Genomic DNA, 72,089 nt, shown 5'->3' on the forward strand with positions numbered 1-72,089 from the left:
TGTGTGTCTCCTTTAGAGATTAGACTGTTATCCTATATCATACACAAAAATCAACTCAAAATGCATCAGAAACTTAAATTTATGACCTGAAATTATAAAAATTCCTAGAAGAAAACATAGGGAAGAAGTTTCACGACGTCGGTCTTGACAATGATTTCATGCACAGGCAATGGAAACAAAAATAAATCAATTACATCAAACTAAAAAGCTTCTGAACAGCAAAGGAGATAAGTAACAGAGTGAAAAGGCAACCTATGGAATGAGAAAGAATACTTGCAAACAATACATCTGATACAGGGCTAATCTCTAAAATACATAAGAAACCTCTACAACTGAATATTTAAAAAAAAAAAAAAAAAAGTAACCTGATTAAAAACTGGGCTAAGAACTTGAATAGACATTTCTCCAGTGACATCTTTATAAGATTGGGAAGAGGGAAAAAAGGAAGAAATTAGTGCTGTAACAAAATATTGACCCGGTATCAGTTTTTTTCTTATGAGCCTTGGCACAACTTCTTTTTTTTTTTTTTTTTTTTAGACGGAGTCTCGCTCTGCCACCCAGGCTGGAGTGCAGTGGCCGGATCTCAGCTCACTGCAAGCTCCGCCTCCCGGGTTCACGCCATTCTCCTGCCTCAGCCTCCCAAGTAGCTGGGACTACAGGCGCCCGCCACCTCGCCCGGCTAGTTTTTTGTATTTTTTAGTAGAGACGGGGTTTCACCGTGTCAGCCAGGATGGTCTCGATCTCCTGACCTCGTGATCCACCCGTCTCGGCCTCCCAAAGTGCTGGGATTACAGGCTTGAGCCACCGCGCCCGGCGGCACAACTTCTATAGGCTGGCCACATCCATGAGGGTTCCATGCCTGGGAGGCATGGAAAACACCCTAAAACAGTGTCCTGGTAGCCATTTAAGAAAGGGTGGACTTACAAAATAGCAATAATGAAGTGCAACTCCCCATTGCTGCAGCCTTGCCAGGCCCTATAAACCATTTGAGAGCTCCTAGCACCTGTGGCACTCAGGCCCCAAAGCAAATGAGGAGAGAAGGGAGCGGCTACCTTTCCTGTTTCAGAGAGATGTAGAAGGAGGTGAAGGATGGTAATGCCTGTTAGCACAGAAAAGAAAACTCTCCTCACAAGGAAAAGATATAGCCACCTGAAAAGTAAAAGTAATTATCATTATTAGTGAGAAATGAAATAATTAGTCTAGGAGCAGAGACCTGGCTTTTAAGTATGTGTCTCATGAAACAGTCAAATAAGGGCAAAGAGGACAAAAAGAACTAGAATGGAGATAAGTGGAGTTATTTAGAAACTGAAAAAATATATACATTTTTAAATCATCAGCTACAGTTGAGAATGGCCAAAATCTGAGAGTGAGTTTACAGAGGAAATTGACTGGAAACCCAGAGAGATGTCCTCGGTCTACTCAGAGTTCTTGTTGGACCCTTCTAAGGAAGATAGAGGTGTTTGCTGTCCTTTATCCCAGGAAGCTGTCCTGAGTAGGGCAAGGCGGCATCACCCAAGCCATATGGAGCTTTCAAAGGAAAGAAGGAGAGGACGGTGAAGGTAGACCAGCTGTTTCTCACTGGGTTAGAAAAACTTCCAGAAAACCACACAGAGCCTTCTACATGATGGGACATGCTGAACATGCCAAAGAGAAAGGTCCCATTGGGATGGGATTGGAGGGTATTTTCCCCCTTTACTTGTAATGATTCAAATACTGATGGATGCCATACAAAATTGAGGAAGCAGTAGGGGGAAGGGGGATCCTAATGGAGCTCATGTATGCAACATATGGAACAAGTTATTGAAGAAAGTGCTTCTAACAAAGTTTATAAAAGTCAAGAAGAGGCAGTTATGCTTCTTTTAGAGACAGCGAAGATTGAGGGTGTGGTGAAAAAATAGGACAACAGGATTAAGATAAACCAAAACAGAGGAGAAATATTGGGCCAGATGAACTTTCACCTTCCCTAAAATGATTTATGTACTTATGGAGAGCTAGACTGGACTTGATTTCAGGGGGTGAGGGTTGCTGGTGAACCTGCATGTATCCAGTATTTCTGCAGAAATTCTGGACAAATCTACACTTCTACAGGCAGAGCTAACATTGAACACGCGTGGTGATAAGGTTCTCTATTTAAATGGGACAACCACTTAATTGAGCACCTCATTCTGAGTAACAAAGAGATAAGGAAATAAAAAAGGAAAGAGCATCTGAATGTACAGAAATCTAAGTAAAGAAGTGGCTAACTTTTTGTAATGCTCTAGTTTTTTTTATCTTTGTTCTAGAAAATAATCATTTCTCTCTGTTTCATTCATGACTTATTGGTGTCAGAACTCAAGAGAGACTCAAATGTGACAAAAGGCCCTGTGAGGACCCAACATGATCTAACCAGTCTATTTCACAGTGGCTTAGGCCAGAGAGGACTGGGCAGAACAAAGATTGTTAGCATAGTGGTGAGCTAAATGTCAGTGTGTCTGACTAACTGTCACAGGGGAAAGCAGGAGCCGGAATCACCAGGAGATGAAGTGTAAGACTTGGAAACTTTACTGCATTGCAGGTAGTGGATGGGGAGGTTGAGGGAATGCAGACTAGCCAAGTCCAAGGCCCAAACAGCCAGCTGAGGGTTGAGCCTGGAAGCTTTGCTAAGGGTTGAGATCCATGGAAGGGTCATGAAATCAAGGTAGCCAATATTTCTCCAGAATTTTAAAAATAGAGTAAGATAGGACAGGATAGGATAAGATATACAATAGATTATACTAGAAGAGTGAATTACACTCTACTAAGGATAAGTATTGTTTAGTGAAACTTTTAATTCAGAGGGGCTGTATGTGGGTGTGTGTAGTGTTTGTGTGTACTGGGTCATTATATAATGACTCAAAAAAGTTTCAAACCACTGACAAGAGAGGCTCAAATAAAAATAGGGGAGGAGGAAATAAAGTGTTATAAAAAAGGAAAAACCCTGAGATCACTACACCTCTGGATTTAGAAGTGTCTATAACTTTCCTTGTTGTATTGCTTTCCTTATTGAGTCAGGTTTTCTATTGCTTGCTGCTGACTAAATCACAAGGCAGCAAGGCTGAAGTGAAGATTAAATTAGATAATCTGGAGTTGGACATGGTAGCTCCCGCCTATAATCCCAGCATTTTGGGAAGCTGAGGCGGGTGGATCACTTGAGGCCAGGAATTAGAGACCAGACTGGGGAAGATGGTGAAATACTGCCTCCACAAAAAATTTAAAAATTAGCCAGTCAAGCCATATGCAGAAAACTGAAACTGGACCCCTTCCTTACATGTTTTACAAAAATTAACTCAAGATAGATTAAAGACTTAAACGTAACACCTAAAACCATAAAAACCCTAGAAGAAAACCTAGGTAATACTATTCAGGACAGAAGCATGGGCAAAGACTTCATGACTAAAACACCAAAAGCAATGGCAACAAAAGTCAAAATTGACAAATGGGATTCAATTAAACTAAAGAGCTTCCACACAGCTAAAGAAAATATCATCAGAGTGAACAGGCAACCTACAGAATGGGAGAAACTTTTTGCAATCTATCCATCTGACAAAGGGCTAATGTCCAGAATCTACAAAGAACTTAAACAAATTTACAACAAAAAAACAAACAACCCCATCAAAAAGTGGACAAAGGATATGAACAGACACTTCTCAAAAGAAGATATTTATGCAGCCAACAAGCATATGAAAAAAAGCTCATCATCACTGGTCATTAGAGAAAAGGAAATCAAAACCACAATGAGATACCATCTCACACCAGTTAGAATGGTGATCATTAAAAAGTCAGGAAACAACAGATCCTGCAGAGGATGTGGAGAAATAGGAACAATTTTACACTGTTGGTGGGAGTAAATCAGTTCAACCATTTGTGGAAGACAGTGTGGCGATTCCTCAAGGATCTAGAAACAGAAATACCATTTGACCCAGCAATCCCATTACTGGGTATATACCCAAAGGATTATAAATCATTCTACTATAAAGACACAGGCACACATATGTTTATGGAGGCACTATTCACAATAGCAAAGACTGGAACCAACCCATAATGCCCATCAATGATAGACTGGATAAAGAAAATGTGGCACATATACACCATGGAATACTATGCAGCCATAAAAAAGGATGAGTTCATGTCCTTCGTAGGGACATGGATGAAGCTGGAAGCCATCATTCTCAGCAAAGTAACACAGGAACAGAAAACCAAACACCATATGTTCTCACTCATAAGTGGGAGTTGAACAATGAAAAAACATGGACACAGGGAGGGGAACATCACACACTGGGGCCAGTTGTGGGTGGAGGGCTAGGGGAGGGAGAGCATTAGGAGAAATATCTAATGTAGATGATGGGTTGATGGGTGCAGCAAACCACCATGGCACATGTGTACTTATGTAACAAACCTGCACATTCTGCACAAGTATCTCAGAACTTAAAGTATAATAAATAAAAAGAAAAGAAAAGAAAACATTAGCCAGACATGGTGGTGTGCACCTGTAATCCCAGCTACTCAGGAGGCTGAGGGGGGAGGATCCCTTGAGCCCATGAGATCGAGGCCGCAGTGAACTATATTGTGCCACTGAACTCCAGCCTGGGCAAGAGAGTTTTTTTTTTTTTTCTCAAAATAAATAAATAAATAAATTAGATTATCTAAAAGTATTTTGTAAACTAGAAACAACTTATACAAATGACAACTTTTTTTCAAAATCATAAAATTTCAACTAACCTAGGTAGAAGGGATTTTTTAGGAAAAATCCTTAACTGTTTTAAGCCTCACCTTCTGTTTGTTTGGGACATACTTGCCATCTCTCTTGGCTCCTGAGCAGGGATTGCATTCTGTACAACACCTAGTGCATTATCAACACTTAATAAATGCAGAATAATGTGATAACTAACAAATTGCCACCAGATGTTCTTAAGGCTTTGCAACCTTCAGGTGAAACTGATTGCACAAAATAATAGTTTAATTATTACATCATCCCGGTTAGTAATGATGAGTGTCTGTCTGTCTTAAGGCTGAAACCTCAAGTTAGGCTGCTGCTATAGTGTTTAAGACTAAATGCTCAAATATGGTCCCCAAAGGCAGATCTTGGGAACAGCCAATAATCAGCTTCTCTATACATCACCATATTGAATTATTTTACTCAAAAACAAAGCTCAACATTCCAAATCAATATGTCAAAAAAGAAGTTTCTGGCTGAAGTGAAGTTTCAAGAAGATGACAAGTACTCTCAGCAGAGGCAGACAAGCAATCAAACGCATTATCTGTAAGTGGTTAATGAGATGGTAGGATGGCAAGGCTGTTTGGAAGAGCTCAAAGGAATTGCCTCCTCCAAAGGGCACTGGGAAAGGAACTGGATTCTTCCATCCTCAAAAAATGTTTCTCTTCTCCAGTGGGGTCTCAACCCTGGCGTAGATTGGAATCACCTGGAGAGGTTTTTGGTATTTGGGGCTTTCTTTTAGTACCATGTCCCTGAACCCCACTCCAACCAGTTAAATCGGAATTTCTTGGAGAGGAACTTAAACTGTAGATACTGGACCGACAGCATGAACACCACCTAGGAACTTTTAAGAAATATAGAATCTCAAGCCCCACTCAATCAGGATTTGAATTTTCACAAATCCCAGGTGACTCTTGTGCCCATTAAAGTTGGAGAAATGCAAGAATCTTATTTTTTTCTTACATAACAGTTCCAGGGTAGCAGTTCAGGGTAACAGGGAAGCCCTGCTCACATGGTCTTTCAGGTACCAAAGTTCCTTCCTTTGTGCTGCTCATCATCCTCCAGGACATCTGCCTGGTCAAAGCTGGATTACTGTGGGGTTCCAACCAGTAGCAGTGGAGGAGAGCATGGAGAAGATCCTTTTATTGCCCTGAGGCCCACACCCAGAAATGGCACACGGCGTACCTGCTCTGAATGTCATCACAGGAACACATCTAATGCAAAGTAGGCTGTGAAATGAAGTCTCATTACAGGCCTAGAAAGAAAGAGAGAACTATTTTGGTAAACAAAGAACAGTTTCCATGCCAGACACACAGTGCCTAATAAATGATAGCTATTATTATTAACCAGGATGTATGCTTCACCAGCTTAGAGTACAAACAGTGTTTCATTTATTTTTCTAGCGACTTGCTGAGGCCTAAGGACCTTACCAACAGAAAATCTGGTTTTCCTTTCTTGGGGCCTTTCCCAATACTCCATCTCCAGATGATCCAACATTCTGGGGCCTTTCTCACTTCTAAAGGATCAATTACACTTCCAAATGCCAGGTGGGAGAAATAACTAGAAAGTTCTATAAATCCACCAGCACCATCGCTTTGGTAGTTACCTCATAGGCACACTAAATACTGGTCCTGCTACCCCAGCGGCCAATCATCCTTGTTTTGGAAATGTCCTTGTTGCTCACAGGTCACAGTTATGCCTTCACTTGTATTTTTAGGTCATTGCACTTGCTCAGTTTTCATTCCTCAGTGAAACTGTGCCCAGCTGGCTGGGTGTGGAGGTTCATCCCTCAGCCAACTACTAGAAGGAACTATCCTTCCCCATGAGATGCTGACCAAGTACCAATACTGAATCCAGATCACCAAACCAGACATGCCCATGGTGAATTCCAATCTAGCCTCCTTAGTGTTCTTTCCAACAAACTTCAGTCCAGTTCATCTCGATACATCAGTGTCTAATGACATTAACCCTCAAAAGAGAAGAGCCAAGGACTTTATCCCTTTCCTTCCAGGGACTCCTTGCCCTCTAGGCAAAATTGTCCAATTCCTTACTCAGGACTAGTTTTATACACCAAGGGCTATGGTAAGGGGGACACCTTTGTCAGACCACAAACAAAAATCCCCTAATAACATTTCCCCAGGAGGGAGAGGTATCTATGGGCCTGACATTTTTACAACTATGGGATGCACTCATGTGATTTTTTTTCCTATTATAATGAAAATCTTCTTCAAGTCTGCTGCTCAATATTGAAGAGGCAGTTACCATATTTTTACATTTCATCTCACTAGTTCTCAATAATATCTAAGGTATCTTTAAGCCAAGTATCACTACCTCTGCTTACCATTATAGAAATGAAGAGTTTAAGAGACTTCCTAGTCTCCATGACCACAAAGCCAGAATTCAAAACCTAGTCTTTCTAAAAACAATTAAATATATGTATCATTTATTATACATTTTTTATTCACCAGCTACTTTTAAAAAACGTTTTAAAACAACTTATGTGCAGAAAAATACACAGATCCCAAGTATACAACTTGCTGAATTTTCACAAACTGAGGTCCTTAATATTCAGCAGCAGACTTAGAGTAGATTTTCATTGTAACAGGAAAAAAAATCACAGGAGTGCATCCTATAGTTGTAAAAATGTAAGGCCAGTAGATAACTCTTACCCCTGAGGGAAAGTTATTAGGGGATTTTTGTTTGTGTTCTGACAAAGGTGGCCCCATTACCATAGCTCTTGGTGTACAGAACTAGTCCTGAGTAAGGAGTTAGTCCATGTAATCAGTACACACAACAAGAAACACACATTTCCAACAACTCCTAGAAACCCATCTTATGGTACTTTGTATTCATTCTCCCAACTAGGGTAGTCATTATCCTATTGTCTAGTTTTGCCTGGTTTTAAGCTTTAGATAAATAAAATCATACAGTATTTACTCTTTCGTGTCTGGCTTCTTTTATTTTACATTATATTTGCGAGTTTCCTACCTGTTGTTGCATGTACATGTAGTTTGGTCACTTTCATAGCAGTATAATATTCTATTATATAAATGTACGACAATTATCCATTCTATTGTTGGTGGGCATTTCGGTAGCTTCCACTTTGGGGATATCACAAATACTTCTACAATGAACATTCCAGTACTTGTCTTTTGGGAAACATATGTATTCATATCTATTGGGTGTATACCTAGGTGTGGTAAAGTTGGTCATATAGTATGTATAGTGTTCCAACGGTAGATACCAACCATTTAAGTGCTTTACATGTATCAACTCATTTAATCCTCATAATAGTCCTAATGATGCATGTATTATTATTAGCCCCCATTTTTACATATGAGGAAATAAATAAATAAATATATTAAATAGTACAACTAGTCAGTAAATAAGTTGACTTTTAAACTCAGGAAGTCTAGGTCCAAAGTCTGACCCATAACCACCATTCTGTTTTTGTGGTTTTTTGTTTTGTTTTGTTTTGTTTTTCTGTGATGGAGTCTTGCTCTGTCACCCAGGCTGGAGTGCAGTGGCGTGCAGTCTCTGCTCACTGCAAGCTCCACCTCCCAGGTTCATGCCATTCTCCTGCCTCAGCCTCCCAAGTAGCTGGGACTACAGGTGCCTGCCACCACGCCCAGCTAATTTTTTATATTTTTAGTAGAGACAGGGTTTCACCGTGTTAGCCAGGATGGTCTCAATCTCCTGACCTCATGATCCACCTGCCTTGGCCTCCCAAAGTGCTGAGATTACAGGCATGAGTCACTGCGCCCGGCCATCCTGTATTCTTAAACCAGGATTCACTCTATAACTATATCATTCTGTTGTTTGCTAATTCATTTCCCTTGCCATTTATATACAAGAGTTAGAGTACATGCACACATACACATGCACACACACACACATATGCATACACAAACGAGAGTTCTAAGGAATGATAATTGTTAACACCATTGATATCATTTAAAGAAAACCAGCCACAAGCTGGTCACTTACATGAGAAGTCTGCGTGTATGTGAAAGGTTCAGATCCACCAAGGGAGTGGTATTTTTACTTATTTTACTTCTAGTAAAATCTGAAATATATGAGAAGAGGATTCCAGGAAGATGGCAGAGTAGAAGCACCAGAAATCTTTCTCCCCACCTAGACAACAATTGCCCTGGCAGAAACTGTCTGATGTAACTATTTTGGAACTCTAGCATCTGTTGAAAGCTGGAAACTTCCAGGGGAAGGCCTGAATGGTAAAGTGGGGTTGATTTTGCTCAATTTCACCTCTTCACACAGCAGCAGCTACCCATCCTCTACCCTTAGCTCTATGGCAGGCAGCTCTGCAAGTGTTCCTGCGGTAACCTGCACATAGCTTGCTGGGGCCAGGATGAGCAAGGTCCTCTGACCCTGTCCTCCAAATACTGGGGATCTGTGCTCTGAATGGTGATTACTGCCTCTGGTCACAAAGGTGCAAAGAGGTAGGTGACCATTGTTGTTGCATCTCCCCACGATTATTGTAAGCCCCTCCTCCACTGACATAGGTGATTACCAGCAGATTTAAAGAGCAGACACTCACTTTGTTTTTCCTCTGTTCATTTTTCTTTTTCCCATTTTGGGGGCCAGGCACTGAAGACTAGGACATTCAAAAGCAAACATATATATATATATATATATATATATATATATATATATATATATACACACACCCACACCCACACACACACACACACACACAGAGAGAAAATTAGAAAGTGACTGTGCACGCACAGGGGGGAAGTGAAGGCTCAGAAAAGACCTAAGAAGACTAAGTTTGCAACTCAGGATGATCCTTGGCACAGAGGCAGCCTACAACAATCAACAAAACAAAAAATAGCAAACAAAAACAATTTTTAAAAAACAGCAAACTCTAGGGAAGGAAGAGAATCTGAGTTCTAGAGTTACCACATTATTAAATTCAAATGCCTAGCTTTCCACAAAAGAAAAATCACAAGGCATACAAAGAAATAGGAAAGAATGACATATTCAATAGAAAACAATAACAGAAACTCTTCCTGGAAAAGACCTTTTAGAAGAACTACTAAACAAATATTTTAAAATAACTCTTAAAGATGATCGAAGAACTAAATGAAGCTATGGGGAAAGTCGAGAAAATGATGTGTGAACAAAATGGAAACATCAATAAAGAGATACAAAACCTGAAAATAAAATAAAAAAAACTTCTGGAGCTTAAAAGTACAAATACCGAAATAATAAATACCACTAGAGGGATTCAAAGGCAGGCAGATTTGAGCAGGCAGAAGAAAGAATCAGTGAACTTGAAAACAGAACAATGGAAATTATTCGTCTGAGAGACAGAAAGAAAAAAAGATTGAAGAAAAATGAACAGAGCCAAAGGGACATGCAGGATACCATCAAGTGTACCAACATATGCATTGTGAATGTTTCAGAGGGAGAAGAGAGAGAGAAGGGGGAAGAGAGAATACTGAAGAGAAAATGTTTGAAAATTTCCCAAATTTCATAAGAGACATGAAAGAAACATCCAAGAAGCTCAATAAACTCCAAGTAAGATGAACTCAGAGTCCCACATTGAGACACATATAATCAAACTTTGAAAAGACAAAGGATCTAGAAAGCAGCAAGAGAGAAGTGACATATCATGTACAAGAAATCCTCAAAAAATATTATCAGCAGATTTCTCATCAGAAAATTAGGAAGTCAGAAGGCCATGGGCGAATATATTCAAAGTACTAAAAGAAGAACACTGTCAGCCAAAAATCCTTTATCCAGCAAAATGGTCCTTTGTAAGTGAGGGGAAAGTTAAGACATTCCCAGATCAACAAAACCTGAGAGAATTTGTTACCACTAGACCTGTCCTGTGAAATGCTCAAGGGAGTCCTGCAAGGTAAATAAAAGGACACTAGACAATAACTTAAAGATATCTGCTGACAAAGATTTCAGTAAAGGTAAATACATGGTAAACTATAAAAGTTAGAATTATTTTAACTTTGGTTTTAACTCTATAGTTTGTTTTCTACATAATTTAAGAAACCAATGCACTTAATAAGAGTTATTAGTTTATTTAGGGGCACACAATGCATAAAGATATAATCTAGTGACATCAACAGCCAAAAGGCATGGACATGGAACTGAAAAGGATCAGCGGTTTTGTGTGTTATTGACATTAAACCGGCCAGACACAGCGGCTCACACGTGTAATCCTAGCACTTTGGGAGGCTGAGGCAGGTGAATTGCTGGAGCTCAGAAGTTTGAGACAAGCCTGGGCAACATGGCAAAACCCTATCTCTACTAAAAATACAAAAATTAGCCAGGCACAGTGGCATATGCCTATCGTTCCAGCTACTCAGCTACTCAGAAGGCTGAGGCAGGAGGATCATTTGAGCCCAGGATGCAGAGGTTGCAGTGAGCCGAGATTGCACCATGGCACTCCAGCCTGGGTAACAGAGCCAGACCCTGTCTTTAAAAAACAGTAAAGAAAAGAAATAAAATTGCTATAAGTTCAAATTAGAGTGTTATAACTTTAGGATGGTAAATGTAATCCCCACAGTAAGTACAAAGAAAATCACTATAGAATACACACACACACACACATAAATGAGAAAGTAATTTAAACATTTCACTATAAAAAAAATCTACTAAACACAAAAGAAGACAGTAATACAGGAAATGAGGGACAAAAAAGAAATAAGGCATATAGAAAACAAATGATAAAGTAACAAAAGTAAGTCCTTCTTTATCAGTAATTGCTTTAAATGTAAATAAATTAAACGATCTACCCATCGTCGTAGAATTCCACTAAAAATTTTTGAAATAAGGCCCGTATTTACTCTATAGACTCACCACACCCTACTCTATGCTTCCAACACACCTCCACCCAATAAATCTCTACAAAATATCTCTACAGACCCACTGTACAGCTGCTCCAGCATTAACCTTTTAAGTTAAAGACCAAGAGAAGCAACCCCTCTCTACAGTGAAATGCCCCAACTAAATACATCTACATGACCGACCATCATCACATCCATACTCCCACCCAAAAGAAAAAAAATTAGCAGAATGGGTAAAAACACATGATCTCATTATATGCTGTTCACAGAAACTGATTTTAGATCCAAGGACACAAATAAGTTAGAAGTGAAAGGATGTAAAAAGATATTCTACACAAACAGTAACCAAAAGAGAGCAGGGATGGATATACTAATATATGAAACAGACCTTAAATCAAAAAACTTTACAAGAGACAAAGAATGATATTATATGTTAATAAAAGTTAAAAACTGTAAGAACAGATAACAATATAAACATTTACACACCTAATAAAAGACCATCAAAATATATGAAGCAAAAACCAACAGAACTGAAGGGAGAAACAGCACTACAAGAATAGTTGGGCACTTCAATACCCCACTTTAATTATGGATCAAACAACTAGACAAAATATAAGTAAGGAAATATAAGACTTAAAAAACACAATAAACCAACTAATAGATTTCATAGACATCTACAGAACACTCTACCCATTGACAGCATCCACATTCTTCTCAAGTACATTTAGGACATTTTCTAGGATTGGCCATATGTTAGGCTACAAATTAAGTCTCAGTAGATTTTAAAAGATAGATATTATTCAAAGTATCTTCTTCAACCATAATGAAATAAAGTTAGAAATCAATAGAGAAGTTACTGAAAATTTCACAGATTTTTGGAAATCAAACAACACACTGTTAACCAACCAATGGATCAAAAAAAGAAATCATAAGGGAAATTAGAAAATACTTAGAGACTAATGAAAATGAAAACAACATACCAAAACATGTAACACAGTGAAAGAAGTGCTAGGGGAGACATTTATGGTTGTAAACACCTGCAGTAAAAAACAAGAAAGATCTCAAATTTACAACCTAAGTTTACAACTTAATGAACTAGAAAGAGAAGAGAAAACTAAACCCAAAAGTTGCAAAAGTAAGGAAATAATAAAGATTGGATCAAAAATAAGTGAAATAGAGAAGAGAAAATCAAGAGAAAAATCAATAAAATGTGAAGTTAGCTTTTTAAAAAGATAGACAAAATTCACAAACTTTTAGCTAGACAGAACAAGAAAGAAAAGAAAAGATTCAAATTACTAAAATCAGAAATAAAAGTGGGGACATTACTACTGATTCTACAGAAATAAAAATGATTATAAGAGAGCACTATGAACAATTATATGCCAACAAACTGAATAGCTTAGACGAAATGGAAAAATTCCTAGAAATACAAAACCTATCAAGACAAGCCCATGAAGATATGGAAAATCCAAATAGACCTATAACTAGTAAGGAGATTGAATCAGTAATCAAAAATCTCCTGACAAAGAAAAGCCCTGCACTTGAGGGCTTCACTTGTGAGTTCTACCAAACATTTAAAGGCAAACTAATACCAATTCTGCTGAAACTTTTCCAAAATATTGAAGAGGAGGAAACATTTCCTAACTTATGCTAGAAAGACCAAGGGACTTAAATAGCTTTGGATTCTAAGAGTTTTCATCTAACTGTACTTAGAGCACGGATATTGATCTGGATTTCAGTCACAGGCCAGTGTGCAAATTCAGCACATGACTCCTTCCTTGAAATATGGACTTTTAAACTTTTCCTGGCTGACTGAACTTGTTGGCCTTTTCCTTTACACTCACGTCTCTTCTCTGTGTATGTAGGATGGTTACTGGAAAATGTTAAGAGTATGCAGATAGATGTTACACAAAACAATGGCAATAAATGTAGAATAATGAAACTGGCAAGAAGATTACAAACTTATATGCGATAACAGACCTTGAACTGGAAAGATCCCCAGACAAAAATTTAAGAATTAAGTTGTCTGGTTGAGAAAATTTGTCTGCCAAGTCCTCACAAGTCATTAGAAAATCAAATAAAGCTTATTCCTATCCTAGTCTCAGTTTTGTTTTGTTTTAATGAGGAGAAGGAGAGATGATAACAATAAGATAGATAATAAAGCATGTAAAATATAGTACAGCATGGTAAAATGAACATGAATTTTACAGTTTGATCCAGATTATATGATCTTGGACTAATAACTTTACCTCTCTGTCCCTATTTCTTTTTTTTTTTTTTTTTTTTTTTAGATAGGGTCTTGCTCTGTCACTCAGGCTGGAGTATAGTGGTGCAATCTTGGCTCACTGCAGCCTCAACCTCCTGGATTCAAGAGATCCTCCCACCTCAGCCTTCTTAGTAGCTGGGACCACAGGTGCATGCCACCACACCCAGCAATTTTTGTATTTTTTTAGTAGAGACAGAGTTTCATCATGTTGCTCGGACTGGTCTCCAACTCCTGAGCTCAAGTGATCAGCCAGCCTCAGCCACCCAAAGTGCTGGGATTACAGGCATGAGCCACTACGCCTTTCTGTGTCCCTATTTCTTGATCTACAGTGATTAAGTAAAATAAGTTCTATAAAGAGCTCAGAATAAGGTAGGCATGCAAAAAAATATGTTATACACATGATGATACTATAGCCAACACATCGTTGCCAAGAGACATGCAGAAACCTCAATACCAGGATGACAAGGAGATGGAAGCCATTCCAGTATGGCTCAAGCTAAAATAACTGACCTGAGCTTGGGCTTATTTGTGGAGAAGGAGTCCATCAGACTAAATCATAGTATTTAAAGGCAAGCTTACTCTGATCCAGGCTGGCACTTATACCCAAGGGTGTAGAAATGGAGGCCTAGAAAGGTGTGACTGTGGAGACAGTCATAGTCAAGTGGTTAACAATTTGATTCCAGACAGACTCGCTCATGTTAAAACATACCCTTGGCCAGGCCAAAAGAGATAAGGGGCTGATCCCCCAAAAAGAGGGATCAGCACAAGCCAGGAGTTTGTCACGGCCCTTGTGCTAGGCTGAAAAATGGCCCCAAAATGATATCAAATCACATCAAATCCCTGGAACCTATAAATGTGACCTTATTTGGAAAAAGTCTGTGCAGATGTGATTAAGTTAAGGATCTGAAAAAGAGGGACTTATCCTGAATAATCCAGGTAGGCCCTAAATGCAATCACCTGTATCCTTATAGAATAAACACAGAGGAGAGGGCAATGTGAAGACAAAGGCAGAGATTATAGTGATGTGGCTACAAGTCATGGAATGCCAAGGAATCCCAATAGCCACCAGAAGCTGGAAGGAGCATGGAGCAGATTCTCCCTTAGAGCCTTCAGAGGGAGTGTGGTACTGCCCATACCTTGATCTCAGACTTCTGGCCTCCAGAACTCAGAGAATAAACTTCTACTGTTTTAAGTGGTGATTTGTCACGGCAGCCCTAGAAGACTGCTACAGCCCTGGACAAGGCTTTGGGGTTTGGACCAAATTTCAGCCCAAAAATAGAAATGGAATTCAATCTAGAAGTAGAGTAGAAGCCCATCCACAGGGGTTCACAGAGAAGACAGCAGTGTGGCATTTTGCTCAATGCATACCAGACATAGGCCATCCAGACCAATTCCAGATCTAACCATGATGGGGAGGAGCAAGTCTTGGGTTGGCTAGGAACTGGGTTCACCTTGCAGATGGGATATTTCAGCAGCCACAGCCAGGCTGGGCAAACAGGAACTGGCAAAGCAGGGGGTGATGTTTTGGCAATAGATGATAAATGTCTTCTAGAACTTGACCACATATAATTAGAGATAATGTCAGTTTCAAAAGAAAAAACACAAAGGGTCAGAAAATACGCTACTCTTGCTCTGGAAGGAATCTGTCCAAGGACCCGGAAACACTAGTTCCTTTCTTTCATAGACATGCTAGCCTTAGCTCTGGAGTACGGAGTGTGCCATCTGCTCTGGCCCTCTCTGTAGCCCCCATAGCCTCTCTGGAACTAAGACCTTCCTGTGTGCTCAGGGAGACTCCTTCTCCAGCCAAGAGCTTCCGTGACTTGAACAGACCATTCTGCACCTATATTAGTAAGAAAGGAGAACTGGGAAAAGGAAGAATTTACTATCCCTACAGGGTTCAGACTCATGTCTGAGACTCAGCCTCATTGTTAGAATACAACAAGGATATCCTACTTCCCCCACAACAACAACAACAAAAAAATGGTATCATAATAGGCTGTCAATTTAGATGTTCTCAAAAACTACACTTCTCCCTCCCTATAGGAGAAATAAATGTGCATCAGTTATAGTCTCTGTCCTTCAGAAGTTTGTGTCCTCATACATAATATGAGGTCTAAACACAGTCACTAATCTACAGAGATGTGAGTACAGTAGAGTGGCACAAGCCATCAGAGTTGAAGAAGTTGAGAACAGAGCATGAGAGATATTTGTATTAATATGTCAATGGCAGGAATGAAAAGATTCCAAAATATGGCAATCTGATATTAAATTCATAGCATCAATTTTATGGCCACTAGACATAACCTGGGCAACATGGCAAAACCCCATCTCTATAAAAAATAAAAACATTAGCCGAGTATGGTGGTGTGTGCCTGTAGTCCACACTACTGAGGGCTGAAGTGGGAGGATGGCTTGAGCCCAGGAGGTGGAAGTTGCAGTGAGTCATGATCACGCCACTGTTACCCAGCCTGGACAATGGAGTGAGACCATGTCTCAAAAAAAGAAAGAGAAAGAAAGGCAGGAAAGAAAAAGAAAGCAGAAGGGAAGGAAGAGAGAAAGGAAGAGAGAGAGAGAGGGAGGGGAGGGAGGGAGAGAGGAAGGAGTGTTATCCAGAATGACCATCGTGATGTTGAAATAAAAGAATGCGATCTGCACCAAGATGGCCGAGATCCGTGCCAAGATGGCCGAATAGGAACAGCTCCAGCCTCCAGCTCCTAGCATGAGAGACACAGAAGACGGGTGATCTCTGCGTTTCCAACTGAAGTACCTGATTCACCTCACTGGGGCAAGTTGGACAGTGGGTGCAGGACAGTGGGTGCAGCCCAAGGAGCAAGAGCCAAAGCAGGGCAAGGCATTGCCTCATCCAGGAAGCACAAGGGGAAAGGGAATTCCCTTTCCTAGCCAAGGGAAACCATGACACACAACACGTGGAAAATCAGGTCAATCCCACCCTAATACTGTGCTTTACCAAGGGTCTTAGCAAATGGCACACCAGGAGATTATATCCTACGCCTGGCTCAGGGGGGTCTCACACCCACAGAGCCTCCATCATTGCTAGCACAGCAGTCTGAGATCTAACTGCAGGGTGCCAGCAAGGCTGGGGAGGGGTGCCCGCCATTGCTGAGGCTTAGGTAGGTAAACAAAGCGGCCAGGAAGCTCAAACTGGGTGGAGCCCACCACAGCTCAAGGAGGCCGGCCTGCCTCTGTAGACTCCACCTCTGGGGACAGGGCATAGCCAAACAAAAGGCAGCAGAAACCTCTGCAGAGGTAAATCTCCCTGTCTGACAGCTTTGAAGAGAGTAGTGGTTTTCCCAGCACAGAGTTTGAGATCTGAGAACGGACAGACTGTCTGCTCAAGTGGGTCCCTGACCCCTGAGTAGCCTAACTGGGAGACATCCCCAACTTGGGGAAGACTGACACCTCACACCTCACATGGCCGGATACACCTCTGAGACAAAACTTCCAGAGGAACGATCAGACAGCAACACTTGCTGTTCAGCAATATTCACTCTTCCGCAGCCTCCACTGCTGATACCCAGGCAAACAGAGTCTGGAGTGGACCTCGAGCAAACTCCAACAGACCTGCAGCTGAGGGTCCTGACTGTTAGAAGGAAAAATAACAAACAGAAAGGACATCCACACCAAAACCCCATCTGTACATCACCATCATCAGAGACCAAAGGTAGATAAAACCACAAAGATGGAGAAAAAGCAGTACGGAAAAGCTAGAAATTCCAAAAATCAGAGCGCCTCTCCCCTGCAAAGGAACGCAGCTCCTTGCCAGCAACAGAACAAAGCTGGACGGAGAATGACTTTGATGAGTTGAGAGAAGAAGACTTCAGACAATCAAACTTCTCTGAGCTAAAGGAGGAATTACGAACCCAGCACAAAGAAACGAAAAACCTTGGAAAAATATTTGACGAACGACTAGCTAGAATAACCAATGCAGAGAGGTCCTTACGACCTGATAGAGATGAAAACCATGACACAAGAACTACGTGACAAATGCACAAGCTTCAGTAACCGACTCGATCAACTGGAAGAAAGGGTATCAGTGATTGAAGATCAAATGAATGAAATGAAGCGAGAAGAGAAGTTTAGAGAAAAAAGAGTAAAAAGAAATGAGCAAAGCCTCCAAGAAATATGGGACTATGTGAAAAGACCAAATCTATGTCTGATTGGTGTACTGAAAGTGACGAGGAGAATGGTACCAAGTTGGAAAACACTCTGCAGGATATCATCCAGGAGAATTTCCCCAACGTAGCAAGGCAGGCCAACATTCAAATTCAGGAAATACAGAGAATGCCACAAAGATACTCCTCAAGAAGAGCAACTCCAAGACACATAATTGTCAGATTCACCAAAGTTGAAATGAAGGAAAAAATGAAAGGCAGCCAGGGAGAAAGGTCGGGTTACTCACAAACGGAAGCCCACAGGACTAACAGCGGATCTCTTGGGAGAAAACTCTACAAGCCAGAAGAGAGTGGGGGCCAATATTCAACATTCTCAAAGAAAAGAATTTTCAACCCAGAATTTCATATCCAGCCAAACTAAGTTTCATAAGTGAAGGAGAAATAAAATCCTTTACAAGCAAATGACAAGCAAATGCTGAGAGATTCTGTCACCACCAGGCTTGCCCTACAAGAGCTCCTAAAGGAAGCACTAAACATGGAAAGGAATAACCGCTACCAGCCACTGCAAAAACACGCCAAAATGTAAAGACCATCAATGCTACGAAGAAACTGCATCAACTAATGAGCAAAATAACCAGTTAACATCATAATAACAGGATCAAGTTCACGCATAACAGTATTAACCTTAAAAGTAAATGGGCTAAATGCTCCAATTAAAAGGCACAGACTGGCAAACTGGAAAAAGAGTCAAGACCCACCAATTTGCTGTATCCAGGAGCCCCATCTCACGTGCAGAGACACACATAGGCTCAAAATAAAGGGATGGAGGAAGATCTACCAAGCAAATGGAAAATGAAAAAAGGCAGGGGTTGCCATCCTAGTCTCTAATAAAACAGACTTTAAACCACCAAAGATCAAAAGAGATAAAGAAGGCCATTACATAATGGTAAAGGGATCAATTCAACAAGAAGAGCTAACTATCCTAAATACATATGCACCCAATACAGGAGCACCCAGATTCATAAAACAAGTCCTTAGAGACTTACAAAGAGACTTAGACTCCCACAGAAGAATAATGGGAGACTTTAACACCCCACTGTCAACATTAGACAGATCAACGAGACAGAAAGTCAACAAGGATATCCAGGAATTGTACTCAACTCTGCACCAAGTGGACCTAATACACATCTACAGAACTCTCCACCCCAAATCAACAGAATATACATTCTTCTCAGCACCACATAGCACTTATTCCAAAATTGACCACATAGCTGGAAGTAAAGCACTCCTCAGCAAATGTAAAAGAACAGAAATTATAACAAACTCTCTCTCAGACCACCGTGCAATCAAACTAGAACTCAGGATTAAGAAACTCACTGAAAACCACTCAACTACATGGAAACTGAACAACCGGCTCCTGAATGACTACTGGGTACATAACGAAATGAAGGCAGAAATAAAGATGTTCTTTGAAACCAATGAGAACAAAGACACAACGTACCAGAACCTCCGGGACACATTTAAAGCAGTGTGTAGAGGGAAATTTATAGCACTAAATGCCCACAAGAGAAAGCAGGAAAGATCTAAAATTGACACCCTAACATCACAATTAAAAGAACTAGAGAAGCAAGAGCAAACAAATTCAAAAGCTAGCAGAAGGCAAGAAATAACTAAGATCGGAGCAGAACTGAAGGAAACAGAGACACAAAAAACCCTTCAAAAAATCAATGAATCCAGGAGCTGGGTTTTTTGAAAAGATCAACAAAATTGATAGACCGCTAGCAAGACTAATAAAGAAGAAAAGAGAGAAGAATCAAATAGACGCAATAAAAAATAACAAAGGGGATATCACCACCGACCCCACAGAAATACAAACTACCATGAGAGAATACTATAAACACCTCTATGCAAAAAAACTAGAAAATCTAGAAGAAATGGATAAATTCCTGGACACATACACTATCCCAAGACTAAACCAGGAAGAAGTTGAATCCCTGCATAGACCAATAACAGGCTCTGAAATTGAGGTAATAATTAATAGCCTACCAACCAAAAAAAGTCCAGGATCAGATGGATTCACAGTCGAATTCTACCAGAGATACAAGGAGGAGCTGGTACCATTCCTTCTGAAACTATTCCAATCAATAGAAAAAGAGGGAATCCTCCCCAACTCATTTTATGAGGCCAACATCATCCTGATATCAAAGCCTGGCAGAGACACAACAAAAAAAAAGGAGAATTTTAGGCCAATATCCCTGATGAACATAGATGCAAAAATCCTCAATAAAATACTGGCAAACTGAATCCAGCAGCACATTAAAAAGCTTATCCACCATGATCAAGTGGGCTTCATCCCTGGGATGCAAGGCTGGTTCAACATATGCAAATCAATAAACATAATCCAGAATATAAATAGAACCAAAGACAAAAACCACATGATTATCTCAATAGATGCAGAAAAGGCCTTTGACAAACTTCAACAGCCCTTCATGATAAAAACTCTCAATAAATTCGGTATTGATGGAACATATCTCAAAATAATAAAGAGTTATTTATGACAAACCCACAGCCAATATCATAATGAATGGGCAAAAAACTGGAAGCATTCCCCTTGAAAACTGGCACAAGACAGGGATGCCCTCTCTCACCACTCCTATTCAACACAGTGTTGGAAGTTCTGGCCAGGGCAATCAGGCAAGAGAAAGACATAAAGGGTATTCAATTAGGAAAAGAGGAAGTCAAATGGTCCTTGTTTGCAGATGACATGATTGTATATTTAGAAAACCCCATTGTCTCAGCCCAAAATCTCCTTAAGCTGATAAGCAACTTCAGCAAAGTCTCAGGATACAAAATCAATGTGCAAAAGTCACTAACATTCTTATACACCAATAACAGACAAACAGAAAGTCAAATCATGAGTGAACTCCCATTCACAATTGCTACAAAGAGAAAAAATACCTAGGAATCCAACTTACAAGGGACGGAAGGACCTCTTCAAGGAGAACTACAAACCACTGCTGAATGAAATGAAAGAGGACACAAACGAATGGAAGAACATTCCATGCTCATGGATAGGAATAATCAATATCGTGAAAATGGCCATACTGCTCAAGGTAATTTACAGATTCAATGCCATCCTTATGAAACTACCAATGACTTTCTTCACAGAATTGGAAAAAACTACTTTAAAGTTCATATGTAACCGAAAAAGAGCCCGCATTGCCAAGACAGTCCTAAGCCAAAAGAACAAAGCCAGAGGCATCACACTACCTGACTTCAAACTATACTACAAGGCTACAGTAACCAAAACAGCATGGTACTGGTACCAAAACAGAGATATAGACCAATGGAACAGAACAGAGCCCTCAGAAATAATACCACACATCTACAACCATCTGATCTTTGACAAACCTGAGAAAAACAAGAAATGGGGAAAGGATTCCCTATTTAATAAATGGTGCTGGGAAAACTGGCTAGGCATAAGTAGAAAGCTGAAACTGGACCTCTTCCTTGCACCTTATACAAAAATTAATTCAAGATGGATTAGAGACTTAAATGTTAGACCTAAAACTATAAAAACCCTAGAAGAAAACCGAGGCAATACCATTCAGGACATAGGCATGGGCAAGGACTTCATGTCTAAAACACCAAAAGCAATGGCAACAAAAGCCAAAATTGACAAATGGGGTCTAATTAAACTAAAGAGCTGCTGCACAGCAAAAGAAACTACCATCAGAGTGAACAGGCAACCTACAGAATGGGAGAAAATTTTTGCAATCTACTCATCTGACAAAGGGCTAATATCCAGAACCTACAAAGAACTCAAACAAATTTACCAGAAAAAAAGAACCCTATCAAAAAGTGGGTAAAGGATATGAACAGACACTTCTCAAAAGAAGACATTTATGCAGCCGACACATGAAAAAATGCTCATCATCACTAGCCATCAGAGAAATGCAAATCAAAACCACAATGAGATACCATCTCACACCAGTTAGAATGGTGATCATTAAAAAGTCAGGGAACAACAGGTGCTGGAGAGGATGTGGAGAAATAGAAACACTTTTACACTGTTGGTGGTACTGTAAACTAGTTCAACCATTGTGGAAGACAGTGTGGCAATTCCTCAAGGATCTAGAACTAGAAATTTGACCCAGCCATCCCATTACTGGGGATATACCCAAAGGATTATAAATCATGCTGCTATAAAGACACATGCACACATATGTTTATTGAGGCACTATTCACAATAGCAAAGACTTGGAACCAACCCAAATGTCCATCAATGACAGACTGGATTAAGAAAATGTGGCACATATACACCATGGAATACTATGCAGCCATAAAAAAGGATGAGTTCGTGTCCTTTGCAGGGACATGGATGCAGTTGGAAACCATCATTCTCAGCAAACTATCACAAAACAGAAAATCAAACACTGCATGTTCTCACTCACAGGTGGGAATTGAACAATGAGAACACTTGGACACAGGAAGGGGAATGTCACACACTGGGACCTGTTGTGGGGTGGGGGGAGGCGGGAGGAATAGCATTAGGAGACATACCTAATGTAAATGAGGAGTTAATGGGTGCAGCACACCAACATGGCACATGTATACATATGTAACAAACCTGCATGTTGTATACATGTACCTTAGAACTTAAAGTATAATAAAAAGAAAAAAAAATGCAATGAATGGTTATAAGAAAATCTCTGAATAATCAAAGAATTTCTAAATTATTGTACCTCTCTGGCCTTGATTTTGATTGCTTTATCTATAAAATGAAAGAGGTGGTTTTTTTTTGCTTTTTGTTTTTTTGTTTTTTGAGACACACTATGTTGCCCAGGCTAGAGTGGAGTACGGTGGCGTGATCTCGGCTCACTGCAACCTCAGCTGAAAGAGTTTCATACATTATCACTAAAGTCCTTTCCAGTCCCCAAATATTCCGTGGACAGTTCATGGCAAGGTTGATACCAACAGGTACCTTTTGTAAGGCCATAAAGACTGGTTGACTTGTGAATCCGTAACTGAGGAAATAGAGCAAACTGGCCTGCATAAAATCTTGGGTTGCTTCCCAAGAGTCCATATGGACAATCAGGGGAAATGGAAGACTGATGGACACCAAACCTAAGCCCAGGCCTGTTGGACATGTCCCATCACCTCCATCAATTTGGTTTCACTTTGCCTTCATTTTAATGCCTGACTGAAATTCCTATTCCCCTCCCCTTTTTCTCCAATTTTTTTTGAATCAGGCTTAACTTTCTAAAGCTTAAAAATTATAAAGCAAAAAACAGTATGAAAAAGGGGGGAGGGAAGGAGCTGTACTCACATAACTGTAGAATTGAAAGGAACATTGTGATGTTAAAGCCTCAAAAAGAGGCTGAACTACTGACTCCTCAGAGGGTCGACTGGTTTGAGCCACATACATTAGCACTTGCCTCCTCAGACTGATCTGTTTGTTGGTTGCTATGTGGATGGTGATAAAATATCCATTTGGATGGAGTCAAAAATTATATTACACTCTTACAGCACATCTGCAAATCCTGGCCTTTTGAACAAATGACCGCAGTATACCAGGCCTCTGTGCTGTCAGAAGCTGATTCCCAAATACCAACTTTGAACCTCGCCCTACCATATGGACTCATGGGGTCAATGAAAAATGGTGTCTGAGGGGCCCCAAAACATGAGAAGTTCTGGCAAAAAGTGACAGGTTTTATCCAGGCTGCTGAAGAGAAATGTACTGAGACTAGAAAAGCTAAGGAGGTGCACGCCTTCAGAACGTGTCTGTAGATCAAAATACACCCTAACAGATTCTTGAGAGAGCCCCTGGCGGCTGTGTTAACCTTGGCATTGTTATCATTAAGAGGCTATGCTCATTTCTGGCACCTAACACTGGACATATTGACAGCAATGGGGTTGATGGAAGAGGAAAGAATCTGTTTTGCAGTTAAAAAAAAAAAAAAACTTCTCAGGTTTCTCAAGCCATTTGAAATCACGCCAGAGAAATACTTGATTTCAGCATTCTTCAGCTCTCTGCGATGATGCCGCAAGTGCTGTCCCCCACATGTGATGATGTATTTCAGAGCCAGAGTTTTCTCAAGATGTTCCAAGCCTGCAGGCTCCTGATCCTTTTTCAAATTACCAAGATAATAGTATCCCAGTGAGAGTTGTGATTAGTCTAAACTCTCCACAGCTGTGAGAGATGAATGTACAAATTCCAATAAAGATTCTGCATGTTCTGGGCTGAATTTACCTACATGACATCGAGGCCTAATTCAGGGACCACTTAAAAGAACTGGAGCTGCTTCGGTGCGACTCCATTCTTCCATGACATCAGCTGCTAGGAGGCTTGCAACTGGCCCAGGAGGATGCCTTCCCTCATGCCAATGTCACCGCCCAGCAGTGGGTATTTGTCTAAAAGACCTGTAGTATGCAGGGGAGAGATGCAGGGAAGGGAAAATTAAACCTAAGTACCTGGGAATTGGAAGAAGCCTTGCAATTCATTATGTGAGTAGCCAGGGAGATTACAGGACACCTTGTAACTGAAGCAGTTGGCCTGGGACTGTGTGGGACAGCAGAACCAGCTGCCTCGCCACTTCTAACTTATTTACAATGGTACTAGCAAGAAACCAGGCTCAGAGAGTTCTTCAGATACTTGGGAAAGACAACAGTGCTTTGATTTCCTAATTTGGACACCTTTTACCTAAAATACTTCCTTGAATACTAAATGAATGTAATAATACATGGCATGCCCCTTTACCATGTTTTTTGTTTTGTTCTTAAGACAGAGTCTCATTCTCTTGCCCAGGCTAAAGTTCAGTGGCACTATCTCAGCTCACTGCAGCCTCCACCTCCTGAGCTCAAGCCATCCTCCCACCTCAGTCTACCACGTACCTGGGACCACAGGTGCAGCGCCGCCATGCCTGGCCAATTTTTGTAATTTTTTTGTTAGAGACAGGGTTTTGCCATGTCACCTGGGCTAGTCTCAAACTCCTGGGCTCAAGTGATCCGCTGGGCTCAAGTGATTCGCCCACCTTGGCCTCCCAAAGTGCTGGCATTACAGGCATGAGCCACTGCACCCAGTCCCCTTTACCATGTTAATAATTGTATCACCTGGAGGCACTTGCCTATTCTTTATGAAATACCTGACACTCAGCATGCTTTCCATGACTAGGAAAGACAGGGGACAAGGATTCACGACATTGTCTACACACATTAACAATTACAGAGAAAGAAAGAAGATTGTTCAGAAAACAGAAATTTATACCAAACGAATTTATAGCAGGTTTTTTTAAAAAAAAAGATCTAATAGAATTTTCATGAATGTAGAATCTTCTAAAGCCACACTACCTTCATCTTATACATCCACATCCATTGTTTAGAGCCCACTGAATTTTATAACTGTGTAACTTTCTTACTCACATCTGGAGATTTTACTAGTGCACTGTAATTTTATACTTTATCACACAGCCACACACATATATTACTCTTATGTGGCATGTGGCATTTCTCCTTGTAGACTCTGAACTCGACGTTTTACTCTCAGGGACAAACCAGAAAGAGAACATGACTCAACTCAGGAGACCCACCAGAGTTGAATGAGCCATAAATGAAATTCTCAAAATACCAAACTCTAGGTGATCCATACATCCATTTTATTAAAATGGGAGTGGGCAGGACTGGAAAACCAAATTATCATATGTTCTCACTTGTAAGTAGGAGTTAATTTGTGGGTACGCAAAGGCATATAGAGTGGCATAATGGACACTGGAGACTCAGAAGAGAGGAGGACGGGTCGGGGGTAAAGGATAAGAACACTACCTATTGGAGGCTGGGCATGATGGCTCACGCCTGTAATCCCAGCACTTTGGGAGGCCGAGGTGGGCAGATCACCTGAGGTCAGGAGTTCGAGACCAGCCTGAACAACATGGAGAAACGCCGTCTCTACTAAAAATACAAAATTAGCCCGGCATGGTGGCACATGCCTGTAATCCTAGCTACTTGGCAGGCTGAGGCAGGAGTATCACTTGAACCCAGGAAGCAGAGGCTGTGGTGAGCAGAAATCGCACCATTGCACACTCCAGCCTGGGCAACAAGAGCAAACTCCATCTCGAAAAAAAAAAAAAAAAAAAAAACAGAACACTACCTATTGGGTACAATGTACACTACTCGGGTGACAGGTGCACTAAAATTTCAGACTTCATCGCTATACAATTCATCCATGTAACCAAAAACTGCTTGTACCCCAAAAGCTACTGAAAGTAAATAAAATCAATAAAATGAAATTGTAAAATGTAAACGGAATAAATCATCCAATCAAAAGACCAGAAAAATGGGAGTAGAAGTGAGGGAAGGAGGGAACACACTGATTTTTGTCTAATAGTCACAAAAACAAAACATAAATCCAGAAACATTTTCTCTTTTATTTTTTCACCATCTCTCATTGCAAATCTTCTATACGCTAATAGATACTTTCAACATTGCTACAGATCCCCTAAGATTTCATCTTCTCAAGAGCAAAAGCAAATCATTAATGTAAGCCTGTTAAACTGGATGGCAACTATGCATGACTTCCCCTGGAACCATATTGCAAGAACCGCTTTTTCAAGCAGCTTTTCCTTGTCTTTCTGCTGGAGGCCGATTCTAGGTAAAATAGCCCAGCAAGGCAACTTGGAAAAAAACTTTAGAAAATTAATGAGTGGGAAATCATAGAATAAGTCAGGATTCTAGACAAATAACTAGTGTCCAAGTCCCCTCCTTGCCCCAACATTGTCTCCCCACCCTCTGGAGTTCTCTTCTCTGACTACAAGGGTAACCAACACTATGTCTGGGGGCCTCTAGGATACTACTTAAGCATCCTGGCAGTGTCTGATCTGAGTGGTCAGTGCTCAATGTTGTTAAGCATTTTGCATAAAAATGCTGATTTCCTGTGTGTGTAAATATATATATATATATGTTTATATGCATATATGTGGGGGGGGGAGGTATATGCCAGGATTCTAATAGCTAAAACAAAGATTCAGAGACAATAACTAGAGCAGCCGTGCAGAAAAGGGGAGTGTTGCCTTGCTGGGAATATTCAAAGTTGGTCTGATGGTAACATGCAGTGTGCTACTAAATGACAACCATCTCCTAGGGATAAAAAGCCCTGCTTTGGCACATGTGCAATTTCCCTCATGTAAATAACACCCACCATGGCTCATTTCAAGCTTCCCAAGTGACATCACTGAATGGAAAGTTAAAGAGAGAAAGTCTTTCAGATGTAAATAATCTCAATTATATTTATAAATAATAGTAAAATGTAGTGGAATCACTAGAATGTGAATTTTGAGTATCGCATTTGCTTTTAATATAATGTAATTGCAAGTTTGCATAATTTAATATTTAATAATAGTTGCATTTAACAACTAGCTCCCAAAATCCTTGAAAATGTATCGGTGGGTAGGAGTGAGCAGGTCCCATTCGCTCCAGCACACCAGTACATGTTGCTCTTCAGGGACGTTAAAAGATACTTTGAACAAATCATCTAGATCAAACTATCTCCAGAGTTCCCAAGGATGCCAAACTCTTTGCTATCCCACTTTAGAAATACCCAAAACACAGGTTAAACTGTGGACGGTATTAAGAATGCCATTAACAACACCTTACTCTTGTATCACGCTTTACACTTTTCAAAGTAGTACCTTTATGGCACGGTGGGACTGTCTGACCCTGCGGAGTGAATTTAAATCGCTGGGTAAATAGCTTCTTAATGTATAATGGGTGAAAAGAAAGTCCTGGGAGCCGTTTGTCAAAGAGAAAGGCAAAGGAGTGGAACTGACAGTTCCAGCAAGGAAGCCGGGAGACTGGTTGGCCCCCACCCGGTTCCTGGTTCTCTCCTGGAAATGGCTCCAACATTGCGCAAGCAGGTGGGTGTACAATAGTTTTGAGCACACATCTCTCCCTCTCTCAGATTTAATTAGAATTTCCCTTTTTTCCAACAAAGAGTTGGACCGGATACCTTCTAAGAGTTTTACAAACAGTAAAATGATAAGCGCCATAACATTCAAATATGCTCCTAACAGCTCAGTAATGGTTTCCTCCAAATCAAAACGTGCCTGTTAGTGCAGCAGACGCTTGTGCAGACTCTACATGCATTCTCACCACAAAAACTTATACCACCAGTAGTCGTGGCCGAGTGGTTAAGGCGATGGACTAGAAATCCATTGGGGTCTCCCCGCGCAGGTTCGAATCCTGCCGACTACGGAAATAGCAGCTTTTTTTTCTTGCCATCAAACACTTTTTGTGTTTTAGAGCGTTCTGCTCGAACTTCCACAGATTTCAGGAATTTTCTAACGGTTGAAACACAACAGGGACCCAAACGGGACAAGAGAGAATGAAAGGGCGAGAAAGTGTGGTTGTGGTTACAACGTGGGCCCGGGAGGGGGAGACGGGACAAACCACGCCAGACGAGCTGAAAGGAAGAAACGCAAAGCATCGCGAGTCACACAGACACAGGGCAGAGACAGCTCCGAACTCCGTCCCCGCATGCGCCAGCCCCTCACGAACCCACCGCATTCTCTGCCGCCAGCCCTCGTGGGCGCCGGGTTGCCACGGGAAGCGGTGCGCATGCGCAGGGACGCCTACTGGAACGTGAGCCAGCTGGGTCCCCGCGTTACCCCTGGAAACCACCGGAGCCTGGCGATTCGAGGGGAAAACGCCAGGCGATTCAAGATGGCGGAGGACCTGGACGAGCTCTTGGATGAAGTCGAGTCCAAGTTTTGCACACCTGACCTTCTAAGACGGGGCGTGGTCGACCAGCCCAAAGGCTGCGACGGCGGCACACACAGTAGCGACCGGAACCAAGCCGAGGCGAAAGAGAATCTCAGGTTAACGGGGCGGGAGGGGTAGACTGTTCTGGTAAAGCCCTGCTCCAGGCCCTAAAGCTGCCCCTCCGCCGCCCAACCCAAAAGAAACGTGTCCGCGAACTCCAGCCCCTCCTTACATCACAGTTCAGCCCCTCAGCGCCCCATCCTCAGCGGCAGCGCACCCCTCGACCCTCTATGCGGATTCTGGCATTTCTTCACTCAGCGCAGACTCCGCCCCTCGGCCGGCCGCAGAGAGCTGGTCCCGCCCTCCCGCAGAGCCCGCGGTGCCTGTCTTCTTCACCCTATTTCTGCCTGCCAGAGCCTAGGAGGTTCTAGTCGGGGACCGGGATGCCCCTCAGGCGCCCCGTTCTTAACGCCGAGAAGGCTGTGCTGACCTCGGCCAGATTTTGCCTCTGTGTGGCCAAGCGGTTCTCATCTCCCTGTGAGAGGCCTGTTAGACAACCTCATCCCATAGACTCAGACCCCGCTCCCCAGGCCAATCCTAATTCTGTCTTTAGCTCAGTTTTGTTTTGTTTTTTGAGATGGAGTCTCGCTCTGTCCTGTTGCCCAGGCTGGAGTGCAGTGGCACGATCGTAGCTCACTGCAGCCTCCAACTCCCCGGTTCAAACGATCCTCCCACCTCGGCCTACCCTAGCTGGGATTGCAGGCACGAGCTACCACGCCCGGCTAATTTGTATTTTTCGTAGAGACAGAGTCTCGCTGTGTTGGCCAGGCTGGTCTTGAACTCCTGAGCTCAAGCTGTACTCCCGCCTCTGCCTCCCCTAAATGCTAGGATTACAGTTGTGAGCCATCGCACCTCATTTTGTTTGTTTTTAACTCAGGGAGTTAAGATGAGATTAGATTCATGACAAAAGGGTTAATGTGAACATTAAATCGTCTACCTTCCTTCTCTCCATGGCCCCCTAGTTAAGGGTCCCAGGCATACATATGGAAATTTAGGGACATTTCTTAAGTATTTTGGTTTTTGATCTAAAAAAAACTACCTTCCAAATTTACCAGTCGTTTTTCCTCCATATAATTATTAACAGGACTTCCTTCACTTCCCCATTTACCCCACAATCCCTGAAAAAAACAATGTTTGCATCAGAGTATTGTCCTTCAGCAACTCGTGCTAGAATCTTTTGGAAATTGCCTCTTGCCTAGAATATTTTGGAAACGCTTGTGAAATTACATGGAGGCAACCTTGGATCAATCTAAGAACGTCATCTCCGTTAATTTTTTGGCTGCATCTTTGATTTGGTTTTGTTTTTTTGGTGTGTGTATGTGTGATTTCCCAAAGTATTATCCAGCTCTGTTACTATCCAGTTCACCTGGCTTATCTCCAGTGAATTTTATTTATAAAAATTCACTCTGCGAAGATAAAAGCATCGAAAAAATTCTAAAGGAGCACATAAACAAAATTTCTAAAAGTTAGTCGAGTTCTGAGCAACATTTTAAAACAAAAATTAGAGACAACTATAATTACTATGAATGGGCTAACACTCATTTGGCTGGATGTTGTAAATATCACTCTCATTAACTTTTATTATCTTGTATATTGGAATTCTTTATGTGCCTATTAGTACATCTACCATCCATATCCCACAACAGTTGTTGCTTTAGTACTTTTCATTTGTCCTGCTAGGGGATAGAGCCAATCTATCAAGGAGCTTTTCAGAGCTATTCATCTTAGGAGAACTAGCATCCGGTGGGGCAGGATGTATTGAAGCAAGCTGCTCAAAATGGAAGGGACTATTTATGTGGATCTTCTCCAACCATGGGTTGTGTCATGCTTGCTCTACTAAAATTCATCCACAATGTTTCTAGTACCTCAGCCCACCTTAATACATTAGATTTTTTAGTACTAAATAACATAAAAGCCGTAGTGAACCAGTACTGTTGTCATTTATATTAAAACTTTTCATCTGGCAATGTAGTTGTAAATTGTACAAAAAACAGCAACAAAGGGCCTAAACCTTATACCAAATATAGTCCCAACCTGGTTTATAATGTTATATATTAAAATTTTTCCTTGAGCCAAAATTGATACTTAAAAGCTAGGAAGCAATTTATGTTTGAATTTATTAACAGGAGATTACCTGCTAATTGTATAGCAGTGTAACCTGTATCTCTCGTAAGAGTTAAAATACTGATATTACCTCCTAAAATGATAGCTTTGCAAATAATACTATAAATGACCATGCTACATCTGGATACCAGAAACAACTGCTAATGTAAGGGGTCAAAACATGCAATTTGTTGAAGTGTTCAAAATGATAAAAAGAAATATGTGATTAGTAAAAAAAGAAAAGACTGATGTGGGTTGAGAAGAACTGCAATAGGAATAAAGTGGTTCGGGATGATACAGATGGGAATATTTAAAGATAATATAGCTTTCTAGATGATAGCTATAACAGCCAACATTTATTGAGCTCTTTCTGTATGCTGAGTGCTTTATATATGTTATTTCATTCAATCTTCACAACCCCATGAGGTGAATACTGTTACCCCATTTCACTGACCAAATCAATGCTTAGTTACTTGCCTACAGTCATATTGCTAAATCACAAGGACATAGTACATCTAGATTTAAGCTTTGTATATATACCTCTCACATTTAATTATAGGTTTAAGTGTTTATATTTTATTTTGAATATACCTTTTATTTTCAGCAGAAACTATATCTTTAAAAGATTAGAATGTCAGAAACAGAGTCAGAGAGGGAACCAGTAAAAGTTTATTAACATTTGATTGAGATTATTATCACATCAGAAGACCAAAAAATGTCTTATACAGTCCTTTAAAATTATGAGTTCTCAATGAAATGTTGACTTTATTGTTATTACTATAGCAAAGCATAGGCAAGTGTAGGCATTGTGAAATTGCGTGATCTAAGAACAGACCAGAATCTTATGTAAGCTGGTAATTTGGATCTGTAACAGTACTGATTAGGTTGGTGGAGTTTGGATGCATCTGATTCTTGAAATTGTGAAATTGCATGAGGGAGGATACCCCAGTGAGTATGTCCTGAAAGCCAAAGGAGAGAATTTTAAGAGGCCATCTTAGCAACCTCTTATCAAAAAAGAAATATAAGGAATTGGTACCCAACACTGTCAGATGCTTCTGAAAGATTAAAGAGGATTGGAACTGAGAACCACCATTATATTGTAGTGATTTGGGCAGTGGAAACCTTTGAGAGAAGAGTTTCACTGTAGTTGAGGGATTAGAGGCCAGAAGTAGAATATTATACCTGAAAGAAATTTTAGTCATCTATGTATCATTTTTATAGATAAAATATTTGAGTTTCAGAGAGATTAAATAATTTAAACTAGGTCAGTAGCTCTAGACTGGTGATGATTTTGCCACCCAAGGGGCATTTGGCAATGTCTGGAGACTTTTTTTTATTGTCACACCTGGGGAATGGTGTGCTATTATTTAATAGCATCTAGTGGGTAGATGCTGTAAAACGTCCTGCAATATACAACAGTCTCCTGCCCCCACATACACACCCCAGAGAATTACCTGACCCAAAATGTCTGTCGTTCCAAGGTTGAGAAACCCCTGTCTAGGATTAACACTCAGCTGATTCTAAATCTAGTCTACTTGTAAGGAAGTAGAAATCATGGATATAGACTATTCTTCAGTAGTGAGTAAGAAAGGGTGGCAGCTTTAAGAGAGGGGTTTTTCGAAGTGTCTCTTTGAAGAAGAAAGCCTTGAGCATACTTCTAAGTCAAAGGAAGAAACCAGTATATGGTGAAAGACATTAAGGGTAAAAGTTACAGTACAACTGAAGAGGCTAAGCCTGGAGACAGATAGAATCAACCATGAGGTAGTAGGCAGCAGTCTCTTGCTTTTCTTATTTCAGGTTAAATTTTTTTACTCCAAGATGTAACGAAGAAGACCTATGTTAAAAATTGTCAGAATAAATACATTTCTGAAATTAGAGAGTTTGACTAAAAAACTTGTCTTCTAAAACAAATAATTTAATGAGGTTATAAAGTTGGTGTACAGCATCTACTTCATATAAACGCTAAAGAAAGTTAATGTTGTATAGTATGAAGTGCAGGGACTGCCCTAGATTCAATTCCAAGCCTTTTCTCCCACTATTTATATGACCTTGAACAGATATCTGAATCTCTCAGTGCCTTTTCTTCATCTATAAAATGGGGTTAAATAAAGATACACTCATGTAAAGACTAAGGACAATGCCTGGGTTATAGTAAGTATTCAGTAAATACTATTTAGCTATTAGCTATTTAGCATCAGCTATTAAATAGAAGTTCTGTGCAGTAGTGGTTTGTATTAATAATCCAGTGATGACTTTGCCTGCAGAAGGTAGAGGTAGTTGAGTAGTTGAGCTATTCTAACAAATAGCACCTTTTTTGGGGGGTGGAGGGAGGGTGGTCATTTGATTACATGACCTTTGGCTCCTCTCATAAAGAGATATGGTTGACTTACAATGCAACCTTTGGGGAAAAGTCAGGAAGACTCTTAAAATTATCTTTGTTTATAATATCAGGTTCTGCTTATCATTGTACATATTTTGCATTAAATACACGCTTTATGTAATTTAGATAAGTACATACCCAGCTTCCTCTCGAATATAATGTATATAGTTTTAAATGTCTCAAGTATGTAATATCAAGTATGTAATAGTATAGAACATATGTGAATTTGTACCTGATAAAATATATCTTTGTCTCAACGAACTTAGACTATATCCACAGTGAAAAAAATTAAAATCACTTTTATCTTTCTACCATCAACTCTAATAATGGACTTTAAGCAAAACTCTTCCGATACTAACTTTATCTGCTCATAAACCTCAGGCAGGTTTTCTCTGCATATATTTTCTTTTCAGATCAACAGAAACATTTGAAAAAGAAGATGATCTTGACAGTCTTATTAATGAAATATTTGAAGAGCCCAACTTGGACAAAAAGCCCTCTGTAAGTCAAGTGTTATAAATATGTAGTAATTCTGTCATTATTTCAAGACATGTTTAGAATAGTCTTAAAGAAGACGCAAGTAGCTACCCATTATCTTTTGAATTCCGAGAAATACAATTACTTAAAGAAATTATTACACTTAAAGAGCTGTAGAAGCAGTAAAATATTAGAAACTCTCAGTATGTGTTTCCCTGTGCATTTCTCAGTAAGAATAACACATTAGAAAAGCTGTTAGCATAGAAGTCAACTCACACATCAAGCTGGTCACTTGTATTTATTTGTAGTTTCTAAGAACACTTTTCTAAAAGGCCAAAAACAAACAGCTTTCATTATAGGAATGTGCTTAGCACCTCACATGCAATGCCGTTGCTCTTATCCCATGAAGCAATGACTAAATTTTTAATATTTCAATTTTTTAAATGTTTATGTGTCTATTTTAGCTGCATAAAAAGTTCACAAAATAATATAACAGCAACCTATACACTGAACATACCATGACAGCCACCCATATTAAACATATATTAATGTTTTGCCATATTTGCTTCACTGGACCTTTTTTTAAAAAAAGAAGTGCAAATTAAAGATATAGTTTAAGACCTCTCTAAATCCTACTCTGTTGCCTTCCTTCCCAAAGATAACCATTTATCCTTTCCATCCATTCATTTATACTTTTATTACATATGTATATAACCATAAACAATTGTAACTGTGTACAGCAGTCCATTATATAACTGCCACAGTTTATCCACTTCCCTGATGATGGACATTTACATTGTGCTCAGTTGTTTGCTATTACAAATAATGCTTCATCAGATTTTTTTTTTAATTGGAGAAAAGGCATACAAATTTTAACATGTACACAGGGAAAACCAGTGATTACTCCTTCATTAGATATCTTTACATGGCTTCTTTTACCCATATACAGAAGTTTCTCTAGGATGTATAAAGCTAGAAGAGGAATTCCTAGGTCATAAGGTGTGCTTATCTTCAACTCTACCCATTGCCAAATTGTTTTCCAAAGTGACTTTATCACTTAACGTTTTTCATACTGGGCAGTATATCAGAATTTATGTATTTTAATTTTTATCAGTATGGTGTGTGTCAAGCATATCTGTCAGATTTAAAAGAAAGATACAAAAATAGAAGTCTGATTTACAAAGATCACAAAAAAAATTAAGAAATAACTATAGTACCAGGGTTTTGTTTTTTAAAGGATAGGGAAGATAAAAGCAAAACAGTGGCCTGAAAACATCTAGGTAATGGTTGTGGTAAGGATATGGATAGAGACCACTTATATTTTTGTCACCCAGACTAAAAATCAAATGACCAGTATAGATTTTAAGATCTGAATTTTTCAAAATTAAACTTTTCAATTCACCTGAAGTAAATTAATACACTGATGCCAAGTTGAATAATATGTAAACACAATAGCAATATTAAATATAGTCATTCCTTGGTATACTCAAGGGATTGGTTCCAGGAACCCCCCACATATACCAAAATCCATACATACTCAAGTTCCACAGTCAGCCTTACAGAACCCACCTATATGAAAAGTTAGCCCTCTGTATATGGGGTTTTGCATGCCACAGATACTGTATTTTTGATCCTTGTTTGGTTGGGAAAATTCCACATATAAGTGGACTTGTGCAGTTGAAACCCATGTTGTTCAAGGGTCACCTGTACCCTGCAAACAGAATACTTCCTAAGTACCAAGTAAGTGTGTAAGCACTGAATAGTAATGTCAATTTGTAGTACTAATTAATGGTAGAAAAAAATTACATCATTTTGTTGCTCTTCATTAATCGTCTGAACAATTCATTATTTATTAAGTACTATAGGGTGCATATCTGTTTATGAGGCGCTATCTTTTCAGTTAAGGTGTTTCAGAAGAAGATAAGTACTTCTCTGGCTTGGCTTTAAGATATACTAATTTGAAATAAAAGTAGCTCTTACAGTCATGAAGAAATAAATTTTTAAGCATGATCTTTTCCTTTCTTAGTTATGTATTATGTCCAGTTTTCCAGCCTTCAAAGGAGACAGCAGGTCTAAGTAAAACATTCATTGGGAAAAAAAAACATTTAAGAAAAGAAACATTGATAAACAGATGGTCTATGCCAGTGTTGTCATTAGAGGCTATATTATGCCCTAAAAATACTACTGCCCTACCGCACCCCCAGCTCTCCCATTCTGTCGCATTTCTGAACTGTTCCCAGACCCACACAAGAAAGCCCAGGAACCAACAACAAACCTCAGAGTGTGCCAGCTTAGAGTCATAAGCATGAGTCTGGATGGCTCATGAAACATGCTCCCCAAACAGAAAGATTCGTGCATATTGTTATTTTTCAGACATGTACCAAAATTTTTTCCATTTCTGCTTAACATCAAATAAGAGTTGAGCGACATAGTAAAACAGTATTTTCGCCTCTATTAAATTTCCTCATCCACTATGTAAAATGAAGGCACGACTCTGCATAGTTTAAATTGCCTTTTCTCCGTCTCACTTCCACTCCTTGGCGGTGGTCCTAGTGTGTGGTTGGTTTATGTTGTTTGGTACCATATACCAGTTAACACTTAATAAATGCTTGCTAATGATGATGATATTATGTAACCATATAGGAACTACTGTATGGTTGTGACTAGGTAGCTCTACATTTTTATTGTAGAACATTTATTGGTTGATACCATTCCATTTGATCAAAATTAATATTCCTGAAGTTACACAGGAGCTTGGTTAGTTTAATTTTAGTTCATATGACGCACATTCACAGCCTTTAAAAATGAGTCTGAGGTTTTTTTCCTCCTCAATTGAATTTTTCTAGAATGAAGTTTTAAATAGCAGGTCCTTCATATTAAATCATTGAACTGTAATATTAACTGAAGAGTTATAAAGTGACTCTAAATCTTAGCATGCTAATAATGGCAATATATCAATTTCCTAGCCTAAAAGTTAGTAGAGTAATTTGCACATTCCTTAGGGAGTTCTGCTTCCCTTTTGCCTTTAAAAGGTTTTGATCATTGTTTTTATTTCAGAAACTTAAAAATGATGCCATCAAAATGTGTATTTAAGTCATTTAGAAAATATTCTTGTTATAAGGAATATTAGTTTTCATGTTACAGTTTTCTAAGTTACTCGTGGCCTTTTATTGTTTTGCTTTTTTAACAGAAATTAAAATCTAAATCTTCAGGTAACACATCTGTCAGAGCTTCCATTCAAGGCCTTGGTAAAAGGTAAGTTGAGATTGCTTTGGTGACTTATACACACTATTGAGCAAACACTATGAGCATAGTCTAGTAGATTTTACCATTTAAACAGCAGTGACATTGAACAACAAAGCATTGGTTGGCCTTCAGGAGAAAGACCAATAGCAATATCTTCAGTGTTCTTATGGTCTATGACCCCCTTCATGTAAAGGAAATTAAATGGGGGATTATTGCTATTGTAAATAATTTTCTGCCATTTAAAAAAAGTGTGAACAGTTTCTCAAAATTAATGTTCTGTTATATTCTTCAGTATTTACTTTGTCCCTTACATTATTTGGCAAACACGTTTTTCTTTTACTCATTTTAACTCCTTGAGTGTTCCTGAATGTACAGGTTATATCCAATAAAGCAGTGATCCTACAATAAATAGCTCTTCTTTGAAATGGTTGGCTTGCTAGGGAAAATAGACAATTTGATTACAAGAACGTAAAGTCAATAAAACCAAAAATTTTTTAACATGGCCAATTAACTTCTATTTTTTGCTATAACTTCATATTTTTGCATCTGTTGAACACATCTAGTTGCAGTCCGGTGTACCTTGGTGGAAGCTCTATTCCATGTGGGATTGGAACAAATATTTCATGGAGGTAGGTTGTCAGAAATGTATTATACTTTCTTACTAGGTTTTTTCCAAATGGATGCCCCATTGTTAAAATGTAGTTCTTAACATCTTCACATCAATCTGTTTTATAAGGAGAGGTATTTTTATTAGCTAATCTAAGAATTCTTTGTTTTTTATTCTTGGGAGATAGCTATTGAAAGCTGTGATATTAGGTACGTGTTATTCATTTTATGCTCTTTTCTAAGCCCCACTTGAAATGCCTGGATCACTCCAGTCCCAGCTTTGTTTCCACAGGACACAGGAGAGTGAACTTCTTTCCAGGCAGTGGAAGCAAAGTGGCCATGCAGATACATGATGCCTTACCCACACGGCCTTGGCCAGGTAGCATGCAAAGCTACAGGTCTGCATTACCCAAAACATTCTCAAGCATAGTTGCTTGATTTCACATGTTGACATATTTCAAAATGTAATATGCAGAAACCTACATTCTTTGTCTCTTCCCTGCCCTTCCTACCTCTGTTTTCTCACTCAATACCTCTTTCTGGGCAGTCTTATAGTCATGATGCCACCTACCCCAACCCCATGTTAGCCCCATAGTCCTAGCACATTCCATTGGCACTTTCATAATATGGGCAAACAGTTTAGCTTTAAGCAAATGCTACTCTCCTGCTGCTTTTGGTTCTATTTTTGGCAGAGGCCTACTTACCTAGCTTACTTTATTAAAATATTTTTATCTAGTTATTTCTAAAACACTTACTTTCTGTTAATTTTTTAAGAAAGAACGGCCTAAGTTATATGATTGCATGTTGACCACATTTCTGGAGGGATAACTGTTATATAGTCAAGCGTCACCAGCAAGGATACATTCTGAGAAATATGTCATTAGGTGACTTCCTCATGTACAAACATCATAGAGTATACTTACACAAACCTAGATGGTATAGCCTACTACACACCTAGGCTAGGTGGTGTTCTAGCCTACTACACACTACTAGGCTACAAACCTGTGTAGCATGTAACTACACTGAATACTGTAGGCAGTGGTAATGCAATGGTACATATTTGTGTATCTAAATATTAAAAAGGTTCCGCAAAAATACATCCTAAAAGATTTTTCAAATGGTACAGCTGTATAGGGCACTTAGCATGAACCGAGCTTACAGGACTGGAAGTTGCTCTGGGTGAGTGAGTGAGTGAGTGGTGAGTGACTGTGAAAGCCTAGGACATTATGCTAGTGTAGACTTTACTGTAACTTAGGCTACACTAAGTTTACTTTAAAAAGTCTTTAATAATACTAACCTAAGCTTACTGAAACTTTTATAAACTTTTAACTTTTGATTCTTTTTTAATAGTAATTTAAAACACAAACACTGTACAGCTATACTAAAATATTTTCTTTCTTTGTATCCTTATTCATAAGCTTTTTTCAATTGTTTCATTGTTTTTTACTTTTTAAACTTTTTGTTAAAAATGAAGACACAACACACACATTAGCCTAGGCCTGTGCAGGGTCTGGATCATCCATGTCACTGTCCTGCACCTCCACATCTTGCCCCGCTAGAAGGTCTTCGTTGAGGGGGCTACAACATGCATGGGGCTGTCATCTCATAAAAACAGTGCCTTCTTCTGAAATACCTCCTGAAGGACCTGCCTGAGGCTGTTTTACAGTTAACTTTTTTTAATAAGTAGAAAGAGTACATTCTCAAATAATGATACAAAGTATAGTATAGTAAAATCATGAACTAGTAACATAGTTTATTATCATTATCAAGTGTTATGTACTATACATAATTGTATGCACTACTTTTATACAACTGGCAGCTCAGTAGGTTTGTTTACATCAGTATCACCGCAAACACATGAGTAAGCATTGTGCTATATAGGACAGCTATGATGTAACTAGGAATAGGAATTTTTCAGCTCTGTTATAATTCTGTAGGACCACTGTTGTATATATGGTCCATCATTGACCAAAACATCACTGTGGCAAATTAACTGTATTGAATAATAGAAGTGGGAGTTAAAAAAACATTGTTGGAGGGTTGTGGTGGTGCCAGCCTACATCCAAGGACAATGCCCAGAAGGTAGGGCTATAGGACAAAGGTGAAATTAGGAGTCTGGAGAAGCCTTATATGGGAACACCAGGCAGCCAAAGGCTAATATAAATCCACTGGAATGTTACCTGCTGTTAGAGCTATAAAGAATAATTAATAGTAATTGAATCATCATGTATCGAGGACTCTCTGTACAAAAAAATTAGAGCTACAAACTGCCTGTAGAGGTGAATTTAGTGTTGTTGCTATCAATCCTCAATTACCTGTCTCAACTCAGTTGGGACTTGTCTCCGTCATTTTCAGAGCCATGCCTCCTCTATTCCAGGGATCTATCAAGTCACCCATGAACCACAGCAGCAGTTTCCCAGTTAGCATCCACTTCCATCTTTTCTAGTATCACCCACATATAGCATTCAAGATAATATCCCTAAAATATTATTTTGAGTGCCTCTCCTCTATTCAGAAGGGAAGTGAGAGTTGCCATTTGTCTCACACTAACTCTAAACTTACTATTTGCTTTACCAAATTGTTATCCTTGTTGTTCCTCTTCTCTCTTCAGTTCCTTCAGCTCCAATTAAAGCCTGGGTCAGATATTCCACTTCCACTGGGACGCTTGTCATTCTGTACTTTCCACTTGCGTTTTTCTGCGTCTGAGTATATTTACATTTATTCCCTGTCTGAAACAACACTCCCTTCTAATGCATGTCTCCTGCTGCCTTATCTGTTTAATTCACATACTGCAGATTGATTTTTCCATTTGAATTTTTTCCATTTTTTAAATCCATTGAATGCCCATATCATAAACTCTGTGTTAGGTTATCAATGAAAGGCAAAACATTGGCCAGTGAGGAACAAAGCAGCACATGATTACTCCTGTGGCATGAAACGGAAGGGCTCTGATGACAGAATGCCTGAGTTCAAAGCCTCACTCTGCCACTTACAAGCTCTGAAGCCTTAAGAAGGGATGTTATCTTCTAAAACCTATTTCCTCACTCTTAAAAACTAAACATATTTCATGGAGATACTCTGAGGATTAAATGAAATAATACATGAAAACTATGCTTATGGTGGAAAAGACAGCTAGGTACTGCAGGCACACTGGGTTCTAATTAAGGTGTCTTTCTCATCCATTAGTCCTGCTTTCTTGTTATATCTCAGGGACTAGAATATTTATTCTACTACTAGTTTTCCATTTAATCTCAGGAAATACATATACTTATAGGTGCCTTCTGTTTTCATGAATGATCTTTTAAAAAATACATTCTGGTTTACTTCTAAAAAGTAAACATTTCATTAAGATTTTCTTATGTATGAAATATTTTGTGTGTACTTTGATTTAGTTCTAGCACAGACAAAATCTATGCTAGATGGAATTTCAGTAAACCAAAGAACAGCTTGTTTTCATAGCTCAAGGCTCCTATCACATACTGTTAGTCCAAGTGGGATGCCAAAATCAATTATACCCCATTTCTGCCTCCTGCACAGCTGTAAGAAGAGATACCAGTTGCATATATATGTGCAGGTAAATATTTGTATTCGCAGACTTTTTATTAGTTGCCCCTTTCATGACACACAATTTGCACCCATAGAAAGATAAACACATGTTCGTCTGCATATGCAACATTTTATGTGTGAAGTACTTTATACTGTCCAGAGCACTTTTTATATATGCATATTGACTTACCTACTCTACAGGAGAAAAACCCAAGATGCCGATCAAGAATTTTTACCTCCATTTTATAAATGGAGAGATGGAGGTACTTGTGTTAAATTCGTCAAACATATATTAATCACCTGGTAGGTCCTAAGGATTAAATGAACAAATTATGGTGAACAAATAAATGGACACTTCCTGTCCTCCATAAGCTTTCCGTCTAGATAAGGAGATAGGCTTTAAATAGATATCCCACAAATAAGTATTTAATTTCCATTTGTTATGTGACATAAAGGGAAAGTGTGGCATACTATAAGCATAAATAATGGGCACTCTAACTAATATGAAGGATCAAGGAATAATTCTCTGAGAAGATAAACCACAATATGAAAAATAAGTAGGAGTTAGGCAAAGAGAGGTGACTATTGGAGCCAGAGCACACACATGTTTAGAAGGTCCCTGAGAAGGGGAGGGGCTGGGGGTGTTCCTCTGGTGGGAGGAACAGAGAGCATCTGGCCGTGCTGGAGCATAATGGGTAGGGAAAGAATGGCCGCTGAGGGGACTGGAGAGAGAGTGGAGGGACATTTGACTTAGGGTCCTGTAATCCTTTAGAGGATTTTGGGAAAAGTATGTCCTGTGTGCAATGGGCCAGATTTGTGTTTCTTAAAAAAGTCATGTCAGCTGCTGTGCAGAAAATGGCTTGGGAGTTGGAGGGGCAACACAGGAAAGAGAAGATGGGAGCTGTGACCTGTGTGGTAGCAGTGACTTAGGGAAAAGCTCAAATTTGAAGTATTTAGAATATAGAATTGACAGAATTCAGTGATTGACTAAGGAAGGTAAGAGAGAAAGTTGTTAAGAATGACTCCCAAATAATGTGCCTTGCTCAAGGTCATATCAAGTATTACAAAGCAATGATTCAAGTTGGTTACTTGATACCTAATCCATTATGGTTTCTATTATACCACATAGCAGAAAGCCATGTAATGTATGGGAAGAATCTTAGCTGATGTTGCTGTTGGAACTGCTGTTATCTTCAAACTGTCCAAACATCAAGTTTCTCTAGTCCCATTGTGTAGATCTGATAGGATTTAACAGAGAACCACAGTGTCTGGGCAGAAGATTATATTGGGTTAGATTTGGGGCATTCTTGTCATAAACATATTTAAAATAGTGAATTCTACTTATTAGCTGGACAAAAGAACAAAGCTCTTGGTGACATGTGTGATTTCCTCTACATTTTAGAGGGAAAGACCTGACAGTTTGTCTTTCACTGGAGTCATGACTTTATATTAGATATGCTTTTATTTACATAGTTATGAAAGAGAAATACATTTCAGCCCTGAAAAGAAGTACTGATTTACATGGCCAGGGCATAAAGGAAATTGAATCTATCCTGCCTATTTGTGGTGTTTGTTTGATTTCTAGATACAGCTCTGGTTTGAGGTAATGCTGAATGACTTTAGATTTTAGAAAAAGATTTGTCTTTCATTTGTTGATGGAAAGGGGAGAGAATAGTAGTAGGAAGCATGGTGGCAGTAATAAGTACTACAGATAAAATGAAGGCATTTTCAAACCAATCGAATTTTACTCTCAATTATTTTTTAAACTACTTGCAAGACTGGATTATTCCATAGACTGGTACTAATTATGATCTAATAGAGTAAATCGTAGCAGTGGAATGATTTCTTAGCTGCAAGTTAGTTTTATGTTTCTCAAAGGACAGTGTTTGTAGGAAAATGTGGTGGTGTGAATAGATTTGAATAAACTACTAAATTTTAAATTAAATTAAAAAGCTGTATTTAACATTATGGTTGAGATTTTACACATACAAAATGTCAGGAAATTCTAAATTATAGTTCCCACAACAGCAATAATTCAGCCAAATTGCACATGTGTATTAAGGCATTAAAGTTAACACTCTGTGCAATCATGTAATAAACTATGTATGCATAAGAAAGCAGGTCATAGTAACTTTGGGAACTATCATTTTGCATTTCCTGACTTGTACATTCAAAGTCTGAGTTCAAATGTGTACAAATGTAGTTGTTGAATTTCCAAATGTAGAAATGCAACTTCATAAATTGCTAACAGTTTGAAAGAAAATATGGACTTGCCTATGAAACTTGTATAGGTTTTAAATGTTTCATTATTATTATAGTTAATAATATTTTTAGAAATACAAAGCATTTATTCTCAAAGAAACTTTCAGGCCAAAGGTATTTGCAGTTTTGAAATTAGCGTATCTGAACTTTGAAGGGAAATAAATGAAAAAAATCTAATGATGAGTTTGTTTTATTTTTTCATTACAGAAGTATTATGTGCTTACTGGAAGAATAAAAACAAAATTGAAACATGTATAAAGAAAAAGATAATAATCTCCCTTCCTTTCCTTTATTCAACCACTCCTGATGCAACCAGTGTTACTGTGTAGTATGTAACTTTACATTTTGCTCCATGTTCTTATAAACTTCTAGCCACCTATATAGGAATTTATTGGGGGGGTCGTTTTTACAAAAATAGGATCATGCTATACATGTTAGTGTGCACCTTGGTTCAGATATCCCTCCAGGTTAGTATATAACCTAGTTATCATGAGCATTGTTTATTTCTTCTCTCACTACAATCAAAGCTCTATGAATACAGAATCTCACTAGCACATACCAGACTCTCAATAAATATTTTTTAAGTGAGTGAATGAATGCATTATGCCAAGTTGTGAGGCAGCAAACAAATACAATCTTTTCCCAGCGCTTAATCAGCTTATCTGAGAAACAGATTCATTTCAATGTCATGTGACATATTCTTTGGTAGAGATATTCCTGAAAATTTCAGTAGGAAGGGAAGCATTTAAAGAAGTTAGCTTATGTGAAGATCTCCCTCAGACCTAATTTGAAAACCATGGAATTAGAAGATCTACAAATCTATTTTCTTTTGTATCTATATAATATATGTGTATGTTCAGTGTACAAGATCGTAGTAAAATAGGTTTGTGCAAAAATTTAACCTTAAGGTTTAGACTGCAAATAATGCTTTAGTATAAAGATTTATAATCAGATTAATCTGTACTTTTCTGTTGTTTATTCAGTAGTCTGTAATATGTGGTATATCCCATAAATAAATCACCGTGTCTTCACATTTAAAGATACCAATAATCTTTAATATACAATTTTTTTTTTCTGAACAGAGCATGTGACCATCTGCGTTGTATAGCCTGTGATTTCTTGGTAGTCAGCTATGATGACTATATGTGGGACAAATCATGTGATTATCTGTTTTTCAGGTATGTTACTAAAGAACTTCACTCTGAAAAAAGTACCAAGTACTTTATATTTCTTATTTTGATATATTCTGTCCGGGTGGATTCGGCCAGATCATGTGGGCTTCACCTCTTCAATATAGTCATGTGCTACATTATGATGCTTCAGTCAGCAATGGACTGCATACATATATACATGGTGGTTCCATAAGATTATAATGGAGTTGAAAAATTCCTATCACCTAGTGACATCATTGCCATTGTAATATTGTACTGCAATGCATTGCACATGTTTGCAGTGATGCTGGTATAAACAGTAACATGCTGTAGAGGTTTGTAGCCTATACCATATAGCCTAGGTGTGTGGTAGGCTGTACCGTCTAGGTTTGTATAAGCTCAATCTGTGATATTCCCACAATGATGGAATTGCCTAACAAAGCATAAGCAATGCATGACTGTGTTTCTGTCATCCATCTCCTTCTCTCCATCTGCCTGCTGTCAGCCTAGATAAGGACATGTTACTTCTGGACAAGAATACAGAAGTAACCTCCTCACTGGTTTTTCTGCCTACAGTCTCTTCTTTCAGACCATCCTTCCCTTGTTCAGAATTAAAGCATAGCTCAGAGTATACCGTCCTACTGCTCAACACCCTTCCACCTACAGAATAATGTCCAAATTCCTTAGCATGGCGTTCACGACCCTCCATAATCCAGCTCCCATCCATCCATCATGCAGCTTTGTCTTCCCACAATGTATATTTCACCTTTGAAAGATTTTATTTACATGAGAGTACTCAAGGCTCCCATTGCCTCTGACTTGGTACAACCTCTTTACCTCCTAGGATGCCTTCCCACCATTTTATCTACCTAAACCCTACCTGTCCTTCAGAGTAAAGTTCATCACATGTCTTGCATGATTCTTTCACCACTCTCTCAACTGGAAGAAAACTCTTCCCTTCCTGTGTATTCATGGTGCTTTGAACGTATTATATACTGTAATATAAAACTGAAGCTTTTAGGTTGGTGTATGACTACTTTTCTCCTTGTGGCTGAGATAATGTCTTGCTCATATTTATATAATTTGCACATTCTTATACACTTACAGAATACCTAATATATTTAAGGTGTTACAAGTTATAAAAATATATTTGAACTTTACATTGACATTTTCAATTAAAAATTTAAAGCTAAAAATTAATACAGTGTATTATTGCAGCACTTTTCAATAGCATAAAGAAAAGGGTAAGAGACTTTCCCCTACACCTCTTTTGGCAGCCATTCTTGGGTAAATCTATGAGTATACCCTAATTTAATAGTTGTTAAACTTTCTCACATCAAGAACCACTTTGAAAATCTTATGAAAACTTTGAATCCTCCTCATACATATACACACAATTCAAATATAAAAATACATGGAAAAATTATAACTTTAAAAATTTTACAGTTTCCAATCCAAATAAAGCCTAATGTATTCCCAAAATCTGAGGTCAGGAACCCATACTTTTAGGCTTAGCCCACTTTTTACCCTATAAGTGGAAAAGCTGGCTTTTAATTACAGGTTGACTTTTCCTTTTCTGACTTTTCTAAACCCTCTGCTATTTACTATCTACTAGTTAATCTATTAAGTGGCTAATAATCTCCATATGTCTCCAAGATGAAGCATGAATTTTTATAAAACTATCATAGGATAATAAAATGCATGTAACATCAAGACAGTGGTGAACACAGGCATAAAGTAAACTATGGATAACTTAGTTGGTACTTGAGGAACTTGCAGCATCTCAGAGTCATCAAGAATACCAGTTGGTTTACCCTAGATCTGTGGCAGCCTGGTTTTAAAATATATGTATTTTTAGAAAAAACAGTGACAGCTAGAGGATTTATTATACTATTAAAAATAAACAAGTAGTCATTATTTAAATCAGTAGAAAATACTGTCTCAGTTTTCAAGACACTTAGGAATATCTCTGGGAGATAAGAAAATGGAACAGCTAAAGAATAAGGCTGTCTCCACCATCAAGATATAAATCATTGATATGATATTTATTTTGTACAGTATATTGGTGTTTACCAGTAGACATTATTCAGCACCTGGTCTATGACACTCTTAGATATTGGGCTCATAAGATGAGAGGAACCCAGGGGAAGGGAGACATGGGCGGGGACAAGCATGTGAGCAGCAAGTTAATAGAGACAATAAGGCCAAGAGCACTGATGGGAGGTGAGCCTTGGATAGGAAAAGGAAGACCTCTATGACTGAGAGGAAGCCAGCAAGGTACTGATGTGTTCAGGGAGAGCTTGCCAGGAAATTGAAGGCTTTCATACCTAGCGACCTGGTTTTGAGAATGAAGATGTGATCTGCTGAAAATAAGAGAGTGGAGGAGGATGTGGAATAATCACTGAGGAAACCAGAAGTGGACAATGACCAAAGACAATTTACATATTACACAGTGGAATGCTGTTCAGTTGTTTTATTGTCCTATTTTACAGATGAGAGAAGTAAATGTATCCTAACTTTGAGAAATTTTAGAGCTTTTTTTTTTTTTTTTGAGATGGAGTCTCGCTCTGTTGCCCAGGCTGGAGTACAGTGGCGCAAACTCAGCTCACAGCTCGCTGCAAGCTCCACCTCCCGGGTTCACGCCATTCTCCTGCCTCAGCCTCCCGAGTAGCTGGGACTACAGGTGCCCGCCACTACGCCTGGCTAATTTTTTGTATTTTTAGTAGAGACGAGGTTTCACTGTGTTAGCCAGGATGGTCTCGATCTCCTGACCTTGTGATCCGCCCGCCTCAGCCTCCCAAAGTGCTGGGATTACAGGTGCGAGCCACTGCACCCGGCCTTTTTTTTTTTTTGAGCCAGTCTCGCAAGCCGCGTTGCCCAGGCTAGAGTGTGTGCTGCAATTTCAGCTCACTGCAACCTCCACTTCCTGGATTCAAAGGATCCTCCGGCCTCAGCCTCTTGAGTAGCTAGGAATACAGGTGTGCGCTACCACATCCAGCTAATTTTGTAGAGATGAGGTCTCACCATGTTGCCCATGCTGGTCTCGAACTCCTGAGCTCAAGTGGTCCACCCACCTTGGCCCCCCAAAGTGCAGGGATTACAGGCATGACCCCCCACAGCCGGACAAGTTTTACAACATTCTAAAAGAAGTGTAAGCTATACTTACCACCTTGCCACAACAGCTGAAGAAAATGCTTTTATTTTTCTATTAAATCATGTGTTTTCTTTAAGGAATGGAATGATTTTTCCCTAAGCTTTTAAGATATGTGCATTTTAAAAAGCATTTTAAATGTCATAATTAGATCCCTGCCTATTCATGATTTCTAATCCTAAAATCTCTAAGGATTCAGTCAAGTATCAAATGTTAAGTTTTCAAAATATTTTGCAGATCAAATAAAGGACATTTTTCCTCAACAACCTAGTTTTGGCAGGGTTTTTTTCTTTCTGTTAAAATTTAGATTATTCATTTCTTCCCTTAGCTAAGTCATTTAGTCTGTTTCCTGAAGTCAGACAGTTGGCTTGGAAAATCTCTCAGGTTTTGTGAGGTTCTAACCTTCTAAATTGTGCCTGAATTTTGTACAGTGTAATATTGAATGTGGTGCCCATTGACCAGCAGAGGGCACTTTGTAGCCTGCCTTCTGTTGTAGTGATATCCGCAAGTAGTGGTTAGGTACTGTATCTCTTTTTCCAGTATTCATACTGTATTTCATCCTTTCACTTTGTATTTTTTCATAATTTTTTAAATTTTTTTCCATTTTTCTTTGCCATGGAATGTTTATATGAACTCATTACATGGATTATCATGAAATCATAATTGATTTTTTTATTAATTAAACTTCTGTAGTCTTTTTTTATAGTAGTATCAAATCCAGTGGTTATCATTTTTATGATGGCCCTACTTGTTGATTTAATTATTTCAACATTATTAATATTTATTTCAGGATAGACTTTTTGTTGCTGATAGTATGAGTAAATAGATCATTGAAACTAATGAAAATTTTCTATAGTTAATTCATCAGAAACCTATGATCTTTATGCCTCTGATGTTCTCTCAACTTGCCATATTGTAGGCTTTTAAAATACAGCATAGGTGAGTATCTGAGGTAGGAGATGAACCACCATCCTTTCCATCCTATTTTCATATTATTTAATCTCTGATAGGATGTTCGTAATTCTTCAGCCCTTTAGGTTACTGTATTCCACAACAGTCAATAAACTGGCCTAGAGAATTGCCATAAAAAGTACAGATTATCAAAGAAATACCATCAGAAAGAGAACACCGAAGCATATCATCTAATGTTAGTGTGAGGGGATCTTGGTTGTTTAGTGTTCGGATACTGGGAAAATAAGAAAATAGGCTGGGCACCATGATTCACGCCTGCAATCTCAGCGCTTCGGGAGGCTGAGGTGGGTGGATCACTTGAGCCCAGGAGTTTGAGATCAACATGGACAACATACTGAGACCTCGTCTCTACAAAAAAAAAATTTTTAAGCCGGGCATAGTGGCACATGCCTGTGGTCCCAGCTACTTGGAAGACTGAGGTAGAAGCCTGGGAGGTCAAGGCTGCAGTGAGCCATGATCGTGTCACTGCACTCCAGCCTGAGTAACAGTGAGACTCCTAAAAAAAAAAAAGAAAAGAAAAGAAAGCAATGACCTTTTTAAAAAAAAATTTTTTTTTTTAATCATTAAGTAGTGAACAAAGGCACTGTGCTAAAACTTTCCTGTTTTACTGATAGGAACAACATGCCAGAATTCCACAAATTAAAAGCTAAGTTGGTAAAGAAGAAAGGAACACGGGCATATGCCTGCCAGTGTAGCTGGAGAACTATTGAAGAAGTGACTGACCTTCAGACAGATCATCAGCTTCGCTGGGTTTGTGGTAAACATTAAGAATGCAGACTGCACATTCGGACAGATGCATCCATGAGAGCGGTCTCCGTGAATCATCATCATATTTAGACAATAGTCCCTAACAATACCATTCCCTGTGGGAAAAGGCAGTGAATTTTATTGATACAACTACATACATTTTTGAAGACCAAATGGACTAAGGAAGATAATGTATTATAACACTCTGGAATTATTCCTGATATATGGATGTTTCACTTTCTACATTCTTTACTAATGTGACATCTACATTCTTTACTAATGTAGGCATCTACATTCTTTATTAATCTGTCTTCTGTTTAATAGAGGTTTGATTATGGAGTTCCATACAAATATCTAGTTTTTCATTAGCAGCTGCAATGTTGATTGCTAATACGTTTAGCAAAACATTCCCCCACTTGTAGCAGTTAAAGTGGATAAAGCCAGCCAGGGCAAAGAGGTCATTTAGGAGTGTCTACAACACTCCAGTCAGATCTCTTGTTACCAAAGATCATAATTTAGACATGGCAGAAACCAGGTAATCAGTGGCTAACGGAAGGGTACTCAGGAGTAGTTACAGGTATTTTGCAAAAACACTGCCTCATGGCTGATCTTACCTCATGAACTCAAAGCAATGTTATGCACAATATTAAATATATGTTACTAGTTTTAGCTTACTTTTCCCTCTTTTGTTCATTTAACTATTAAAAGTTATTTTCTCTTTTGAATAACCAATAATATATAAAAAGAGTTTGATGCATCCAAAATCATAAAAATCCTAATACATACAGGTTATTTTGTTGGATTTACCAAGTACTTTCTATCCTTTAATGCCTAAAACTCCATCAAGTGAAGTAAACAACAAGTAATATAATTTTTCAGGCAGCCTGTGGACTTTTCTGGTAGGATCAGGTTAACATATCGTTTATTAGGTGAGTAAGTGAAAAGACAAAGCATAACTGAACCAGCAGGTAACCTATTGGGCTTCTTCCTGACATCACTGAGATCTGAGGAGCCCTACAATAGCAGCACATTCAGGAAATCAGATCCCTCAAAATTTCTAGTTCCCAACCCCATTGAGAGATTTTGGGAGCTTTCTAATCTGCCACAAACCCTCTGCTACATATGTACTATATAGTTTAAATGTGTGATACAGAGCACACTGAAAGGGAGTAATTGAAACAAAGTTATAATCTTCTTAGTCTTATGCTAAATTTATTCCAGCCATCCTACTGAAGGGAGGAAGATCTGATCATTAGAATCCTTTTCCTAGCCATGACATATTTACATACTTGTAAAATTTACTGTAGTAAGTCTAGCATTGCAACAGAATAGATCTTATAATGGCCAATCCTAATACTTTTGTATTAAGGATACCATGACAGACTAAGCATGGTGGCTAACGCCTGTAATCCCAGCACTTTGGGAGGCTGAGGAGGGCAGATCAGCTGAGGTCAGGAGTTCAAGACCAGCCTGGCTAACATGATAAAACACCATCTCTACTAAAAATACAAAAATTAGCTGGGCGTAGTGGTGCATGCCTGTAATCCCAACTACTCAGGAGGCTGAGGCAGGAAAATTTCTTGAACCTGGAAGGCGGACGTTGTGGTGAGCCAAGGTTGCACCACTGCGCTCCAGCCTGGACAACAGAGTGAGACTCTGTCTCAAAAAAAAAAAAAAAAAAAAAGGATATTATGACAGATTTTATCTTTTAATAAAAATGTATTATATCCCAAAAGTTTTATCTACATGTAATTGAGTCAGAAACCTAGGGGGATGTTGATTGAAGTCAACTGCTGGAAAAAAATAGCAGAGCAACAAGATGCACGCATTCAAAACTTCATAGAATTTGACACACTATTCATAATGGTGCAATCCTTTTTTATTCCAGTAAGCAAATTTACTAAATCACTAATTTGAAAAAAGAAATTTTTTTTGAGACAGAGTTTCACTCTGTTGCCAGTTTGGAGTGCAGTGGTGCGATCTCGGCTCACTGCAACCTCTGCCTCCCAGGTTCAAGTGATTCTCCTGCCTCAGCCTCCCGAGTAGCTGGGATTACAGGCGCACGCCACCAAGCCCAGCTAATTTTTGTATTTTTAATAGAGACAGGGTTTCACCATGTTGGCCAGGATGGTCTCCATCTCCTGACCTCGTGATCCGCCCACCTCGGCCTCCCAAAGTGACCTATATTGCCTCTACGTTGAAGGGACAAAGTGGTCCTGTTTTTTTTTCCTTTTATTATTTCATTATAACTATCCTAAAACGTACATACATTGCCTATGTTTGGCATTCCATAACATAATAATTATAATAATTGCCCAATGTCAGAAATGTATGTGTGAGTTCCCATTTTTATTGGCAATTTATAAGCTTTTTAATATTGTACTATTTAAAACTAAAATGTAGAAAGAATATTATGTTTATATACAATCAGATAAATTATTAACTGTTGTAATTTAAGCTGAAAATGAAACTATTTTAGTAGAATAAAAGTATAGTTTCTAATCATCTATAATTTTAAAATGCAAAGCCTATAAAACTTTCAAGATGTTTTGCCTATTTGTTTTTTAATATTTATAATAATTTTCTGTCTTTAGCAAGTAACTATTGTTAAGCCAGGTAACTTCTGTATTTGAACTGTATTTTACTCTCAGACCCTCATCCTGCCTAGAAATGAGTAATAAATAATTACTCTGTATTATTTACTTCTTTTATTTTATAGTAAAATATTCATTTGGATGGGTATTAATTTGAAATCATTTTGATGATTTTTTTTTTTTGAGACAGAGTCTCTCTGTTGCCCAGACTAGAGTGCAGTGGTGCAATCATAGCTCACTGCAGCCTTGAACTCCTGAGCTAAAGTGATCCTCCCACCTCAGCCTCCCAAAGTGCTGGGATTACAGGTGTGAACCACTATGCCCAGTCAAAAAAAATTGTTTTAGTGTCAACAGAAAAGTTTCCAAGCATCCAGTTAAACAGATAATTTGTTTACATTGGGGAGGAGAAGTATGCCATAACTCTGATGTATGTGTGTGTGTATACATGCATGCATAAAGAGAATGTGTGTGTACATGCATGTGTAAAATAACATGGGTATTCACAGGAACAGGTCCAAGTTTAGGAAGAAGAGACCATGTTGACTTGGCAGTATATACCTAGAACCTGTTTGTTGATGTCAGTAAACTTAGTACTTTTTCTTGGGCCAGAGAATGTGTCATCAGACTCTGAGTCTGAATTGCTTTCTCTCTTTTTCTTACTGATATTTAAGAATATGAAAGAAAAAGGTCTTTGTATCCAAAAGCATTATGATGAAGCTTAGCCATAAACTTCAAATGCTGATATTTCTCAACTGTTGTTTTAACAAAATCTCTTATCAGCCAACCTACTGCTCCCAGTAATCAGCAATATCTCTTGTAGAAAATAGTTCCTGCAGCAAAGAAAAAATTTAAAATAGGCAATCTCTTTAGAGATTTTGCATCTTATTGTATTTCATTGGGTTTGTGACATCATTTTGTCCCCTATTTTAAGATTACACTAGAAAAACTAAAAAAGAAAAAAGATTTCATTAGTTATGTATATATACAAGTACATGATAATTAAATTTGACTTTCCCCAAATGCCTTGAGATAAGGGATGACAAAATGAAGTGTAACAAAATCAGAGTTCAGAGTCATGTCCCTTAGAAAGTTATATGACTTTTTTTATGCTTCATTCACCTTATCTATATGAATTGTAATACCGCCTTTGTAAGTTTGTTGTAAGGATTAAATCATATAACACATGAAAAGTTACTAGCATAGTGTTTGGTTCAGAATAGCTGCTTAATAAATGTTCTCATTCTTTTGTTATTATTATTATACTTTAAGTTCTGGAATACATGTGTGGAACGTGCAGGTTTGTTACATAATTATATATGTGCCATGGTGGTTTGCTGCACCTATCAACCCATCATCTACATTAGGTATTTCTCCTAATGCTATCCCTCCCTTACCCCCCAACCCCCCAACCGGCCTCCGGTGTGTAATGTTCTCCTCCCCGTGTCCATGTGTTCTCATTGTTCAACTCCCACTTATGAGTGAGAACATGCAGTATTTGGTTTTCTGTTCCTGTGTTAGTTTGCTGAGAAGATGGTTTCCACCTTCATCCATGCCCCCGCAAAGGACATGAACCCATCCTTTTTTATGGCTGCATAGTATTCCATGGTGTATATGTGCCACATTTTCTTTATCCAGTCTATCATTGATAGGCATTTGGGTTGGGGACAATAGTCTTTGCTATTGTTAATAGTACTGCAGTAAACATACGTGTGCATGTGTCTTTATAGTAGAATGATTTGTAATCCTTTGGGTACATACCCAATAATGGGATTGCTGGGTCAAATGGTATTTCTGGTTCTAGATCCTTGAGGAATCACCATACTGTCTTCCACAATGGTTTGTTCTCATTCTTTTTCCTTCTAAAATGAATACTGTCTAAATTGAAGTAATAGGGCAGCATGATTCTTACAAGTCATTTGTAAAGATGTTTGTTTTATTTATTCCCTATGAGGAAAGCAGCAATGCTATCATTATTTTTATAACTAGTGACTGTACACATGGCGACCTTTATTTTATATATGTTGAAGCTACAACTTTCCTATTAAAAAAAAAAAAAAAAGATGCTCCCCCTAGCCTGCCTCTTTCTGTGTGGCTTAAACCTAAGTCAGTCATTATGAAGGCATTCAGGCCTTTCACGGTATCTTTTCGGTTTCATCTGCCTCTGCTTTCCTCCTCCTCCAACCAAACTGCCTACCTGCTGTTCCTCAGATACACTCCCTCATCTTATCCTTTCAAAATCCAACTCATTTTTCAAAGCCAGTGTCTTGTACAACAGCAGTTCTCAAAGTGAGTTCCACTCTTAGGGGTCTTTCAGGTGGTCTACGAGATCAAATCTATTGTCAGTCAGAAGATGTCAGTTTCCTTCTTCACTGTGTTGACGTTTGTGCAGATGGTGGAAATGGTAGATAGCGCTGCTGGCTCCTTACTTAGCACCAGTCAAAGCAGTGATGCTGTGCATCTCCCATCAAAAAAGCCAGTTTCACTTAAGAATGTCCTTGATAAAGGCAGTAAAAATTATTGCCTTAGCCTTCAAAAACATGTCTTTTTAATATTCTGAGTGACTAAATGGGAAGTACAACTAAAGCACTGAGCAATTGTCTGAGTTGTGAGCTGAATGAACTGCTTTTTTCGTGGAACGCATTTTTGCCTAAAACAACAGCTGACAGACAGAAACTATGAGCATTCAGAAAAGTAATAATGTGAGTCTCCAAGAAAATAACTGACAGAATGTTAAGTAAAAATTAGAATTTCAAAATATTTATATCCACTGTGAGCATGTCCCCATTATTTAAATTCTTTCCAGATCAGACTAGTGGTGATATTAACAAGCAGTTTTTTATACTATATAATGAAATGTGACAATATCTGGAAGATCTGTATAATTCAGCAAACCAGTATTGCCAAAGGAACCAATACATGATATAACAAAAGTATACATTTAAAATGCAAGATAGACCAATAGATTTTAACATAACTGCATGCTGAAAGTTCATTTGATATGATTTCAGTTTCTACATTGCAGCTAACTTTTAAGAAACTACTCCTTGTGAAGTTTTGATGTAGTATGGATAAATAGGCACAGTTACCTGAAAAGACTATTAAAATATTATCCTCTTTTCCAGCTGTATGTCTGCATGAGGCTGAGTTTTCTTCTAAGGTCTCAGCCAAAACAACCTATCGCAAGAGAGTGAATGCAGCAGTAAATATGAGAATCCAGCTGTCTTCTGTTAAGCCGGAGATTAAACAGAGCAGCAGAAATAGAAAACAAATGTCATGTTTGTCACTGCATTTGTTTTGGAAAATGCAGTTATTTTCATAAAAATGTGATAATATATAATGGGTTTATTTTTAAGTATATATGGTCTTAATGTATATTTTTAATTTCTAATACAATAAAAATCAATAGATATAACCAAGCTTTTTGGGTTAAGAATGTAAAAGGGCCAAAAACATACACTTAAGGAAAAGACAGTAAGTGATGCTGGGAAAACTGGATATCCCTCTGCAGAAGAATGAAACTAGACCCCATCTCTTGCCATATACAAAAATCAAACCAAAATGGATTAAAGATTTAAATGTAAGACCTCAAACTATGAAACTACTAAAAGAAAACATTGGGAAACTCTCCAGGACATTGGTCTGGGCAAGTATTTCTTGAGCAATACCCCACAACCATAGACAACCAAAGCAAACATAGACAAATGGGATCATATCAAGTTAAAAAGTTTCTGCACAGCAAAGGAGACAACCAACAAAATGAAGAGACAACCCACAGGATGGGAGAAAATATTTGCAAACTTTCCATCTTACAAAGGATTAATAACCAGAATATATAAGGAGCCCAAACAACTCCATAGGAAAAAACTAATAATCCAGTCAAAACTGGGCAAAAGATTTGAATGGACATTTCTTAAAAGAAGACATACAAATGACCAGTAGGCATATGAAAAAGTGCTCAACATCATTGATCATCAGAGAAATGCAAATCAAAACTACAGTGAAATACCATTTCATACCAGTTAAAAATGGCTTGTATCCAAAAGACAGGCAATAACAAATGCTGGCAAGGATCTGGAGAAAAGGGAACCCTTGTACACTGTTGGTAGGAATGTAAATTAGTACAACCACCATGGAGAACAGAAAACTAAAACTAAAAATTGAGCTACCATGTGATCCAGCAATCCCACTGCTGAGTATATACACAAAAGAAAGGAAGTCAATATATTGAAGAGGTATCTGCATTCCTATGTTTGTTGCAGCTCTGATTACAATAGAAGCAACCTAAGTGTTTGTCAGCAGATGAATGGATAAAGAAAATGTGGTACATATACACACCAGAATACTATTCAGCCATAAAAATGAATGAGACCCAGTCATTTGCAACAACATGGATGAAGCTGGAGATGATTATGTTAAGTGAAATAAGTCAGACACAAATATCACATGTTCTCACTTATCTGTAGGATCTAAAAATCAAAACAAGGAACTCATGGACATAGAGAGTAGAAGGATGGTTACCAGAGGGTGGGAAGGGTAGTGGGGACCTGGCAGGGTAGGTAAGATGGTTAATGGGTACAAAAAAAATAGGAAGAATGAATAAGACCTACTATTTGATAGCACCACAGAGTGACTACAGTCAATACATAATGAATAATTAATTGTACATTTTTAAATAACTTAGAGTATAATTGGGTTGTTTGTAACCCAAAGAATAAATCCTCGAGGGGATGGATATCCCATTCTCTGTGATGTGCATATTTCACATTGCATACCTGTATCAAAATATCTCATGTGCCCCCGTAAATATATACACCTACTGTGTACCCACAAATATTTTTTTTTAATTTTTCAGTGTAAAAAAGTTATGAGATGAAAAAGGTTGAGAACTGTTGTACACAATCCTGATTACCCTTCCTAGCCCACCCTACCCCAGCCTAAAGATGTAATTTCTCCCTCTCCCATCTGCTTTCAGACTTTGTTTCTCATATAATACCTTGAACTGTAATTATTTGTGTGCTTATTGTATTCATCTTGGAGATTCGATTTCAAGCTCTTTAAAGTCTCTGAGTGGTACAGGGGAAACTGGGAGAGTTTTGTCACTAACTTCCTGGGATCACTCTAAGTAAGCCAGAGTGTCTTTGGCCTCATCTGTGAAATGAGGATTAGATTATTGTTTTCTTGTTTGTTTGTTTTTGTTTGTTTGTTTGTTTTGAGATGGAGTTTCACTCTTGTTGCCCAAGCCAGAGTGCAATGGCATGATCTAGGCTCACTGCAACCTCTTCCTCCCAGGTTCAAGCAATTCTCCTGTCTCAGCCTCCTGAGTAGCTGGTATTACAGGTGCCCGCCACCACACCCAGCTTATTTTTGTATTTTTAATACAGACAGGGTTTCACCATGTTAGCCAGGCTGGTCTTGAACTCCTGACCTCAGATGATCTGCCTGCCTTGGCCCCCCAAAGTGCTGGGATTATAGGCATGAGCCACCACACCCGGCCTATTAAGTTTTCTTCTTACTTGCAGATGGTATGAGTACTGTTCCTCTAAAAGTACCTTGGTGCACCTAGTGTTGTGCTATCCACACATTGGGAGATGTGGTGTGCGTGGTGGAGAAGATCCCAGATTCTGGGGTCAGAGAGACATGGGTTCCAAAAGATACCATCTGTCTTCTCTGAGGCTGCACTAGAGACATAGTTAGGATTGAGTTAAGAATTCAGTCTGTCCCATACAGTCCCATGAGATACAAATTGAACTAATTATAAGAAGTAGTTGAGAGAGAAAGATGACAAGCACTTTTTCCAAGTGTGGTACTATTGTTCACAGTTATTCTGTCTCCTCTCCCAGAAGGATTGTATACCCTCACCTGCTGAACTCAGGAGGAGAAGAATGACATCCCACTCTTTGAGATGAAAGGACCTCAGGAAGACAGTCCCAAGAAAGCCATGTTCAGTTAAGGCAGGGTGAGGGCATGAGGAGCTCACTTACCATGACGTGGGCATTCCAGAAGGCATGGTGAATGAAGTTGGCCAGGAGACAACAGTTGGGGGTGGTAGGGAAGGCAGGGGGTGGCAAGAAATGGGGAAGAACGAGCAGTATTAGGGTGAGAGCCTGGAAGGAACTCATATTTCAACCAAAAAAATAGGTATCAGAGCCCTGGGGGGATTGAGCGGCCTTGATCTAACTGCATCTGGTCTCTGCTAGGACAAGGCAGTTTCCATGTGTGATGTAAGCTCAGGCTCTGGCCCTGGGTGGTAATCCAGGCTGCAGGGTAGGGAGGGAGGTCGGGGAGAGGGATTGTCAGGTTGTTTGCACCCAGTTCAGCAGCCTACATCCTTTGCTCTCACCTTTGAGTAGAATTGATTTAAATAGAATCCAATTTGTTAGGAGACTGTGAAGTTCATTTCTGGCTAGAGAAGTACACAATACCCAAGAAAAAACGGTGTTGAAGTATTGTATCTTCGGAAGGCCGTTTCCAGGCAGTCTTGAGTACTTGGGAATGAGGCCTAAGTGCTAACTCTTACCAAGCCTTTGTTCATAAGAACAAGTTAGTATCGGGGATTAAGTGGATTGGGGTTCAGATGGATTTAAAAAGTGGGAAAGACTGAGGGTCCAGGCTTCAGTTTTGCTGGAGATTAATACCAGAGAAGAGACATGGAGGAAATTGAGGCACAAAAACTTGCCCAAAATCACACAGGTTGTAAATGGCAGAGTAGTGTTCAGACCTAGCTCAGTTGAGTAACACAGGGCTTTCACCCTGGTATTCCCCCATTGAGCCTTGACAGACCAATAGATGAATACACTGGACTGTAAGAATATACAATCCCAGTGTTACCAGAATAATACTTTCAGATACTTTGTATGATTTTATTTAGAGGAGCCAAGATACAGTGCCTGACTGTAGCTATGTCTCAGGTTGTCTTCCCAGTGCTCATGGACAGGCAGCAGCTTCCATGAACAGTATGAGAAGGCCAGGTTAGGCGCAGCAGGAAATAGTTCGGTGACCCGTGAGTCAAGTCTGCCATGGGCTCAGGGGTGTGGAATGAGAGACTGCCATGGGTTTGCTAACCCTGGCAGTCTCGGGATTGGGGGCTGGGTTCTTGTCTAGCTCAGTGCTTCACCCTGGCCTCAGATAGGGTCAGCTGGAGAGCTCTAAAAAGTGTCAGTAACCCAGGCCTTAGGCCCAGAAAATCTGATTCATTTTTCTGCAGCGAGACCCAAGCATTGGTACTTTTCAACAACTCTCCCACTTATTCTAGCGTAGTACAGCCAGGGTTACAATCCACTAACAGCAATAAGACCTTGGGCATATCATTTTCCTCTCTGGGCTTTAGTATCCTCACCTATTACAAAACAATTATCTAAAAGAGCTTACTGCCTGTATAAAAATATTAGGTTATACTAAGTGATTTTTAATGTCCCTCCCAGAATTAAAGTTCCATGAATCTCTTTTCATAATGTAATCATTCAGAAATAATTATTTCATTTAGGGTTGAGTGCGTATTGTGATCAGTGTTTCTCTTAGTCCCCTAGAAACAGTCAGTGCCAACTTCAAGGTTTGAGTTCCCTAATGACCAATTCACTTTACATAGAAAAGAATAACAGCCTCCAAAGGTTGACAATACAAATTCTTCCCATTAGGAGAAGTATCTTAGAGCGTGTGGCCCTCTAGAAAGTGAGTCATTGGCACCATCTTCCATTGCAAAGAGCAGCACTTATTAGCAATGTTAGGTAGAAAGCAGGACTCTAGAAAGTGGATGGAAAACAATAGAGAAACTACGTAACGTAGAAGCCATTTTAAGTTCTTAGAGTCAAGTAAAATTGACATTCACAGGTATGTAGGGAAAATTGTAAAAGATCTGCTCTCAAAGAATATAATGCTTAATCCTTACATAATTTTTTGAGGGATGGGGGATTAGACAAGAGTTTGAAGGCACAGATAATGTGTGCACTCATGATGCTCAGCACCACGTCCTCAGCAAAGGAGCTCCAGGCCACTTCTTGCCTTTGCCCCTGTTAATAAGCAGAGTCTCAGCCAGGCCCGGTGGCTCAAGCCTATAATCCCAGCACTTTGGGAGGCCGAGACGGGCGGATCACGAGGTCAGGAGATCGAGATCATCCCGGCTAACCCGGTGAAACCCCGTCTCTACTAAAAAATACAAAGAAAAAAAAAAAAAAAAAAACTAGCCGGGCGAGGTGGCGGGCGCCTGTAGTCCCAGCTACTCGGGAGGCTGAGGCAGGAGAATGGTGTAAACCCAGGAGGCGGAGCTTGCAGTGAGCTGAGATGCGGCCTGGGCGACAGAGCAAGACTCTGTCTCAAAAAAAAAAAAAAAAAAAGCAGAGTCTCACACTAAACAGGCTGCTGCATTGTGTGAGGTTATAAGCACAGGTCTAGGGTTAGACTGCCTGGATTTGAATACTGGCCTTATGGGGCATGTGATGTTCTACAGGGCACGTATCCTCCCTGAGCCTCTTCTCCCCAGCCTGTGCAACAGGGATAAGAATGCTCACCTAACAGAGAGTGATGCTGGGAGAAAGTGGATGGGATAATCCATGGAAAGTATTTAACAAGGCTCCTGGCACATAGTAATTACTTAATAAGTGTGAATTATTTGCTGAGATCTCTGTACAATGTAAAAATGCATACCTTAAACATGGCTCTCTGCCATGATTCTAGATAGGTTTTTTCCCTCAACATTCTTCTTTTTTTACCTTAAAATGTTTGTCCCACCAAGTTTCATCTTATAACAGGAGGCCCAAAGTGACACATTTTAGAGCCTTCAAAGCAGAGGACCATTTCACTTAAATGCCCACCTGCACTGTGCCAGGCGTGGCAGTAGACCCAGAAGTGCCAGACACCAGACAGGAGCGAAGGTTGGCAAAACATGGGTCATTTCCTAAGGAACTGTAATCATTGGTCTTTTACATCAGGTATCTTTGACTCTGGTCAGTACCACACATCAAGTACTACCAGGCACAGTCAGTGCGTTTAGGCTACTTCACAACCGAGTGAAATTCAACACTGGCCATCCCCCTGTTGCTCATCATTGATTATAATGTGACCAAAATGGAAACTGCTAACCTATGTGTCAATGCTTGTGCTGGAAACATACTGCTTCCAGATAGCGGGGAAAAAGCAATTCAGTTAAATGTCCCTTTTATGGGTCTATAATTCTTACTGCAACTTCAGGTCGGCTGCTGAGTCCTCAAGTCACATTCTGAACCCAACTCCGGCTGTTTCTGAGACCTGAGGGACCCAGCAAAGGAGGGAGGTCCTGAAGCAGCCTTTCCAGGGGTAGAGTTAGTGACTTACAGCGAAGAAGAAAGAGACAAATTTGTCTCCAGGGACTCAGGGTTGTAAAAGACCCACCATCCCAAGCACTGTAAACAGTGAAACAAGTAAGTTGAGAATCTAACCCATAGCAGGCAGACTGACACTGAGGACCGGATCTCCTTTCTTTGTTGGGCTTTGGTCTCTCAGGAAAAGCACCCAGAACGCTTCATCCAAATCTGCCTGCTATGAACAATATCCCATAGTGGTGGAGCTAAATGTTTTTCTCTGGCTGAAAATAGAAATCCTCCCTAGTGTAAACCCCCCATCTTTGCTTTTAGGAGAAAAGGATAGGCACCAAATATTAGGATCTTTCCAGGGAAGTTTACCAGCCCTTTCAACACAGAAGCACTTGTCATCTTGAGCTTGTGAGCTTGAGCTTGAGCTTAAGCTTGTGGGCTTGAGCTTGCTTTCTGGGAAAGAAAAATTGGAACCTTCTAACTGATTCACTTAAAAAATCAATTCTGTGGCACTTAAAGGAATCTAAGTGAATCTAAAGTTAAAGACAAACAATGAAATGATTCCTCACCTACAATGAAAGGTTGAAAATCAAGGTAAGGACCTTGGTGAGCTGAGGGAGGAAATCACAAGGGCATGTAGTTAATGCTGATGGGTTCTTTGAGGCCAGGAAACCAAATCTTCATGACCTTTGAGCATGATTGTTCAGCACAAATATTTCCAGAGTACAGTAATTTGGTTTTGTTATTAAGAGTTGTTGTTGCTTTTTTTTGATGAAAAACAAAATGAAAAATTATTTCATATTCTCACTTTTTTGTGCATTGAAATATAGTACATAAAAAGCAGAAATCCCTCCATTATCCCAAGAGAGAAACACTGCTCATTTAATGTCTGTCCTTCCAGATTTTGGGATGAATGGATGGATAGATGATAGAGATATTTACTGAAATATTTTTCTTAATAAAAATGGGTCCTGTCCTACATATTATCCTGCCATTTGCTTTTGTTTTACTAAACAGCATATCATGGCCGTCTGCCCTGGCCAATATACACATATTTCTTAGAATGGCTTTGTGGTATTCATGGTGTGGGTGTTCCATGAGTTCTCTAACCATTCTTCTGTTTATGGAGATGTTGGTTTCAGTATTCTCCTGTTATGAAAAATGCTTCAGGGAATATCTTTGTACATATATTGGTACACATGCTTGCTAGTATTTCCTTAGAAACAGATTATTAAAAGTGGTACTGCTAGGCAGAGATTATGCATTTATAACAAGCTTTAAGGTGATGCCTGTTTGCTGTTCTATGGACCATATTTTGAGCAGCAAGGCCATGGATGTAGTCTGCCCTGTAACAAATTCAACTAATCAGATCAGCAAGCTGTAGAGGCCACATGTGGGCATTCTGGTGGATAGTGCCAGTGGAGCCCACTCTTGCCAACTTCAGTGAAGCCATCTTGGACCCTCCAGACCTGCCAGTCTGCCATGTAAACACCAGCAAGTGACTTCAGCTGATGTGGAGCAGAAGCATTGCCGGGCCAGGCCTGTCTGGTTTCAAGGTTCATAGAATTGTGAGATATAGAATAAAATGGTAGTTCTGTTAAAGCCCTACCCCAAAAACACTGGGATTGCTTGGTCATAGAATTTACATGTTTTTAATTCAGATGATATCGCCAAATTACCTTTTCACAAAATTGTGTCAATTTCTATTAGTACAACTAGGGATAAGAGCGACTAATTTTTTCCTAAAGGCATGGAAAGAGTCAGTGTTTGTTGAGCATTATTGACTGTTTAAAATATATTTTATCATGAAATATTTCAAACATACAGGAAACCACAGGGAATAGGATAAAATAATAGTTCAAACATTTTTGTTGTTTCTTGAGCCAAATTTAACGGTAATTCTGGCTGACACAGTGGTTCATGCCCATAATCCCAGCACTTTGAGAGGCCGAGACAGGAAGATGGCTTGAGGCCAGGAGTTGAAGATCCTAGGTAACATACCGAGACCCATTTCTACAAAAAATGTTTTAAAATTAGTCTGGCATAGTCCTAGCTATGCAGGAGGCCAAGGCAGGCAGATCGCTTGAACCCAGAAATTCAAGATTACATTGAGCTACGATCAGGCTACTGTGTCTAACCTAGGTGGCAGAGCAAGACCCTGTCTCAAAAAAAAAAAAGTAATTATTCTTCAAAGAATTGTCCACATCACACTTCAGCTAAATAGTTAAACTGAGATTTCAATCCAAATGTGTTTGACTGCAAAGCCCAAACTCATTTTGTTTATCAACTTCCCTTCTTATATAACTCATATTGTAGATATACAGTATTTAACAGATGTCTTAAGATTTTGGGTCATGTTGCCTAAGTAGCTTCTGAAGATCACAAAACTAAAAAGAAAAAGAACAACATCTGGCCTAGCCTCTGGCTGTCTCTTCATCTCTCCCTCCCATAGCTAAAGTATCTCAGCCCACTCCCTTTGCCTTGCCACCCCCTAGGGCTGTAGACAAGTTTGTGAACTATCACCTTGCAATCAGTGAAGCCTTTTGCCAAGGGCTTCTTGGAAGAAGGGGCGGGACATGGGCAGGGAGGGAGAAAGTGGATTTATCAATGAGATTCCTGTTGGCAGGGATTGAGAATGGGAGAAGGTCAGGGAAAATTAGGGAAATGAAAAATATTTAAGAAATACAAAGTAAGAGGAGTTAATCGAGGTCATATTTCTAAAAGAAATAGGTGTGTGAATTATGACACTCTGGGCAAAGAGAGTTCAGGCCATCTAATGCCAGCCACCAGGTGATAGGTACACAGAGCTCCCAGCACACAGGACCCTGGCATGGGGAGGCACCTGACATCCAAAGGCACTTTCTTCATCCAGGGTAGCTGAAGGGCAGGGGCAGGTGGTAGAGGTAGAAAGACGCATGCCAAAGCCCTGTGCTCAAGGTTCGAGAACACAGCTGAGTCCCCTTCAGTGCCATTTCAGTTCCCCATTGGTTACCTGGACAGCCATGAGCCACACTCAAAGGAGGAGGAGTGGGAGGGGGGTGGCGAGGCTCGGGCATAGTGGGCTACAGGTCCTGAGCCCTGCCCTGCGGGGAGGCAACTGAGGCCCGGCGAGAATTTGAGTTCAGCGACAGCTGGCCAGCACTGCTGGGGGACCCGGCGCACCCTCCGCAGCTGCTGGCCCAGGTGCTAAGCCCCCCACTGCCCACGGCCGGCAGCGCCAGCCAGCCGCTCCGAGTGTGGGACCGCCAAGCCCACGCCCACCTGGAACTCGTGCTGGCCCGCAAGTGGCACGCACGGCCCCGGTTCCTGACCGCGCCTCTGCCTCCCCACTTCCCGGTAAGCAGAGGGAGCCGGCTCCAGCCTCGGCCAGCCCAGAGAGGGGCTCCCACAGTGCAGCGGCAGGCTGAAGGGCTCCTCAAGCGCTGCCAGAGTGGACACCAAGGCTGAGGAGGCGCCGAGAGTTAGGGCTGCTAGCATGTTGTCACCTCTCAAGGCCTTGGTGAACTCCTGCCTTTCCACTACTCAGCAGCCCCTCTGCCTATGGCCCATGCCCACCCTCCAGCCCCACAAACCAGCCTGCCTGTTCCACCATCACCCGCACCAGGTCTGTGTCCTTCCAGCCATCCTCAAATGCTGCCATGCTCCCTTTGCTGCCCCCTGATCACTACCTGACAACCACAGAAGCTGCCACCACTTTGTTCCTAAGGTAAGGGAGGGCCTTCCTTGCCTGTGACAATCTGAGGGGAGTGAGTGCAACAGCCTTTCTAGGGTCATGGCCACCAGCACAGATTTTTCAGCTCTGCTGAAGTCCCTTGGGCAGTGAGGGAGCATGCTGTGTCACAAGGGCATCAGAGGACCTGTGAGGGAGCCCCAGAGGGTGCAGGTGAGCAGGGCAGGAAGTACGTTGGGCAGCTGCATGCTCAGCTAATTCATTACCTGCTCCTCTGCTTAACCTCTGTGAGCCATATTTAAACACAGGAAGGAACTGTGAATGCCCCCAGTAAATGCTTTGACACTGAAGCTCTCTTCAGTGTTTAAGCTTATCGTGTTATGAAGGTACAGGTTGTGTTCCCTGGTAATAACTCGTATCTTTTCTGAACAGGAGTGGGGCTTTAGGACACGGAGAGTCGGCAAGAAGACAGCAACTTGAAATGAAAACAGCACAGGTGGAAGGGACAGTAGATTAGGTAATTCATCAAACCCCTTCATTTTACAGATGAGTCCACAGGCTCAGAGCCCTCGAGGGACATGCCTGAAGACACAGAGCATTGGTATAAGGAACTTTTTAAAGGAAAAAAAAAAGAGTCTTGGAAGCTATCAAGTCCAGCCAGGGGTAGCTAGGCCCTTGAGAAAGTATCTTTGATGTCCTACCCCTCTGTTTAACCTGCCTAATTCTTCTCTCTCAGCGATTTGCCCAGTCCAGACCTCTCCAGATGGTCCCCTGGATTCTGCATCCCTCTTTCACCTCCTTTTTCCTCAACCAAGACAAACCACTCCTGTCCAGTCTATCAGGGCCTCCCTTCTGAAACCAGCTACTCCAGTTGAAAAACAAGCCAGTAAATAAATGTCCTCCCCTACAGCTGGGAAGAGCTGCTAATGGCTTCTAGTGGTTCTGCACTCTCAAGGGTGTTCTTTTTTTAATTTAATTTTTGAAAAGCCAAAACATGTATACGGCTCAAAATTCAAACACTATAACAATTCTCATTCCTGTGCCTGCCTCATTCCATCGGGGCAGTTCCCATCCCAACTCTCAGTAACTGTTTTTTATTAGTTTCTTGTGTATCATTTCAGAGTTTCTTTATACTCATATAAGCAAATACAGACATATTTACAAAGAATTCTCAAGTGTTCTCAGAACCATAAGCCAAAGGAATCTTGCTAACAATAGAACTTAAGGCACTTTGTAAATTTTATTGAGCAACAAGGCTTTCCCAGGGCCCCTTTTGTCACACCATATAAGTGGCTACTTTCTTGTAGTTGGAGTTCCTTGCTCTGAAGAAAATTGGTTCCAACAGGGCTTTGTAATAAGATCATCACCCAGAGAGAACCACAATCTGCGTCTCATTTCCAGGTATGAAAGGGTGAAGGGGTGGTGTTGGAGAAGCCAGGACCCCTCTCTTTATTATTCATTCGTTTGTTGAACATTCCTAGGCACCAGGCATTGAGCCAGGTCCTGGGGACACAAAGACAGCCCCTGTGCTCATAGCAGAAGGAAGACAACATAGGCCGAGGAGATTGTCCACTTGTGACTCACCAGTTCCAACCCAGGCAGGTCTGTGTTTAAAAGAGAATTGAGTCCTGTAGCTGAAATGTGCAAGGATAGATTTGACTTTAGGGACAGCTTGAGTTAGAGCTTAAATGATGTCACTAGGAGTCATCTCTTGGCTCTGCACCCTCTGGGCTAGTTCAATTCTCAGGCTACTCATGGTGGCCTAGGCAACTTCAGGCTTAGGTCACCACTGTGGACCATGGAAGTAAGTCAGGATCTCAAGAACTCAAACCAAAATCCAGGGACCACGTGTCCTTAGCCCTAATTGGCTTATTTAGATCACCTGCCTATTTCTGAACCAATCCCTGAAACCAAGGGGCATGGATTGTCCTGATTGGCCTAGCCTTGGTCACATGGCCCACTCTTGGCTCCTAGGAGTCGGGTCAACTTTACCCAAAGCACCCAGGATGATGGTGGAGGAGGAGTGGTACCTCAAAATAAACCCAGGGTACCATAGCCACACACCAAATAAAGAAGCTGCCAGGCCACAAAAATAGGTGTTTTCCCCCACACCCATGTAATTACAAGTGAAGTGCATGTTTCATATGGGAACTGCAAGGTGCTGGGAGGCCTGACCTGGGATGAGGCATTGGGAGTGTTCCCTGAGGAAGGAGCAGCTATCACCAAGTGAAGGTTGTTGGTTTATTCTAGGGTAAGGTGACTCCAGCTGTCACGGGAAGGCCCAGAGGCAGGAGGAAATGGAGTCCTTCCAAGGAACTTAGAGCTTCACTGTGACTGGAGCTCAGAGAGCAGGGATTGGGGAGTGATGGAGTAATAGAGAGGAGAGGAAGTGACACAGGCGAGGTGGGAAGCCCGGATGCCCAGCACCTTTCATCCCCACCACCTTTAACCCCAGCCAGGTTCAACTGCCAAGCTCCATACATAACAGGTTCCCCGTGGGCTGCGTGTTCAGGCCTGTCTTCAGGCACTGTAGCTGGGAGCCAAGTGAAGATCAAATCTGACCAGGCCATGTCTCTGCTTAAAACATGAACAAAGTTCTAGGTTCTCAGCATGGCCGTCAAGGCCCTGCCCACACTACAGCCTTCTTTCTCCCTGCCTTGTCTTCTCCCTGCTCCGCAGGCCCAACGCCCCAAGGCCTCCTAGTGCTGCTCATCACTAAAGCCACAATTACTAAGGACATCCTCAGGGGAAGAAAGAGGGCTCAGGAGAGCTGGACTGTAGCCACAGGGTGCATGTTTCTTCTTAACAGAGCAGGTGGAAGAAGGCTGGCCAGGGGACGTGGGCCAGGCATGGACACCAGCTGTGGGCCTATTCTTAGGACTGGGTCTCAGGCACAGCATCAGGCCTCCTGGCTCATCTCAGTGTATTCACAGAGGCCCCCTTGCCACTGGATGCCCATCATGGAAGCTGAGATCAGGGCAAGGGCTTTCACAGGGCAGAGATCATGGGCCAGAGAAGCCTGTGCTCTCTCTCTAGGCTCAGAAATCTGCCAAATGCTGATCCAGACTCAAGCTTGGGACTCCTGGGGAAATTTTTATTGACTTCTTTGGAAGGATCCATGAGAAATGCAACTCCAGCAGAGTCACATATATAAGAAGGTGAAAAAACCAAGACGAGAGGCTCAGAATTACATTTAATACCTAGTATCTCACCTTAGGTTCTGGGCAGAACTTTCTCCCACTTCCTCTCTATGGTTTCTGATCTCTTTCTGACTTATTTTTAAGCTACCCAGTTTACATATGTGGGTTTGTCTTGTTTCATTTTTTGAGATGGGGTCTCGGTCTGTCGCCCAGCCTGGAGTGCAGTGGCGCGATCTTGGCTTACTGCAACCTCTACCTCCCAGGGTCAAGCAATTCTCCTGCCTCAGCCTCCCAAGTAGCTGGGATTACAGGCACTCACCACCACGCCCAGCTAATTTTTGTATTTTTTTAGTAGAGACGGGATTTCACCATGTTGGCCAGGCTAGTCACGAACCCCTGACCTCAAGTGATCCTCCCACCTCGGCCTCCCAAAGCTAGGATTATAGGCATGAGCCAGCACACCTGGCCTACATATGTGTTTTTAATTAATTAAAGTTGCTTCCATTACTTTCTTGAAGCAGATACATAAGTAAATAAATAAATAAATAAGATGATGAAAGTGGTGTTTTTTAATTCCACAGAGGTACCATAGGTGTAAAATAATGTGTTATGGATCAACTCCAGGTCCTCAAATGTTTTAAAGCATTTCCTTTATATGTAGTCCATCAAAGTGGATCACAGCCATCACCAGTGAACCTTCAGCTTCCTCTGTTTAATCAGTTTCTCATGAATGCACAATATACAATTTCCTCCTAACAGCCCAACAAGTGTAACTACAGCTGCAAGTGCACATCTGTGTTTGGCTAACAAACCAGCCAGGCTCACGCCAATCATCTCTTTTGTACAAGAAGACCAAAAAAGTAGATAAAGCCTCACAGAGGTCCCAATGTCCTCCTGAATGTGTTTTATGAGCAGTAATTACCATCTGCATTCCTTCATTCGTCAGCTAGAAAATTATGTTCCTCCAGATCTTCTCTTAGAATCTGACCTTAGAGATCAACCACTCCAACCCCTGGTAGCAGAATCTCTGACTGCAGCTCAGGACTCTTTCTTGGTACACAGCTCCTCCTTCATTTCTGCACAATTCAGTAAATCTCAATTTTGTATTTCTTGACATTAGAATTATGTGAAGCCAGCACAGTGCTTCTTACCTGCCAAAGCCAATGGCTAACAGAAAACTGTGGGAAGGCATCCCAATTGAAGGTAAGGCCTGTGTGGGATCTAGACCCCAGCAGTGCAGGCAGCCACTCGACCGGGACATCAGCCTTACTCCTCAGCATCCATCTGCATGTTTTCCTCTTTTCTCCAGAGTATCTCTGACCACCTAATGGAGATGGCCACAAGCTCTGTAAAGCAAGACTTAATCTGTCTAAACATCTGTGTGACCATTGTTTCTTGAAGGCTGAACTGAACCCTTTCTTCCCCACCTCCCACCTTCCACTGGAGCCAAGCAGGGATGGAGTGATACGGTAGGAGAAGGTGGGTCTGGGCCCTGCATCCAGCCGCCTGCCCAGAGCAAGTTCCCCTCACTGACAATCCCAGGTACCTGCTAAGCCCTTTTTCAAAGTCATGACTTCAAGTGATCCTCCCAAAGTGCTAGGATTACAGGCATGAGCCACCGCACCCAGCCCCCACTAAGCCCTATTTCAACAGGCCTGGCCCCCCTAAGCCCTTTTTCAACAGAGAAACTGAGTCACAGCAAATAGCCTAACAACCACCATCCACACATGGAGAGCATGTCTGCAATAGCTATCTTGCTAAGCCTCAGACCACTTAAGGTCTCCTTAAAAGCAAGCCCTGGGTGCCTCATCTCCCTCACACCAAGCAGTCTCCAAGGTGTTTTGCTAGATAAAAGGCCATCTCCTCCTGAGAGAGTCATGTCATCCCCTGCCCTCACCCCCAGCAGAAGCAGCAGCTCCTCCGATCATATGTGACTGTATATCAGCAGTTTCTCCTACACTTCAAGAGGAATCATGATGCAACAGTGAGCTGCAGGCATAGAGGTGAAGAAGGCTGGACAAAGCCAAACTCGTGAGAAGATCATTACCTGGGCCCTGACGGAGGGGAGAGGAGCCCTGGGGTGGAATGGGGTAGGGGGAGAAAAGTGTCTGGAGCCCTGTGCTCACCGTATGGTCCTGCAGAGCAGCCAGGGCATCACCCGGAAGCTCATCAATCATGCAGACCCTCAGGTCCCACCCAGGCCTCCTGGATCAGGTTGTGCATCCTCCAGATCGCTGGGTGACGTGGACATAAAGTTTGAGAAACACTGAGTCTGCAGGACTCCATGATTCATTAGATCAGGGGAGAGAGTCTCCAGGTCCTTTCTTTGAACCTTCCCACACAGCAACTGTGAATAATAAATGCCAGGCACAAAGCTCTTCACTGTGTTAAGTAAGAAAATGCATGTTTTCTTATTTAGTTCTGGTAACACGCCTGGGGAGTGTGCCTTATTACTCCCATTTGACAGATGAAGGAAAGAGGCTTGAAGAGGTCAAATAACTTACACCAGGTCAAAAACTGAAGGAGCTGGGATTTCATCCTGAGGGCTGCTTGACCTCTACACCTACTGCTATGATGCAAGAATTATGGCTTTTTTGCTTTGGGTGCTGCAAGGCTTAAAATAAAGCTCTAAGCAAAACACACCCCTCTCTAAACCAGAGCTGGAACTCACTTTAGGAATCCGGGCTGAGGCTCCTTGGGGCCTCCCTGCAGGGATGGGAGGGATAGAAGGGGTCAGGCAGGGCTCCAAGCTCTCCTATAAAACAGAGCTGGGCACAAAGTCCCAGCAACAGAGGCCCTGTCCAGGCTTGTCCTTCAGCCGAAAGCTCACTCGGAACAAAACAGAGTCCTCTGGGCCTCGGTGTGACTCAGCAGCTTCTGGGGCAGGGGATCTTGCCACAGATCCCATTGCTGTGGCCGCTGCTCTGGAAACTGCCTGGCCTGCAGCTTCACCTAGCTGCAGCCCCCAGGCCAAGCCCCAGGAAGTTTATCTCCAAGACCTCTCTCCAGAAGTGCCATTTCCAGCTACTTTCTCTGAATCCAGTGCTAATGTCTCCTCTGTGAAGTCTGCTCAGCTGCCCCAAGCAAATCCAAAGCCTCTAGGCTCTGTGCTCCCATCAAATGAGGCATATTCATTTCTGCACACATTACTTGAGCGTATATTATTGCCCAGTAACCATGCAGGATGTGATTACATACTTTATCTTATTTAATCCTTGAGCTATGAGATGGGTACTACTATTCCCATTTCACAGCTATGAAAATTTAGGCTACTGGGTTTTGAAGCTAGAATTTAAACTTGGAGTCCCAGTTCCAAATCCAATACTTCTTAACCACACAAGTGCAACATTTTTCATAGATTTAGTATAGGACTTACATTACGCAAGTGTGTCTTCACCACCAAGCTGCACCGCTTTCTGGGGTCCCCATCATATCTTATTCATTTGTGTTTCCCAATGCAAAATACAGTGCTTACAATAGAATCTATGCTGAATAGACTAGGTTGAACTGAATTATTCAGCAAACAGTTACCAAAAGACTGTGTGCTGGACCATTTGCAAGGCACAACTACCATAAAGATGAAAAGATGACCCCCACCACCATCACACCCCCACTACCCCGCCAGAAAAAAACACCCATGCATAAGACATAAGGACATTGCTATTTATTGAGGTTCTTGTAACAATGGAAGATGCCCAGAGTGTGCTGGAAGCCTCAGGAAGGAGCACTGGAGTCTGCACGCAGGAAAGGGCAGGTGGGGGAAGCGGCCGCCACAGCAGATGCAGAGCCTGTGCAAGACACCACGACAGAGAACTCTGCCATGTGGGCGAGCAGGACAGGACATTTCCAGGGAAGAGCGGAGGCTACAACACAGAGGTGTGAGAGAGCCTGGTTTTCCTAGAACTTTAAGGGAATAATAAATAGCACTGTGGAGGGAGTGGGTTTCCTAATGAGTGCCCCATAAATTGAACTCCTTCCACCCAAAACTAGGGT

General features: G+C 40.4%; 1 protein-coding gene and 1 non-coding gene across 12 annotated transcripts; both read left to right on the forward strand.

Annotated features, from left to right (window-relative positions):
- The first annotated feature begins 28,118 nt into the window (after positions 1–28,118).
- On the forward strand, positions 28,119–28,200 carry TRNAS-AGA (transfer RNA serine (anticodon AGA)). Its single transcript has one exon. It is a non-coding gene; the product is annotated as a tRNA-Ser (tRNA).
- Positions 28,201–28,467: 267 nt separating this feature from the next.
- On the forward strand, positions 28,468–56,741 carry CFAP418 (cilia and flagella associated protein 418). 11 transcript variants are annotated; one of them, XM_011731778.3, is made up of 7 exons: positions 28,468–28,823; positions 33,664–33,751; positions 36,940–36,982; positions 37,537–37,602; positions 37,872–37,977; positions 44,470–44,565; positions 55,125–56,741. In XM_011731778.3, the coding sequence occupies exons 1-7, from the start codon at positions 28,483–28,485 to the stop codon at positions 55,138–55,140; spliced, it is 756 nt and encodes a 251-aa protein (XP_011730080.1). In that variant the 5' UTR covers positions 28,468–28,482; the 3' UTR covers positions 55,141–56,741. The 11 variants fall into 11 exon arrangements, 8 of the variants coding, with proteins under 8 accessions (XP_011730080.1, XP_070924081.1, XP_070924082.1 ...); XR_003016712.2 differs by having other exon boundaries at positions 28,471–28,823; positions 37,872–37,958; XR_003016711.2 differs by lacking the exon at positions 55,125–56,741 and adding an exon at positions 49,276–49,411 and having other exon boundaries at positions 28,473–28,823; positions 37,872–37,958.
- The last annotated feature ends 15,348 nt before the right edge of the window (positions 56,742–72,089 follow it).

Source organism: Macaca nemestrina, chromosome 8 (genome assembly GCF_043159975.1).
Source record: "Macaca nemestrina isolate mMacNem1 chromosome 8, mMacNem.hap1, whole genome shotgun sequence".
NCBI lineage: Eukaryota > Metazoa > Chordata > Mammalia > Primates > Cercopithecidae > Macaca > Macaca nemestrina.

Coding starts and splice junctions, on each gene's coding strand:
- CFAP418 (XM_011731775.3), top strand. CDS start 28,483: ATGCGCCAGCCCCTCACGAACCCACCGCATTCTCTGCCGCCAGCCCTC. Junction 36,983..37,536: donor ATTCAAGGCCTTGGTAAAAG/GTAAGTTGAGAT, acceptor GAACACATCTAG/TTGCAGTCCGGTGTACCTTG. Junction 44,566..49,275: donor TGTGATTATCTGTTTTTCAG/GTATGTTACTAA, acceptor TTTTACTGATAG/GAACAACATGCCAGAATTCC.